At 33.6% G+C, this 54736-nt stretch overlaps 1 protein-coding gene across 1 annotated transcript; it reads right to left on the bottom strand.

Moving 5' to 3' along the window:
* Positions 1 to 11482: 11482 nt before the first annotated feature.
* Positions 11483 to 46786, bottom strand: LOC148607306 (uncharacterized). Its single transcript, XM_088545659.1, has 22 exons — positions 46647 to 46786; positions 43407 to 43721; positions 42191 to 42499; positions 40416 to 40724; positions 38498 to 38806; positions 37293 to 37601; positions 35806 to 36072; positions 33808 to 34113; positions 33175 to 33477; positions 31885 to 32151; positions 30961 to 31272; positions 30267 to 30551; positions 29511 to 29780; positions 26546 to 27106; positions 25376 to 25447; positions 22783 to 23007; positions 19785 to 19961; positions 19116 to 19289; positions 17697 to 18088; positions 15989 to 16088; positions 14385 to 14470; positions 11483 to 13673 (listed from the first exon to the last, which is right to left on the bottom strand). Exons 1-22 carry the CDS (start codon positions 46699 to 46701, stop codon positions 13617 to 13619), a joined length of 5460 nt encoding a protein of 1819 aa, XP_088401785.1. The 5' UTR covers positions 46702 to 46786; the 3' UTR covers positions 11483 to 13616.
* Between the last annotated feature and the right edge of the window lie 7950 nt (positions 46787 to 54736).

Genomic DNA, 54736 nt, shown 5'->3' with positions numbered 1-54736 from the left:
AATACCTGGCCTCATCTGTAACTCCAATCAGACTAATAAACTAAATATTTTTCCTCTAAACTCTAATTTCATTCGGTATGGAGTATTTTGAAATTTTAGTAGGAAAATCAGTTGCCTCGCCAAAACGGCTTTTGAATCTTACAAAAAAAAAAAAACAAATTTCGTCTAAATATAATTTTAATTTTTGGTCGGTCGCCATGGCAACGGATATCATATCGTTAGATACGTTTAGACACAACTTAAGGTGGTACCGCATATGTGTACAAAGTTTCTTTAAACTTCGCCTGACGGCCTGTGAGATCCAGGTTGCACAACATTTCTGAGCAGAAGACACATAGAAAATCAATAAAACCCATAAAACAATTTAATTACAAAAAATAAAAAGATGTAGCCTTTTTTGGAGTGTATCACATTTTTCAGATTTTGCATGATTCTTACAAAAACAGCTACTTAAATCGCGAAAATTGATACCCATGAATATGTTCACTTAAAAGAATCCGCGAAAAATTAGCTATACGTTTACAGTACATATATACCATTATTCTGTGGGACAACATTGGCCACCATTGTACCACAGTTACAGTTAGCGTTGTCATACAGTGTTCCCTTTGGGCAACTTAAGCTAATTTGTGACATTGTGCCATCCTGGTTGCTGATCTTCACGAAATATTTTGCTGGGTCGTTTGGATCTACCAGAAAGTTGCATGCAGGTTCTTGAAAATAAAGAAAAGTTCACAGTGTCCTTTTACATACCACAAACAAGTAATTTCGAAATGACCTTTTTTGTGAATTGTGCAAATTGCTTCAAACATTTTGAAGTAATACATTTTTTTCTCTTTAGTGACGGGGCGGAATGAAATGTTATGTAGGAAATAGACCTTGTAAAGAAATGACGGGTAATTGAATTAGAATTTGTTTTTCAGATCATGGCTCAGTAAAGAAAATGCTGAAACTGGAATTATTTGATTTTCCTTATAAATCCAAGAACCTCCCGCGAATAAAATGGTTGGTGCCTAAATAATCGTCCTCCCGCAATTTTGTATGAAAGAGAGTAAGGTATGATTGACCAAGTTGAACATTCAACAAACCCCAACAAAATTCAGTAGGACACAGAGAAAAAAGGGATAAAATAGAAAGTTTATTATGTAATGGGTATTACGCCAAATGTCTGCTCATTATTGATTTGGTCTTTTTTACGAAGACAAATGCCAACATTTTTTTCTAACAATACTTCCACCTTGAGTTTTTTCTATCGTCTGTTAAAACGATTGTATTATTAATTTGTTTTGAAAGTCCTTTGAATTTTGCAAATAAAAAGGTGAAAAGCTACCTATTCTATCAAATTGGGTTGGTCTTAATACAGTAACTGATTTGTCTTACGTGTATTTGGAGTTAAACAAACGTGTCCTGGTGATGAAACACACATTAGTGTGTTACTGTTAAATATATGATCTGTTTGACACTTTTTTGCCAAAGGTTTTCCTCCCATGCATTGCCAATAGGTGTTACAGCCAAGATATGCAAACTTGGTATTATCCGCCTGCTGATAACATATATCTGAAAGACATTTCCAGAATTAAAAAAAAATATGTTCAAAACGGAAAACTTTAAATACAATAACACGAAATGCAATAAATTGTAAACGTTGCAATTAGCTAGGCATCTTTACAAAGGTAATTACACATCTGTAGTAAAAAAAAAACAAAACAAAAAAAACATCGTAAGTGTATGACGTTATGACCTCAAAACTAATTTGTATCAATTAAGATCGAAGATCGCAGCTGCTCCGGGTGCTCCAGGGCCTTGAAAGTACAGGGCTTGTTTTTTGTCTGAACCACACATAATCGTTGAAATTGTAGTTTAGTAGTTTATATTAATGTACGTGCATATGGAACTGGATGCCCGAGAAACTAAGCACTTTATTTTACACATTTATGTCTACGCAAAAGCTTGTAGCACTTATCAACAGAGAATCGTAGCTAGTTGAGAGGAACACGTAACTAAGGACATGCTTTATTTCAATGATTGTGGTGGCTAAAGTTTGAATGAATTGACGAGAAGTTAATTTCAACATGGAAGTCCATAAATCAAATTTCTACTTTTTTGAAAATATGTATTAATTGGAAAAGACCAGCTAGTAGTTTGTAGTTCAATTACGCTGTATGTCGGAGAGGTGTGTGTTCATTCATCTAGGTGTTTCATGTAAACTGACACCGAACCTGAATATTACGCAAACTGTGCGTTTGTAATGTCCTTCGTAATCAGAATGGGGAATTTAAAAACTAAGCCAAAGAGTTCAACATAAACTATTTACAACAATAAGCTTATTTTTAGATGCGTTTGAATTCGATCCCCGTATTCTCCTTTTATCCCATTTGTTTGCAATTTGACGAAATTTGAGGCGCAAAAATTCAGACGTTCGATTTAAATTGATTCAGGACATGAGTACTTTGATTTACTTAAGATATGAAAAGGACTGTTGGCTTTACGTCATTATCGCATGTCTTTCACCAAACCAAAAGCATACTGTTACTCTAAATAATATACCCCGATCATAACATATAGGGATAACAATGGCTAAGTCGAACATGTAAAATGTAACACAGTAAAAATCGGTCAATTTTCTTTAAAAACTTGGAATTTGAACAATGTTAGAAGTATGAAAATTACAGGTTAAATATAGTTTGATTTACACATAAAACAAAGGCTGTGTTTCTAAACTTTAGAAACGATCGAATGCACAAGTTTTTGACTACTAGACCTGCAGTTACCATTGGTAACGCTAGTAGGGATAATTTTGTATTTTCTAATAACCAAGAAAATATCTAAACAATATACTTTAACCTGGGACTATTGCATCGTATAATATTTTGCATTTTGATATATCAGTTTGATAACATGAAATACAAAAGGAAAAGTAGATTTATTTTAGAAATATATGCAGCTTCAAGCGTTTCTGTTTCCGAACGGATACTGAAAGTAAAATTAAGAATTTTCTCATGCGAATCCAGGGTTTAGTTATGGCAAGTTTCACTGTATTTTTTTTTTTGTTTTTTTTGTGTGTGTGTGTGTGTGTTCTTGAGTATCTTCCTGATTTGCTTTGATTGCAAATCCTGAGACGAACATCAGCCGTCGATTCTGTATTTCTTTGTTTTCGATGCGTCGTAAACTATGAAACTATAAATAAAAACTGTAAAAAAGAGGAACACATACTTGCACCGTTTGGACAAGTCATGTCATCCCATTCTACACAAGTGGATATATCAGGAGACCAGAAAGTACCGAAGCTGCACTGTTGAATCGTAGACTTCATCATCATTAATAGACCTCCCGCCTGAACAGTCTTAAAACAACGGTAGTACTTCGAACAGTCAGTAACATGCTTGTTGAATCCATTCTCCTCATCAATCATACCAATACAATTGTCATTTGCTATTAGACGGAAATAATAATTTGATGTTAATCTTTAACGTCCTTGAAATGAAACAATAATTACTTTAAACTTTGTCATTTGTGTTCTTCTTATGTATTCTACTTTTTTTTCACGGTCTCATCAAAATCAAGAAATATAGTACCTTCAAAATGTATGTAAAATACAATGAAGCTACTTTTATACTTCCGAGGACAACAAAATGCAGTACTCTGAATGCGTTTTGTTATGCCCTTACTACTTTCTGCAAATTCTGTCAAATATTTTTGGGGGTATTAGCTTTCTTTGGTATCGAAAATTTGTTTGTTTACCATAATACAAATAATCCATTTTCGCGGATATTTATTAATCGCAAACATCGCAGAAAAATATTGTAAATTAGTTTTAACCTAATATATTTAGAAAGCCGGTGAATTGATGTTTATTTAATGAATCGCCGAAATTTAATTCTATTATGGGATATTATTCATCGTTAAATGTCTACTAGAGAAGCCTAACAATGGGCACCATTAAAACAAGATGATTGCAGTGTGTTTCTGAAGTCGATTTAAACATGCAAGAATGTCGACTTTCTGCTTAATAAGATTGCTGACCAAGAATAAATGTACACCGCTCTTGCCTTATTGTTTATCAGTAATGTATAAATAGTAAGATAAACTACTTTATTGGATTAATCACATTTAAATTGGAAGACATTCTTATTTATTTACTGATACTTTACTCACCTTGACAGAATGCTATGTTGATAAATGAGACAATAGTTACAAAAGAGGAAATTGAAAACCACAAATTGTTTGATGTATCTACAACCATTTTCTGAAGTGACAAAACAAAAAAGTTAATATCATTACAAACTCTAGCATCAAGGTCTGTTAATAAAAAATCAAAACATCGCGGTAAGATATAATGTTTTGGTAGAAGAAACAATTGATTTCCGTGACACATCAGAATTGTATTATTTAAATGAAACCGAAGCCTGTCTGAAATCAAAAATAAAAAATCGTCTTTCCATCTATAATGAAATATAATAATTTTAAAATGATAGCAATATAACTATAAACGAAAGAGAACGATCTTACCTCTGAAAGGCCTATTCCGTTTGTCACAGTAAGCTACAAACACCGGCAGCGTTAAGACAGGCATGAAATAAAAACTACTTGTGTCCTTTATTTAACTGCTAAAACATTAATATTTATACAGTAAAGTTCAAATAAAATTACATTTCGGAAAATCATAAATTGATAACTTCTAGATACAATCAATTTATTCGAAACATGGCATGTCTTGAAGCAATTATCGCGCTGATAAACTCAAAAATTATCATTTCTATAGCAAAATCGGAGTAAAAAATTATTCTTCGCTTTAGGTTTGAATTTAAAGATAAAAAAACGTACAATTTGAACGTTGGCTTTCCAGGATAATCCACTTTCAACCTTGACGTTTCTGTCAACAGAACACAACTCCCACAAACTATCTAAATGCCAATTTGCTAACAAATATATGCAAATATTAAATGCATAAAAATGCATACATACAAATTTCGACGAAGAGGGTTTATTTTATAAAACAAACGTTAAAACAAATTACAATGTAAATATTAAAAAAAATAATCGAATTAAGGAAATAATTGACACAAATGCTTGAATTTTTAGTAACTGTTGTTGGTTATTTATGAGTTTTCATATCATTGTCCAAATGTTTTTACTTATTAAATTTGTGAAGTTATTTCAAAATTCAAAACTGTCAATTTGGAATGCTAAAATACATATACTTGATGAATCAAAGTATTACTTTGTAGGTACTTGCATATCTTGTCTTTATTATGTTTTTTTGATATCATAGCAAGATGGCTGATAAAACAGAAAATATACTGTTTGCATATCTTACTACAACTTCTGACAAAGAAACAAAAAATCTACTCATTCAAATGAAATAATCGTGATCTTAATTTGAATACACAATGGAATTGAAATAATCAAAGAATATAGTAAGAAATACATGTAATTAGTTTCACCTATTCCAGTAGCCAACGATTGGCTATAGTCTATCAAATCGTTTGTTATCATAGTTGGGCGTTGCTGTCTGGATTAAAATTACACCCTTCTTGATGACGTTAAGTTATCTAACAATTCGAAATTCCTCCTCAAAAGACTATATTCTGATAAAGGTTAAAGCCTGTGTGTTCGAAGCTATACCATTTCAGTATGGATTGTCATAGTATTGGCAAAGTAGTGGATGGATTTAATGCTAAATTTAAATCAAGTTGTAAAGTAGCGTCAAGGTAAGGCATTGAATGTACGTATGTAGCTTTTTGGGAAATATAACTTTTTCAAATAAGCTTTAAAATAGATTCTATTGTCGTTCTAGTCTGCGAAAAAAAAAGTTTAGCTATTAAATTATAACAAATCTTAAAACTAAACTTGTCTTAGTGGTTTGCAATGCTTATATTTCTAGATACTTGATATTGACCAATAATATATGATGTCAGAATGAGAGGAAATGCAAAAAAAAAGAAGAAAGCAGGATTCAAACGGTTAGCAGAAGAGTATAAACCAAGGACGGCAACTAGATGGGGGAAGACACAAAAATAACACAGAACATAAAATAACCAAATAACTAAAAATGTACTTATAGAAACAACACGGTCTAGACTATAGACCGGGAGGGTAAGAGTCCTCTAGTTTTCTAGAAACTATTTCCGAGTTGCTTATATAATTATATTTATAAAAGCGACTATAGAACATTTTGATGATGAGTTTAATCTTATTTCACACAGACATATGCTTAAATGAACAATAATGTTTATCATGACAGCTCAAAAACTTGGTCGTTTCCACCGCGGGACTCGAACTCGTTCCGCTGTGACATCTATGGCAACACCGCCTGCACGAAGTTCAGCGCCCTAGACCACTCGACCAGCTAGGCTAAGGCTATCGTAAATTTGACAGTTCTAACATCGTTGGAAATTTTTCAGACCTTTATATAAATATCTGCTACCTCAAGTTGGAATCCAATGCTTCAATTTGAAGCCTTAAACAAAAAAGGTATACATGTATCATGATCGGAAAATTTGTTGCAGAAAAGGTCCATAATGACACAGAAGAATACAATTTGATCCAAAACGAGTATGTTCTGCATTTTGATTTAAAGCACAGAGTGCATTTAAGGTCGTTCATGCGCAAAGTTTTAAAGGTCACACCTCCTTGATTGCAGTTGGTATAGAATGTTTTAAATGATGGTAATTCACAACATCATCAATGATTTCATTAGACGTTTATTTGTTGTCAACAAATCTCTTTGCTTGCTCATTTAATAGTAATGTATAATTTCTGACTCGGATTGTTTTAAGAAGGTTTGACTTTTCAGGTTTTTTTTAATTTCGCGTTAGAACTAATTGCATATTCTGTCGGTAGAGTGTATTGTACTATTTACACGAAAGAGTAATGAAGGGAACCAATGTTATAGCGGTAATCAAAAGAATGTAATCCAGGGACAAAGACCAGACATGGAAAACAGACATACACAACAAAAGTAAAGTAACTAAAATCATACATACAAAGTAACAGAAGTAAATGAGCAACTCGGACTCCACTAAAAACTGGGAGCATGGACCAGGTGCACCGGTAGGGTAAGCGTCCTCTGCTTTTCTAGAAACACCCGCCGAGTTGCTCATAAAAAGTCAAGTCCGGGGTAGACAAACGAGGAAAGGTAAACTATGACCCGTTGAAAAAATCAGTTTCCATGGTGCTGATGGATACATCATAACGATCCACGAGTTCATGAGCCCCAGGTGGTGCAATAGGGTACCCCTGGCGTGTTACATGCTTGGGTTGTCAGGCTATAATACGGAAAACCTGACCGCAAACCATAGTGGTGCACCGTGTTGGGAAAGATGCCACGTTCCCCGCACGTTAAAGAACCCTACTTTGGTATTCTCCCGGAGTAGGAACCACAGGGCTTTACCACAGGAGGCTAAATTGCCCGACCATACCCACCTCTCCCTATTTCCAGTTGTAATCAAAATTTCTTGACCCCATTGTCCTTGTGTCCCAACCCTTTTTCATTTCATCATCATTTCATGTTCATTTTATCATCAATTTCATGTTCATCTTCTGAATATAGCTGAAATATTGCTGCTCGGACGTTAAACCCCAACAAACAAACAAACAAACGAGTTCACGATGACGACCATAAAACTTCTGTGGTGATGATTTCAATCTTGTAGCAACATAACCCTGTTTCAGAAGCCTATTTGTTAGAGTTCTAGCGCGATACAAAAAGTCTGTGTAGTTTCGGCACGCTCTGGCATAACGTTGTGATGTGAACACTCCATACGCAGGAGCCGAAGGAATGTTGCTACAGATGAAAAGAAAGTTGACAATTCTGAATGAAAAGTCATCATGTTTGTCGTAAAGTTTGCACAATACTTTTCCTTTACCATCGATTTATTAGTGTAGGTCAAGATATGAGGCTGACTTCACAGTGTCTGTAGTATCCTTTATCTCAAGTTCTTTCGGGTAGATGCGATGTATCAAATCTCTGAAATTAGGATTGTTTAAAGATAACACGTCATCTATATAGCGGAAACTGAGATTGAAGGATCTAGCCAAACGATATTTTTTCTTTCTGATCAAGTCAGCTATAATGTCAGCCTCATAAGAGTGAAGAAATAGGTCAGGAAGTAAATGACCACAATTTGTTCCCATTGGAATGCCGACCGTTTGTTGAAAAACACGTCCACCACACTGGACAAATATGTTGGCGATTAAAAATTCCAGCATTTTGTAAGTATCTTCCTCTGTATATTTGGAAGGTGATTTGGAATTATTCCTTACAAAGTATGAGGAATCTCTACCAAGAACTATATATTTGTATCTAGGTAAACCATCTTTTTGGAAAAACAACGATGTATAATGTTTTAAGTCGGGATTTTAACTGAGTATGGGGAATAGAAGTATACAGTGTTGAAAAATCATAGGTTTTAATGTTTTAATGATATTATATTCAGATAATATTCTTGAACTGATTGTCTCTAAAAGATCTTTCGATTTTTTTACGATCCACATTGAATTAATACCACTACGGGAGTAACAAGTGTTGTGGTAGAACTGCAGACCCTCTTTGACAGTTGTGATTATAGAAGTTAAAAGTTTTGAAAGAGGTTTGGTGGTACATTTTGCAGATCCAGCTATGAAACTTTGTTTGTATGGATTCTTATGAAGTTTAGGAATCCAGTACATAGACGGTAAATCACAATCATCGGCCTTGGTAGAGAGACCAAAAGAGGATAGCACAGATTTATGGTTTTTCCACAATCTCTTCTTTGGAGAGAGTGGTAGCAGTATAGGTCTTATCACTGCTATTATTTTCTACGTCTACCTCTGATAATAAACATTGGATATAAAACGTTTTGCACACAAAAACAATGTTGTTTTGTGCTTGTCTGCTGGTACGACAACATACTTGTCATGTATAGTAGACAATGTTTTTGCTACATCTTTGAAAACTGATGTAGCCTTGGCATTCATTGACCTACTTAAAACTAAAACTTTCATTCGTTTGAAAATTAAAGACCTTACGACATTTAACCACTCTGACAGAGAATCAATGTCTTCTTGTTCTCGTTTTATCCATTTTCTTGCATAGTCCTCGACGGCATCCATAAGAACTTTAAAGTTATAATTCCAATTTATGGAGCGTGGTTCACGGTACTTGGTACCTTTAGAAAGGATACGAAATGGTCTTACCGTTAGAAACCATTCAAAGTAAATAGTTGATATGCAATCACGTGCCTCATATTTAGCTAAAACTATGTGTATTATAGTCGAATTCACCTCAGCCTGTTTGCAGTTTTTAGATTAAATTTGTTATTACTCAAAAGTTCCCTTCACAAAATTGCCATTTTGTTTATGTCGTTCTGTACTACAACTCTCATACAATTATTTCTCGTTCTTACCTCCAAGATCGACAAAATTCTTAATTTATTTTTTCTATGAGAAGTTTGCACTGAACGTATTGTTTATCCGCCATCTTGTTTCTATGGATATTTTGAGATGTTCCAGATTACCTCACAATTGAAGAGCTGAAATACTATGATTTCCCGCATTATTTGAGTTCTTTACCTTTAGTGAAAGAAAACACCCGAAGTTCCGAATGAAAATATCACAACTGGTACCATATATGAAACTTACAGTATTAAATTGACAGGGAACCAGAAGCAATTCGATAAAATGAATCAAATCGTAATTAAAACATAATCAAACGATACAAATCGAAACAGAATGAAGCGAAACTAAATTAAATAAACCATAATGTTTACCAGTGCAGGACAATTTGACCAAAAGACATTTTAGACCATGACGACCAATGATTCCTTACGAATGCTGTTCATTTCGACCAATAGACCATGACAGTTTGTGTAATGCTTCAGGACATATATCATTACAAAATTTACTATATTTGAAGGTTATAAGTATAGTATATCAAATCATAGCTGTCAAAAAATATCAAAATGTATTCGACGCAGTCGGTTTAGTTTCACTTTTTACCCTTTGACTTTAAGGACGCTCTTCTATGGAAACGCAACCTGATCGCAGTTATGTTTCCCGATTGACCATGTACTGATAACTATGTGGCGTTAAAAAAAAACTGTATAGAAAACTGAAATTGCGTGCCATGTGTTATTTTCTTGAATGAAAATTATAAGTAGGAAGAACAAACTTTTACTGCGTCGGCGATTTGTTTTTTTAGCGATAGTATTTGGTTTTAATTTATGTTTCTTCGGAAGCGTTAAACGGTTTCACCGTCATCATATTATCATATGTCGAATATTAGTACATTGAATCAGCTTGCTGTAGTAGGTTCGTTGTACATATATTTAAGCAATAGTAGAATAGGAAAAAAATACATAAAAAGGAAGAGAGGTATATATGTAAAAAATAGAAGGAATATGACGAAATGTATTAGAAATAAACATGCAATACGGGGGTTAAGCATCTTCAAGTCCTTTCCTTTTCAAATATAAGATTAAACCTTTAAGAATAATTCAGTATTTTGTTCTGTTGTTAGAGCATCCTTTAATGGAGATATTGATATCAACCTGAAATCCGAAATTTGGATAGTATTAAGCCGGATTTCAAGTAAGAAATGGTTACTTGTTTACTAAGCCTAAGAAATAGTTCTGACTGGTTACCAAGTTCCGCCTAAACAGATGCTCGTTGAGAGAGCTGCTGCTGTGCGCCATCTGGATTGCAATATTTGACCATGTCTACTACCAATGTTTTAGTGCGATGGTTATCATTAGTTACATTAAATATGCTCAGTGATCTCGAATTACCAGTGGCTACGGGGAGTTTACTCACATCTTAATAGTAGACAGTAGAAAATAATTGGAGTAAAAAACTCCTTGTACATATCTGAGATATGTTGTGTGACTAACGTGTAAAATGGTTGTGAAAGTCTGAATGCGCATTTGGTACAAGGGTATTTTAATAATCGGGAGTAACACCGAAAACGCAGATGCTTTTGTATTTTTTCTAATATATCATAGAGCTCTGTCTGTTTGCATTATTGTAGCTAGACTCCGGATTATATTCATTCGCAAGTGACGGGTCCCGCTCCGCCATGCTTACCCTGTCAGACAAACTGATGTCGCTTCCGGTGCTTAATGTTGTAGTTTTTGTTCTGGTTTAGTTTTTGTGTGATGCTTTGATTACCTGATCTAAAGAGTTTTAAGTAATTATATTTTATTCTGTTTGAAACATTGTGTGTGTAGTTTATCTTTGATTGCTTTTTTACGTCAAGCCATATACTTGGATTCAGCAGCCCTTCTCACAAAAAAGTCGTACGAGTAAAATTAGTCGTAATGATGACGTCACAATACTTTTATTTACTCTTACGTCACAACTTACAACTAACTTTACACTTACGATTTTTTGTGAAAAGGACCACTGATCTGAATGGTCCATTCTACTTACGTTTGGGTATTTGTTTTCGATAGAAGTGCTTTATAGTCACTGCTAAAATCAGATTTTAAAAAGAAAACAAAACACATTTGTAAGAGTGCTATTGATTTATTTATCAAAAAATGTTCAGGCGTTTAGAATTTGAAGAGGGTGTCCATGTAAAAACCAGACAAAGGGTTGCACATTTTTTGGTTTTAAAAAATGTACACTCATTTCATATCACAAACGCATCCTTTCTCAAAGTTGCATGTTGTTTTTTGTTTCACTGCAACGGTTAAAGAGAAATGTTATATAGAGTTCACTGAATTTCATTGAAAAATAGTGATTTTTTTTGGCCCAAAATTTGCTGTGTTAGGTAATTTTAAACTCGTTTTCCAAGCTACACATTATCGGTTAAAAAAATGTTTTTACTACTTAACATACAAATTTATATGATTTAAACAATACATTGAAACAAAAAAAATCAGTGGAATAAAATTTGTCCTGTGCCAACCATATCATAAGATTATACTGATTTTTACATGGATAGCTTCTTTAAGTAATATATTGATCAGAACGGTAGACTTAAACATGTAACGTAGGTCAGAAAAAAAAAAGAACCCAAAACGTAAACTGGTAGATCATATTTCGATCACGAACATGATCAATCTAGAACAAGATCCATTATAGCCTAGATCATGAAGACCAGCATGTGTTACATGTACTTCGAATACAACGTTTATCGTCAAATCTAACAATTTTGAAGAGAAGTTTTAATTAATATCGTTTTAACTGTGAGTAGAAATTAGTCTGCATCATCGGCAAGCAATGAAACCCCATGCACAGAATGTTTTCTTTGACCAGAAAACCAGTCTGGTATTCCGAACTCTACATATCAAATAAAACTTAACCTGTAAATTATGGTCGTAAACAACTGTGCAAAAACATTATTGGCCCTCTCTTAAGTTATCACCTGGAAACTGTCGGGGGTAGGACAGACGCACAGGTCGAAACGCTACCTTCTGAAGGGAATCACATAATTATCGCCACTTTGTGTGGCGGGTATCAAAATGTTTCAGCATACTCTTTTATCCAGTAAACTTCCCACTATCCCCCATTCATTTTTAACATCGCTACATTCGTATAACCAGGATTTATGCAATAATACTCATTTGGTATAATATTTTACATTGAAACTAAAAACAAATTTCCCTATCATTAATGAGTGGCAATAAATACTGATTGCCTATTTCACTTTCCTCATACCAAAGATACTGTAATTAATCAGCTGTGGCCTGATAAACCTGAAGAGCTGAAATGTCTTCAGACCAATGTACTGACAGCTACAACGCCATTTCAGGTAAAATTTACAAGTTATACAGGTATCGTATTGTTTGAGACTTTTAATCAAGCAATCTGTCCTATAGAACATTTTCCGTTCAGATAAGGCCATAACAGAAACATTCCTACATTCTCATTTAGTTTTGTTCAAGTTTTGAGATGGACTGGCCAATTTTATTCTTTAAATTTCGTGAAAAATATTGTCATTTTGGAAGAAATTGACCTAAATTGGACAAAAATCAAAATAAAATGTTTTGGAGGGGTGAAAAAATCAACATGAGAATCATGAGAAATGTTTTTAATTATTTGCCCTAAATGAAGTCTTACTGTTCTCCGAAATCAACGTTCAAAAGCAACATTCTATGGAAAAAGAAAAGGTCAAAATTTTAGAAATAACTCGAAGGTTAAACAAAGCAGTATGACTATTATAAACATTTGATTTTTTTTGGAAAAGGAAAAACTGAGCAACAATCAAAATAATTTGTATTAATTAGGCTTTACTAACATTCTATTACTCTTTAAAGTTTGTTATTGAAAGATGATTGTGTGCAAACTACATGTATGGAAATAAAAAAAATCGTTATGCATCCGATTAAACAATAAAAACGCTTTAACAGTGAAGCAATCAGCCTCAACGTTCATGCTGTTATTCTATATAATACAACAGAAATATTTTTTTTAAAAAATACACAAAATTGGAATTCAAAATAAGATTTTACGATAAGCATGGATTTCTAAAAACAACATAAAACACTAATACAAAAACAAAATATGCACATGGATGAATAATAGTATAACAGAAACTGTAACGTAAATAAATACACCATATGTGCACGACGTTACATTTCATAACTCTTCATTGTCAACATCACAAAATATTACTTCTGGCTCTGATAAAGGTTTCATATGTTGGTGAGTTTACCGGCAACGTCAGTTGATATACAATCATAAATTTTTAGCTGAAATAAACAAAATATCAACCACGTGATAATTACCTTCGAGACACAAAGGCAAATAACAATTTTACATAAAATTCATTTGACTTTCACCTGGGTTGAACAACTCCGTGTAAAATTTATGAGCGAGTTTGTGTGAAGTTCATGTGAATCGAATTAATGTGAGCTTCCCACGCGACATTAACGTCAAAATCACACACATTCAATGTTACAGTCATTCGAATCTTGATCGAAGCATTCCATGTAAAGTTACATGCTCTTATAATTTAATCGAGCAAAATAACAGTTATGTACATTGTATTAGGTTCTTACACAGTGCATGTAAAATATAAAAAACAATGATTTTTTTCTCATTGACAAATGTTTATCGGGTACTGTAAACGGACTTTGTCATGTGAACATATTCGCGGGTATCATTTTTCGCGCTTCTAGTACATAATTAGCGTTTTATAGTTTAAAATTAATTTCGCAGATACAACTTTTCGCAATTTTCCGTCCACTTCGAAAAAAAAGCGGAAATTAGTATACTGCAAATATGAATGCGTTTGAAGTATTCCAATGCTTTCCTTTACTAATGTCCTGTTACTAATAAATATACATATGTAATATTGTCAATTACATTATTACGTCATATGAAATGTACGTCTTTTCTGGAACATCGTCATTATTTATATCTATACTTCATGTATATGGAAATGTTTTATATATACTGACCATAGCAATTTTAGCATCCAGAGCCATTTGGTCAGGTTCCATTCCACGACCCATTACAATACCTGACTGGGTAACCTTGATGTCACCTAAAATAAAAGTAAATATTAGTATAAAGACTGTGTTTATAATGTATCTTAGACACTAAAAGACGAAATAAGAGAGAACCTTTGAATTTCTTTTTTATTAAGTAGTGTTTAATTAAAATTTATTTCCACCAATTTTAAAGTAAATATTCTTAAGGCCACACACATCATCAATCGCTAACGTCCTGTAATGAATGCAAAAGTTTAATTACATCATGCCGGTAACCAACACCAATACTTTTAAACAGGTTAACATAAGAAACGTGGGGAAAAGCGATAAGTCCAGATCTTTAGTCGAGTTTTTTTTTAATTGCATGCATGAATACAGTTTGTCACAAGGTACCAGAGGAACTTTAGAGAATCAATAAACAGTGAAAGGGTGCTAGTGGAAGCAGAAAACAAAGACAGGTAAGATAATGTTACAGGGATTTCTTTCACTAGAATTCTTCAAAGGAAGTTGGCTGCACTGTTTAATCATTACAAGGAATTCTAAGGATTAACAAAAACTTATTAAAAAAAAATAAAAAGTATCTTTCATGCTAGAACAATAAAAGTAGAAAAAAATAATTGGTCAGTGTAGTGGTCTTTTTTTTAATTTGAAATTGTGGCTGCAAAAGGATTCCATTGACTCTTATAGGTTTTGTTTTAGTTTATTTTATTTGTTACAAAAGGAATAATCGGGATTTTATACAGTCTTATCGAACAATTTTTTAAGGTTTGTTAAATGAAATTATGAAGAGAAAAGTTGAATAACTGGGCAAAGTATAGTTGTTTGGATAAATGGATAATATTGGAGGTGTAGAAAAAACCTGAGAAGTACTAAAATGGTTGAAAATGAGGAGAAAACATCCTCAACTGTTTTGACTATTTATACCTGTATTTTTAACCTGACGTGCGATTTATACTGCTATTTTGTATTTTTAAAATACTTTTTGATCGTTTTCTTATTAAGTTTTTAAGGTTTTTCGACGTCTCACCTTCTTTTCATGATTAGTAGTTTATTGTAGTTAGTACTTAGAAAATCTGAAAATGTGAGACATCTCTCCAAAATTAAATCATAGGTCGAAGGTTAAAGAGTCAAGTGCATTGGTTTTAAATGGAGGACAGACATTTGCAATCACACTCCAAGTGCAAAAGGCAAAAGAAAGGAACACGTGATACCTCAAAAGTTGATGTCACAGACATAATATCATTACGTCATTAACAATGTAACACTCGTGATTTGTAACGACCACGTCTATCTAGAATTTATTATCGGTGTGTAAAAACAGAAAAAAAAACAAAATAAAAAAACAGATAATACATGAGAAAACATTTCTAGACATTACAATTTATGCAAATGTATTCGTGTCAGTGGTCAAATTATGCAAAATAATTTTTTTCATTATAATTGCAAAACAACATGGCAGTAGACAAGAAATCTTTATACAACAGAACTACATTTTTCACAAAAAGAATTTACCGAGAAAAAGGAAAATTATTTGAAAATATTTTTTTTTTCTGAAGAAATAAATATAGTACCTGTAAGAGGTTTGGAAACCTCATCACTTCCAACTTTTAATACAAGTTTGCTTCCATCATATGCAAATATGATATCTGTAGGTGCAGTCAGAGAAGTTGTCTGCAAAAAATAAATATAAGAATAATATTTCAGCAAACAACTACGTTCATTTACAGATTGGCCAACTGTAAAATAAATAAAGCGATTTAACTTTTGTCTGAAACATTCTACGCACATTGTCGATATCGTCAGTCTCAATACAAAATAACATTCTAATTTAATGCATCATTGTGCATTGAAAAAAGAAAATCATATTGGAAATAGTTAGGACCTTTAGTTGCAGTGATACATTATTGTTTTCTTTTTATTTCATGAGATATTTCAATGAAACTTTGAAAAAATACGATTACATGGATTTGATAAGATTTTAAATAGCAGATCTGGGACGATTAAAATATAAATGAAATATGATATATTTTCGGCATTTTTTTTACTATTTACGTAGTCAACAGTGTCATAGTCATGTGTCCAATAATCAATATCCGTCATTTTACAATAGTAACGATGACGGCCATAAACAACCTGAATTACAGTATGCTTCATTTTACATTAGTAACAATGACGCCAAGGTTACCTCAATAACAATATCTATCATTTTACATTAGTAACAATGATGGTTACAATATCCGTCATATCTCATTGTCAAGGAATGTTCATATTACTGAATTCCAATGTCTGTCATATTACATGAGTAATACTGACGGTCAGATCATCTAAATTACAATGCGGTCATATTACATAGATAATGATGACGGGTAGGTTATCTGAATTACGATGTCCGTCATACTCCCTGGTTGATTGCTACCGTTTAATAATTAATTAATTATGACATTTTCATTACACGCTTTTTTGTGACCGTCAAAATACAGAGTAACTTTCATCTTAACATTACTCAAGTCACTGTGACGATCAGAATTACACGAGATATTGTTACGGTCTTGAATACTTGAGTAACTGTAGCGGTCAAAATTTTACGAGATATTGTGACGGTCTTAAATACTTAAGTAACTGGTACGGTCAGAATTACGCGAGATATTGTGACGGTCAGAATTACGCGATATTGTAACGGTCTTGAATACTCGAGATACTGTGATGGTTAGAATTAAACGAGATATTGTAACGTTTACAACCGAGTTTCATGAACCAGTCAATTATCTTTGTACAATGACCTTTGAAATCAATGACTATCATTGAGTTAGTATAAGAAGGTTAGTTATAAGAACAGTTTGCTGTAAAAACACATACTTACAAAATGTATGTGTTACTGTGTCTTATTACTTAATGATTGTGTCAGTTGTATCAACCATGTAACAATAACTGTTGACTCAATAGTTCGGGTCATTATTTTATTGTGACTGTCACAGAGAACTTCATGTGACCTCAATACTGTTTATGTCGTATTCACTGTCCTTTAACCATGTTACATGTAACCATGATCGTTTTATCACCGGGTTATCATGACTTTTATATTAACTGATAAACAGAGTTTCCATGGTCCTCATTTTATCCGAAAAAATCTTTACACGTAACTGCAGTTATACATGAGTTACTGTGAGTTTTCATGGTCGTCATATTATCCGAAAAAAGACCTTTAACTATAGTATTATCTTAGTTACTGTGAGTTTTCATGGCTGTCACCTTATCCTAAAAAAAACCAAATAGTATTACCTGAGTTACTGTGACAATTTCAGCTCCAGTTTCGGTGACAATCTGGCCAATAAACGTATTACTGCCAGTCATTTGCATAACTTGAAGCTGTATAGAAGGAATCTCGGTCATAGCTCCAGTAGGGGATGTAGAATAGATACAGTTAAGAAGAATCTGTTCCACAACAGGTGTACCCCCGCTAAATGCAGACTTTTCAATGGTCATGGTTGCAGCAAAGGAATCCTTATACTCGTGATGAGCCGACTTCCACATGTTGATATGAGACTTTGGTGAAAATACAATCTTGCTTGGAGCCGATTCAAACGTTACTCCAGAATGGCCAACCATAAGATTTTCTGTTTGTTTCCATGTAAATTGGTTTCCAACTCCATGTTCAATCAAAGGTGTACAGTCTATTAGATAACAAACAAAAATAATGAGGTCATATAGATACTTTCCCGAATCTGTTTCCATGGTAGAGAAAGAAAATGTTTCAAATAAAATAAACTATGGGTATTAAGTGTAAGTGTTTGTCAGAATCAGGCAATAAGGGAAAAATCAGACACCTGCATTTCAAAACCCCACTGATCTGACAGTAAAATACTACTCAAGGATGCGTTCTCTTTTTGAAAAGACCATTATATGATCTCTGCATTACTGGCTTTGCTCTTATATTTGTAAATAGAATCTTAGAAAAATGATGTTTTTGATAGAATTATCTGCCCTTGAAATATTCATTTTCAGTGCATTTGAACGAAATTATAACTCAATTTGCCAAAATGATATCGCAAATATTGTCTTTGTTCTTTGATTCTGATGGTACAAAATAGTCAAATTACACAATCAAAATGATGGGTTTATTCATACCATATTTCACCGACTGCCTGATTCTTACAAAGACTGACACATTGTGTTTATACTATGAAGCAGCTATACTCGATTTATTATGACAAGTTGATTTATAAATCGCACAAATACTCTTATTTTATTAGCTAGGTCAGAATCGAGTTTCATAATTTAAAAGTTCTATGCAGCGGCACATTCGTTTCTCCTCTTACCCCTCGATACAGGCCTTTCAAATTGCTCCGACATAATTCCATTCAAACGTCGTTTGACAATCGGATAACGTTGCGGGAAATCATTTCCTTTTTCCCCAATTTGCAATATTCTTGCATTTTCTGAGAAGGCTGGCTGCAGCGTCTAAAGAGCACTTTCAATCGTCAGACATTGTTCTGATCTTCCAGAACTTAATGTACGTGGTACAGACAGGTCTCTCAGAAAAAAAGCAAGAATCTTGCAAAATTAAGAAAAAGGAAACGCTTTCACGAAACGCGATACGATTTTCAAACGAAGTTTGATAAGAATAATAATATCCAAGTCTGGTACGGTTATGATATAGAAAAGAACAGACAAATGTCTACTGCTGCACAGAGTACATACCGCTAGGGACAACAACAGCATTATTATTCAGGTTTGCACACAAACATCTGGTATTATCATATTCTGTGCCTGGTGGACACTGCATGTGTACGTTGACAACAGATCCATCTGGCTGGGTTACCTTCTCAAAATATTTTGCTGCATCGTTTGCATCCGGCAATGAATTACAGGGCTCTGAAATGTTTAACAGTGTAGATTCGTATTTAAGTACCCAGAAGGTCGAAAAAATGACAAAAGATTCATTAAAGTTTTTTTTTTTAATGAGAAAAACCGTAATGCTACCATGACAGTGTTGATCAAATATCCACATGATCATTAGAGAAAAAATAGCATTAAAAGAGAAAACCCGTCAATTTTAAACTAAAATATCTACTTTTACAATAAGTGATGGTAAGGGAAGTAAAATATCTCTCTTTTTTTAAATTCATTAAATATAATAACGTTTTTGAATGAATATATATTCCTTAAATGAACAATAAAAACCATCCTTACATTTTACATTAATGTAGAATTATAAACCTTATAAAAGTGGGATATTTTCGCTTAACACAATAACCATTTTTTTCAGGAAGTATATTAATTAGATTTGAACCACAATAGCTGTTAAAAACGTGTGAAACAGTCTACACCCCCAGAAAAACAAAGAAGAAAAACGGTAACTTTGCGTACGTGTTACTGTGTTGAAACAGGCATTTGTTGGATCAGAGACACACGTTAATGTAATCGCATTAAACACGTGTCCACTTTGACATCTTGACGCAACAGGTATGTTATTCATGCAATTCCAGTAGGTGTCGCATCCCAAATATGCAAACTTAGTCATATCAGGCTGACCATTGCAGATATCTAAAATAAAAAGAAAAAGTTACACACATTAATTAACATTTACAAAATACGCCTTTTTTGATGCCCTGTGTGTGTATTATCATAATTTATTGGTTTCATAATGAGTGAAAGTTGAAATTCGCAAAATATCAAATCGCTTTATCTAATTATTTCAACAACATAACCAACTCGCCGAGGCTCCTTCGTTATAATGTTGAAGTTAAATGAGGCTCGCCTATAGCATGATTGATGCTAAAATTAAATAAAGCGCGTTTTACGATATTAAACTTTGCATGAGTTATTAAACTTGTTTTCTCTGTGGTTCTTAAGGTCGTTTGACATTCGACATGACGGCACCAATGATGTCGGGGGAACAACGTCGCTTGCGACCAATCTGGTTTTATACGATACACAATAACACAACAATAAATCGGAAAGGGAATTTTTTCATATCAAATCATAGAGAAGTGTTGTTTATTTTCTATTGAAATTCAAGTGCAACATAATCACTGTTTATGCGAAAAATGTTTGGTCTCTTTACACGGTAAACAATTTTTACCAATGACGAGTTAATTGTACGGTTTTCATATTTCCTCCGATTCTCATTGGCCAATTAAAGCTAAGATAATTTTGGATTTCCCTCTTGTTCTTACACCTCCTGAAGCGTGTAACGTTCCCAATACCACGCACACGCAGTGCACGAAACACCCTCAAGATTCCCATGAAACACGCAAACGAATCACACGAAACAGACACACAGAGTACGCAATACAGGTTACAGACCACCAATTCAACCAATGAGCATTCGGAACGTACGCAAAAATAGTCGTACGCAGAAATTACCCCTGTTTCCATAGTGCTGTGAAAAAAGTTCTCATCTTATTTAAAAAATTAAAACAGTTTCTGAAAGGAAAAACATTTCTGTACATTTTATAGGTGCATTTTGCTTCTTTTGATGTGAAGGCTAATCTCCATAATGATTTCTAAATATACCCCTATCTTGTGAAAACACTGGAATTTCTCATGCTATTTAAAGACCCTTCACTTCCGGTGACCAGTACTGCACTGCAAGTCTGCTAACCCCACATTCCACTCTGAGGATTGTGAGCTGACATATGTAGAATCATGCTGATATATAGTCCTCTGCAGGTTAAAGTTAAGGTAAAGTCCAGAGAAGTCATTGAATATTGTGAAATTAGCATAGAAGCCTATGGGAAGTGGAATTAGTGGTTTCTAGCCTACACGAAAGCCACACCAAACAGTATTGTTCCGAACGATCGTGTTTGCCGGAACTATTATCTCTGTAATTGGTATATTTCGGAATTTAACTTGGGAAACGAAACTAGTATAAAAAATTGTGTATGTCTGTTCCGAATCGCCGTAATATAATTATTGCTAACATCGTACATGGAGTTTTACATCCCTTCAGCACCTGCGTATGGAGTGTTAATATTACAACTAATACGTTATGCCAGAGCTTGACAGAACTACGCAAAAGTTTTGTATCGCTAATTCTAACAAATAGGCTTCTAGAACAGGGCTATGTTGCTACAAGATTGAAGTCATCACTACAGAAGATTTATGCTCGTCATCATGAACTCGTGGATCGTTGTGGTGCATCCATCTGCGCCACTGATTTACTGAAAACTGATTTATTCAACGTGTCATAGCTTTCCTTTCCTCGTATGTCTACACCGAACTTGACTTTACATGAGCAACTCGGCGGGTGTTTCAAGAAAAGCAGAGGACGCTTACCCTACCGGTGCACCTGACATTAGTAACTTTATGTTCTTTGTTGTGTATGTCTGTTTTCCATGTCTGTTCTTTGTTCATGGATAACATTCTTTTGAATACAGCTATAACCTTGGTTCCCTTGATTATTCTTACACTACTGTATTTCATACTTGAATAAACGCATAGGAGATATTTAAATGTATATATTTATATATGTACGTTATATATAATGATGCTCATTTTTATCATACATATAAACGGTACATTGTGAAAACATTTTCATTGGTCTGAGTGAATAAAAATATTGAAATTTAAATTAATGTTGGGGTAATATGTATACTCAGTTTTAGGTAATAAAGTATTTTTGAACGATGCAATTCCATCTTATTCCTCTAAATATAAAGAAAAAGTAATTTTCTAAGAAAAAAATGTTCATATTTGATGTGTTTGGATCATGTGGAAAACATTTTCCATGTTCAAGGAGAATAAAAATATAAGAATTTCATAAAGCACTGGTAAAATAAGCTCTTTTTTTATTATTTAGCTATTTTAACTAATGTAATACCATCCAATTTGTCTTAAAAAAAAAATACTGATTTTTTTTTTATATGAAAAGTGTCCATTTGTATCATACATGGTATATTGCAAGAACATTTTCATTGGCTTGGGAGTATGAACATATTGAAATTTAATAAAGTTTGGGTAAAATATACTCAATTTTTAAGTAATAAAATGTTTTGACTAATGCGATACCATCTTATTCCTCTATTAATATCCATATTTACAAGTTTTCAAATTGTAATCTTCATCTTTTTTTAATCTTACAACATACGTGAATCTTTACTTACACTATGTATGTCATTCTCAAATTCATCAATTATTTCAGAGAGTGTCCATAAATACCCCCAGCAGATGGCGGCACATGATGCCAAATTTAGATTTAAAAATTTATTCATTCATTGGCCAGTGTCAGATCTTATAAACAGGCTTCAAATTTAAATTTGCATTTCATTCAGGACTCACAAAAGCAAAATATACACAGTGCGTAGCCATGCCAAACTTTAATGCAGTCAACTTAATTCAAAATTGAATTTTAATCAGTACTTACTTCCGGCTGTTGGACACGTCGTTAGAACCCAAGGTACACATGTCAGATCTTTTTGTGACCAGAAAGTTCCAAACGCACATTGTGTATCCTGAGCTTTCATTATTTGTGTGCCACCGCTGTTGGTAGTAAGATAACACTGATAAAACTTGGAACAATCACTTAGATTTGGATTGTAACCGTGGCCATCATCAATTGCGCAGCCCTCGCAAAGTGGATTTGATACGACTAAAAGAAACAATTAAAAATCTAAGAAGCCTTTTTATCGCTGTTTTTTTTTCGTTGGTCCAGAACATAAAAATACAAACACAGGAAAATTATTCATCTCGTGTCTCGTTCTATGGAAGCAACATGTATTAATGAGCTTATTTCATAAGCTACGCATAATTTGGACGTACAAATATACAAGGTAATAAAATCACACTCAGTTAAAGAACTTTCGTTATGATGATGTACATGTGCATGCAATGAATATGATTCCAATTCCAGGAAGGGATTGTACATTGTAATTAAACAGTGCCTTAAGTATCAGTCCCTGTATGATTCAGGCAATACGGTAAAACATGGTACGAGAAAACCCAATATTTTGATTGTGTAATTTGACTATTGGCACCCTCAGAATCAAAGAAAACAGATAAAATTTTCCATAACACACTGGATCATTCAGTTACAGTTTCATTGAAATGTACTGAAAATAAACATTTTAAGGGCAGAAAACTCTGTCAAAAACCTCATTTTTCTATGATTCTATCGAAAAATTTCTGTGCAAAGCAAGTGATGCAGAGATCAAATAATATTTTTTTGTCAAACAGAGAAAGTATCCTTGAGTGATAGTACATTGTCATATCGGTGGGGTTTTGACATGTATGTTTCTGATTTTTCCCATATTGCTTGATTCTTACAAATCCCTACATCTAATAATTATCGAAAACGTGTCGTGGAGATCGCCCACAAACAAATTACACCTGGCCCACGCTCCTAGTTTTTAATGGAGTCCGAGTTGCTCATTTACTTTTGTTACTTTGTATGTATGATTTTAGTTACTTTATGTTCTTTGTTGTGTGTGTCTGTTTTCCATGTCTGGTCTTTGTCCATGGATTATATTCTTTTGATTACCGCTATAACCTTGGTTCCCTTGATTACTCTTACACGAAGTCTGTGTAAGTGATATATGTCACGTTCCAGTTGTAAACGTCTTCTACACCGGGTATGGTCTTCAAGGAGAAACCTAGCGATGTTTAAATTTAAGGAAAATGTTACATGTATCTATTTATCTTTTATACCCCTCCAGAAAAGTTGGCACTAACAATCCAAGCCATATAACACGACATAACTTTCAAGGAGAAAGTTGGTGGGTATTTTGCAAGGTTCAAAAACAGCTCATCCCCTCGCACACATACTTCTCGTTTTCCTGTGCACTTTTCAGTTCACATGTAATATAGAGGTATGTGACCTGTTCTTTTGTAGTTATCTCATTTTGCAATTTTGTTTACTTTTGGTATTGTGTTGCCCAAAAAGACAGAGTCGTGAAGTTGCATAATTATACACTGTATGTATAAAGGAAATATGGTATGTAAGTCTCGTTCCAGTTTCATTTTCTAAACCGGAATTTCCGACGTAGAACGTATTGAAAACCGAAGACCGATCTGTATTTTATTGTTTACTTCCGGGTACTCGAAACGCTGTATAACAATGCAAAATCTTCTATTCTATGTTTTTTCTTAATACCTTTATCATGTAGAAATAGATATTTGTCATTTTTTATCGGTATTTATTACTAACAAATTTTTTTGTCCTTAACACTGAACTCAACGCTCTGTATATGACAAATCTCCATGCTTTTGAATGGTAGACAAGGACCCATTCTCGTGAAATCAAGGGGTCACATGACGAGACTTACATACCCTATTTCAACATATGTTTTCATATGTTATGAAACGAGTGGAAACATATGAAAACATATGTTTAGGGCAAATATGGAAATACGTATTTGAACATATGAAAAACATACATTTTACCATTTAAGTTACAATTATTTTAGAAATAACTGCGCAAGTCCTTCATGTAAATTTATGTTTTTTTTCATATTTTCATTGTTGTCCTAAATATATGCAAACGTGAGAGATATATGTATTTATGATTATAAAAAATATAATTTTTCTCGAGTTTCGTATATATTTAGGACCGTAAAAATTTAAAGTCATATGGTAAATATATGCCATTCATATGGGCATACGTATGAAAAAAGAAATGTTTTCATATACACTTGGACTGCATTAAATTTGTTCCAATGTCTTTTATACGTCCAAATACATTTTGTCATATTGGCCCTACACATATGTTTTCATACACTTCAAACATATGAAAAAGTATTTATATTGCAGTTTTCCGGCAAAAAATAAAAATACAAGTCTAAGTGTGTACGTATAAAGGTAGTATTTTCACACCCAAAAGATACAATGCATTTATTTAGTGTTATAACTGTACATGTAGTATCAGGTGCAAAGTGTATTATAACAAAACCTGAATAAAAAAGGCAAAAACACTTCACAAAAAAATTGATGAAAATGGTCAAAATAACATTAATTGCACTCACGTGGTTGTGTAACGAGATTTGGCGTTGTCGTCGTTTGCAATGGTGTCATTGTAGATGTTGTGGTAGTTATGACTGAAACAAAATAATGTAGAAATTTAAGTAGACAATCCATAGCATGAATTTACAAAACGAACAATCATTTACATTGAGGTCTCAGTGCCCTTGTGTGCGTTTCCTTTTTATTCAGGGATGATTACTTCTGAAATCCGAAAATGCCGGTACCTGGTCGAGACTATTGCGGTTAGTTTCCAATTTCCGGTCTTTGGGTCAATATTGCTATTTTTTGTTTTTGATGGACTTGCCATCTTTAAACTTTAGACTAGAGTTTGTTTTTCAGTTTGGTAATTTTGATATGACCCTTAATTTAGTGAAGGTGACTGTTTTGATAATGAATTTGACTGAATGTTAAGTATGTGTTTTTGTCATCTAAGCAATTTATCATCACATTATACACCTTACTGGTCTCACATTGAATATACATATAGAATAAGAAATTCTACATGTTAACTAACATAAAAAAAAAATAAAAAACATTCATATCAAATTTATGACTTTAAATATCGTTTAGTCAATGATTATTGTACGAACAGAAATAGAGAAACAATTATTAATTTAAAATATGTGATTTCACCAAACTTATACATGTCATTTTATGGCAAAATGTTTGTACACAGAATGTAAGAGTGAAAACAAGAAGCAATTGCTGTCCAAATCGCGAATTTATGCATCTCTTGAAACCTTCTGTCAGATTATATTTGACATGTTGTGCAGGGCTATAATTTTTACCGTCATGTTAAAATAATCAAATTCAGAGAGAAAGTAGGCGATACTCTATAATGTACGGTGTACAGTGTATTGTACAACTAAAATACGAAGGAGTTAAAAAATATACATGTAAGCATGTATGTATGTTCAATGGACACATGAATATTAAAGAAAAATCACTGTTAAAATAAATTAGAATTATTGTAAACAAAAGACTTATTTCATGGGGAATCGAATTTCGTAATTTTTCGTAGATCGAATTAACCTCTAGTTTACGTTCCAACAAATGAAAAATTGAAAGAAAAAAAAATCTTATAAAACCCACGAATTAAACAAAAATCAAAAGGGCTAATACAATTTTGACAAACAACGAATATTGATATCCACAAATTAAACAGTTCTAACCTTGACAGAGAATATCTCGAAGCTTGCTGATTTCTGTTATTTCCTTCAAGGAATTGAAATCAGTTATCATAAGATTTGCCTCCGGAAAGCTAGCTATCTGTGCAAGTTCAGTCTGACCTCCTGAACCTGGTTTCATGTCAATTCCAACAGTGACAAAAACAATCCCAGCAGTCTTTGCAAGAGCAACTTCCTGCTTTGTCTTGGTTTTGTCAAACGATTCTCCGTCGGTTATAATCACAGCAACTTTAGAGCGACTGCCGACTAAGATCGATTCTCGTAGCTCTTTAACCGCCAAGTCAGTTCTGGTGGCGCTACGTGGTTGTATAAAATTTGATATCTTGTTTCTAATTAGAAATTCTGAAGCACTAGGAAGAAACTGATCAGTTACATCATCACTGAAAACCAGTCCCCCGACCATGATTTTGTCGACACCTAACCCAAAAATTTCGATATTTTGCAGGGTAAAATTTTTCATAATCTGAAAGTTGTTTTTTGAAATACTGTCAGAACCATCCAAGGCGAATGCGATATCACCGGGTCCCTGGCAAGTTGTAGAGGAGGCTGAAAAAATGTAGTTTTAAAAATACATGTATAATGCAGACTAAAAATAAAGTGTCTTTCAATGTCTTGATTTCAAGATTTGTATTGTATGCACATGTACCAACTCATATAAAACCAGACATTGCCAATTGTACAGGTGATTCAGGCTACACCAAAAAATGTTCTATTCTCCTCACCCGACCCTAGCTCCGGGCGTTAGGTACAACTGTAGGTACATTTGTAGGTAGGAAAAAATATTTCCCCAAAAGTTCATATGATTCTGTAAAAACGATGACCAAAGAAATGAAAAAATGATACTTTGAAAATAAAATAAAAATCTTGTTAGAGAATGGCAATACAATAATTTGGGTAGGGCCAAAGAGTAATCATGGGAACCAAGGTTATAGCGATAATCAAAAGAATGTAATCCAGTTTAATGTAATTAAACTTTCACTTTAATTTTGGCCTTATGCCGAGTCATGAAGCAGAAAAAGTAATCTAGCAAACGTTGATTGTTTATTGTATCTACAAAGACCATAATTATTTTTATTCAACTGTACTCTTTTCTGTATAGACATGTAGATCTGATAGATATATTATCGTAGAAACCATACATGTATCTCCCAACTTAAACTAAACCAAATCAAGAACGATAACTCATTTAAAGTGACGATTCTGTATGCAATCGAAATGCATGTAAGTGCAAAAACCGGAAGACAAACTAAGACTGATTATGTGATCTGTAACTGTTTTTGAATTAGTAAAATTGAATTTATACATAAATCAATTTCCGTGTGAATATACATTTTGATGTTCAATTAATGAAGTACAATAATAATTGTTAGATGATTCAGAACATTTGACTCATACGTGAGATCACTTAAATGCTGCATCATGGCTTTGTCAATGAATAATTCACTTACCAAAATTGATGTCGGAACACTTATTTTTATACGATTTGTAACCGCTAGTAATGCTTATCCTTCAAATGCATTTATAAAAACAGGCTCAAATTTTAGATTTATATTCAGTTGTGCCTTTGGGTTGAGTTTGATCTCAGTTGATTTAAAAAAAAACCAGATACCCAAAACCAGTTACATTGTCTAGAGAGGAATAGAAATGTATTTGTACCTTGGCCTGTGTTTCGTTATAAATATTAAAAATGAGAATTTACCCTAATATATGAGTTTCCTCTCAAACTTCATGTGACCTGTTCGACAAAGTTAAATATGTAGTGTTTGAGAAAAATCTCGATGCGAGATTTACAGTTTGAGATATCTTAATGACAATCAGAACTATACGGCCATTCCCGCTACACTAAAAAATAACCTCGGACGCAAAAAGGAGAATTTCCTCTTTAAAAAATGCCGGAATTGTAGTAATACGCGACTTTAAGTAGTTTTATCCACAAGAAGGCACTAAAAGTTTGGTCAGATATCACAAGAAATAAATAACAACAACTTTGTCAAGAGTTATGGTGCAAAGCGAGGAGCTAGGAAAAAAGTAATAGTAAAAATTTCAACCTGTAAAACTATAATTATACAAACGGATCGGTCAAATTCCGGACAGATTGTTTCGCCTTGTGGCCCGAGGCCTTTCTTTTGTGTAACTAGAAAGACTGAAGATCTAGAGTTCCGATTGATCTTTATGACACCGTTTCCTGATACGATTAATAGTACATGTACATGCAGGTAACCTTCAATTAGTTCATACACAATCAATGTAGATTAATTCAAACAAGGTATTCACTTACATGTAAATAAACAGAATAATGGCATGCAGTTTTAAAGTCGAGAGAGAATATATCAACATGAGCCCGAGTGCAAGGTGTTTGTTCTTACGAAAGTAGCCTTTGCAAGTTGAGATGACCTTGTAAGACCATGGCACCCGCACTCGCCTTAAATCATTCTCTTAACTAATGAAACATCTTAAAGCTAGCAGCGTAAAAAAACATGTAAAAACGAAGGCAAAAGATAATTATACTATATCGCCAGAAATGGTGGCCATCACTTGGAGAAGCAAACAAAATATAAATGTTTTCACGGAAGAAACAGGTACTTAAACTCGTTGCAGATCAAAGATCGGGTTATCTATCACTCGTTAGATAAATACTTGATCTTTTTACTCGTGAAAAATTTATCTTACCTGTGAAATATTACCCGATCTTTAAACTTCACTCATGCAAGAACATATTCTGACACAACATTCAAAACTGACATGATTCTGTTTGTCGGCGTTAACAGTCTATATTACGTAACTTTGTCATTGGAAAATGCCGATATTTTTAGTATCACGGAAGAAGCCTGTGATACGAACCTTTTGGCATTACCAGCAATAGAAAAACAATGAAATTGACGATAAAAGATATTATGGGAGAGTAAGAACAACAGCAAACTGATTAAAGTGCCGATAAAATGAAATATACCTTGTATTTGCAATCGGAGGCATTGAGGAGGTGGGTTCGTCACACCGATAGCGGAACAGCAAAGGTACTGATTATTGTTGGTCAGAGTAGGTGCCCACTGTAATGACAATACTGTTTGGTCAAAACCAAGAGCTTTGTTCACAGAGCCATACACTGGATTGTTATTGATTGTCATCTGCAGAGTCGGGGTACCTCCTGTGTATGTACAGGTCCATGTGCCTTGGTGCCCGCTTGAAAGTTGTGTGGGACCAGTAAGAGTAATGCTGTCCACTGTAAATAGACCCAAGATATCAGGAATGCATATGGTAAAATGTGCCGCACATTTAAAAAATTGTTTGATTAGGATCATATATATATTGGATTGTTGATACAACTATTGAGTTATTATTTATGATAACATAAGTTAATTTGAGAAAAATACTGTAATCTGATTGGTTAGAATAATTTTGCTATATCTAATGGATAAACAAAATATTGACACCCCCTATTCAATTAAATTCAAAGCTACTTTTCTCGTGTTTAAAGATAAAAAATATGTTTTAAAATTAATTTATACGTGTAAGAATTTGCTATGATAAAAATTTTGTCATTTGAAAAATAACAAATGTTCTATGTGCATATATTGTTTATTGCAATTGGCGCAATAAACAATATGCACATGGAAAATTTATGTTATTTTTTTAAATAGACAAAATTGTTATTATTCCTTATTCTTAAATAAACAGGTCAAATGGTATCAACAATGACATTGTGTACCTTGTATTTGCTCAATTTGTAGTAGACTACACTGTTCAACTCCTTGGCTTGGGTAGAGAGGATGGTACACCACGCAACAAATTTGTTTTCCATTGTCAAAATTATCGAAAGTTCCGGTATATACTACACTAGTTGTGTCTTGTGAAGACATGACCTGGACTCCTCCAAGGGTAATTTTCATCAGAGTGGGTCGGGGGATGCCTCCAATAGAAGTACAAGTCCACGTGGCACTGTCACCATTTTGAATAGAAGGCGGGCCAACTAGATCAATAGTACTTGGAGGGACTACATAAAAACATAAAAAGCAAACAAATAAATATCCATGTACATTGCAAGAAAACTCTGACTAGGTCTAAAGACAAGTCCTCCTAAGACCACTTGAACTTAGGGTGACATCCATCTTCTAGTTAATATAATCATGATGCAATATAAACATAATCATGATGCAATATAAACATAAGCATGATGCAATATAAACATAATCGTGATGCAATATAAACATAAGCATGATGCAATATAACCATTTTTGGGAAGAAAAGTTGATTCTTGTTAGTTTTATTCCTTTTTTATATTCAAGATCATTATTATTTGCTTTGTTTTTGTCGAGTTGTCCACAGACTTTCGATATCTCCCTTATTGAAGGGTTTCCTTTAATGTGTATGTTGTACATGCATCTACCTACTTTTCCACTTACCCTGAACAACAATATCTTTGCATATTCTTTGGGGTGATGATACTGGTAGAGTTGGGTGAGTTGCCTCACAGCAAAGTTCATTCGATCCAGTGTTAAATTGGGTTGGGGTCCATACAAACATTCCTGTTGTCGTAAATGTGTTGCTTCCGGTAAGTTGGGAACTTTGGGTAAAACCATTGGTTTCATAATTCCCGTTTAACTTCACGGAAAGAGTTGCAGCTGGAAAACCTCCGATCGATTCACATGTCCAGGTATTCATAGTTCCAACAGCGATGGTACTAGGTCCGCTTAGTCCCGGTGATTGTGGTGTGACTGTAAAACAGTGGTACATTCAGATATGAGTACGAAACAAAATTTTTAAAAATGCAAACTTAAAAAAATAAAATTATAAAAACTGACATTGAATACCTGTTACTTAGACTGTTATTTGTGAGACAAATTCATGCAACTTAAATAAATATGCAATGTTTTGAATTCTATTTGCGAATGATGTTACTAATTAATATGACAGCACAGTGTAGTTTGAATGTCTGATTACATTCTCTTTATTTCCGCAAGAATCTTGGTTCCCTTGATTACTTTTTTTAAAAAATGTGGCTAAATAGATTCTTTGTTTTTATTTTCTTATTTTCAAATGAATATTTCAGTGTTCAGCTAGCGAAAAACAATCTTAAAAAAGACTGAATTGAAGTGAAATTTGGAGAAAATTTTGATAGAAAAATATTTTTTTCCCTGTGTAAATGAGAGAAGATTTTAAGTGTAAAGGAAACTTGTTACATCTAAAAAATTTATAACCAAAATTCTTATTTTATACATACTTTTTGCAATATTTTCGTGTTAAAAGTTGACTTAAACAGGACAAAAATATCAACCAACGGGCATGTCGTGATAAAAAATACACGTGTAATTTTTAAGCAAACATACCTCGAATATCCAATGTCTTACATCGGGAGAGTCCTTGTGGCATTGATTGATGAGAAGCTTTACAACAAAGCTGCTTCCCCATTTGGTTCACTCCAAAAGATCCGCTATACGTGATCTGATTAGAATTTTGGTTGAAGTTAAGACGTACTCCATTAAATGTAATCTCAAGAGTATCTGCAGCTGTGTCTGAAGTACACGTCCAAGTTTCAGTAACACCATTGGTGAGAACAGACGGACCATCGAAGAATAGAGTAGACGGTGCCGGGTCTCAAAATAGAAAAAAAATCATTGATACGATATTTAAAAGTCACATTAAATCAGACGCATCATACCACAGCATTATAACAACTAAAGAGAAGCTCTTATGAAAAACATATAGTTAAATGTTAGTCTTTGTAAGAATCAGGCAAAATGAAGAAAAAATCAGACAGTTAGAAACATACATGTCAAACCCCACCGATCTGACAACATAATTTCACTCAAAGATGCTTTCCGATTTGAAAAGACTATTATTTGATCTCTGCATAACTTGATTTACTCAGAAATTTTTCAATAGTATGTTAGAAAAATTAATTATTTAACAGAGTTACATGTAACCTCCCTTGAAATGTTCATTTTTAGTGCATTTCAATGAAATAATAACTCAATGCGCCAATTTGATATGTAAAAATCTTGTCTTTTCTCTTTAATGCTGATGGTGCAAATAGTCAAATTAAACTTTCAAAATGGTGGGCTTTTATATCATGTTTCACACATTCTTTATTCCTACAGAAACCCAAACATAAATAATTAAAAAAAACAACATAATACAGAAGTTTCATCATAATCATACATTAATATTCAGACAATATGTGGGCTGTAATTCACATATTCAATTGCTAGCTACATGAAACAACTCACAGCCTCATACGGGTAACTCAAAATATTTCTTGACTATAGACTTACAGTATTATACGACTTTGTCAAGGTTATCCTAGTTCATCTAACCGTTCCCAATATATGACGCATTGATTGAGCTTAAGTCCTGACAAGTACAAAATAGTCGCGTCTATATTGGTATAAAATGTTTAAATAAGATGTTATACCTATAGATCGTTTTGTCCTAACTGCAGAGTTGTCTTCTGCGTTTGCCCAACATTATAAATTCTTCCACGAGTTTGACTCTACCCACGCCCTACCCCACGGAAGTATATGTCACACATGCTCGTCGACTATCCCATAGTTAGGACAGAAGGGTGTGACAAATACACGAACCTCAGCCAATATACATTTGTACATGTATTTTCTCACCTTCTACCCGTACTTGTTTACAGATCTTCTGATACGGGTTCAATAGATCATGGTACGCCTCAACACAAAATTCTCTCAGCCCAACATCTGAATTTGTCGGTGTCCAGTTTAATGTCCCGGATGTAGAAAAGGTATTTCCAATTGGTGTTACTTGAGTACTGAACCCATTGGTAACATAGACCCCGTCTATTGTCATCTTAAGCGTCGATGCAGGGTTTCCCCCAGCAGAAACACTGGTCCAGGTTCCAGGTGTCCCAACAGTAATCGATAATGGGCCTGTCAGCGTAGGGGGTTGGGGAATCACTAAAAGAAGCATCATTATTGTAAAAGGTAATAATACGGTACATTTGATATATTGGAAGGAGTGAGTATTGAATGCCGAAGAATGCCTAGATTTCACGAGAGTTAAATCTTCAAGGGTTCTGGGCATGAGTGATTATAACTTGATTATTCTCAATAATCAATTGATTATCCTGTTATTATATAGATTTTCTAGTTGTTGCTTCTTTTAACATAAGATTTAAAATTTGTAAACGGCGGATTGATATTTGTGTTTGTGATATTTTGTGATGTGAATTTGAAGCTACATGTAACTCATGCAGTTAATAGTTAAATAATTGCGCCCTCACTTACCCTGAACTTCAACATCCATACACGCCAGTTGAGGAACTGACAACGCTTGGTGAGTCACTTTTCCACAAAGAGTTTGAGTTCCAACATCAGACATGATCGGTGTCCAATCAAGACTTCCTGTTGTCATAAAAACATTTCCAGGCATCTGTGAGCTAGAGCTAGTGAAACCATAGTTGATAGGTGTGCCATTTAAAGTCACTTGGAGTACAGACGCAGGGTTTCCTCCCGATGAAATAACGGTCCACCTTCCTTGTACACCAACGGCGATAATTGAGGGACCAGATATTGTAGGGGGGTTAGGGGCAGCTACAGAAAGGAAATTAAATGGCCATATGTGAAACTATGAATATTAAAGGTAATTATTGAACCTGTTAGTATTAAAATCGTGAAATGTCTATTACAAACATCGTATAGTGGCTAATTTACTGGTCAGTAAAGTTCGTTAAATCGTAAATGGATCCGAATAGCCAGAATGTCAACATTTGTTGCCAGTATGAGCATCCTAAAATTGTAATTTCATTAAACTTAATTAATTGACTAAATTTTGATTGATAATGAATACGCTAATTTATTTGATTCGTGGACGCGCACCATTCGACGTTAATGATTTCAGTTATATGGGGATAATAACCTGGTTTACTAAGTCAGAAACAACTATACACAAAAGGCATTTTACGTCTGCAGAATAATTATGTGCAGCCAATACAAATTTTCTTATTTCACACGGTAATGCTCCCCCTCAAATTCATCAATGCGATAAACACAGTCGTCATAATTATCAATATCATAATGCACCGGATATTATATGTATCATCTGGTAATGCGCTCAAGACGTTTCGATGCACATTAATGAAAACCACGTGTTCTTTCGAATAAGAATAACTTATTCTTATAATATGAAATACTAATTATTTCAAATGTTAGGTCTTTGCATTTATATTTAATGTAACAAAGACTCATATAAGACGTACATCAAATCGACATTCAGATATGGTTTAGTTGGTTTATTCTTTGAAATTAACTTTATTGATTTATCACCTACATGTACATGTATTCATTATTCTTGCTGTATAATCTTATTGTTAAATATTTTTTCACAAAAAAAAAAAAAAAAAAAAAAAATGTACGTGACAGCGCTAATTAACAGTTTTAAACGTCTGTACAAATTGCCACAGTGTGTGACTTCTCATCATATTGGATTCGATGTGATAATTTCAGTCTCGGCTCCAAAACTGCATTACATTGTAAACATAAATACAGTATATAAAATACCTAGTATTTCGGTTGAAGGAAGTTGGATGTAAATATATCGTGTTACTTTATGTAGCAGACGTTATAAAATGGGACTGGAGGTAAATCATGCATGTCAAAAACCCAACGAGTGCAATTTTATTTCTTTTTCAGAAAGTCACCGATGACATAACCAGTCTTAGATTTTCACTCGGTTGTTGCGCTTTGAGATAAAATTTATATAGATTGTACATGAAATTAGCACTTTGCAAGAGTTATCGTCCTTGATTTTGTTTTATTTGGTTGATTTCTTTGGGAGATAAATATATGATTTTCTCAAAAATGAATATTGTTATGTAAAAATATAGCATATGAAGACTGGAAAAGCATTGTTTGTTTGGTGGGATTTTCCACACCATACATGTACTTCACTTTACCATTTGCAGTGTCTGAATTTTATGTGGACCTGTAGTTAAGTATCAGTCCATATAGACACAGCCCATTCTAAAGTGATTCATGGTAAAAAAAAAACCCATCGAATAAACATTTTTTCCGGTCCACATATGCTATATATTTGCACAATGATAGTCCTTCCTGCATTAAAATCTGTGTTTTTCAGAAAATCATCTATTCATCTCCCCAAGCTCCGAACAGCGTCTGACATTCTTAAAAATAAGAGTGAATTTGGTGGGTTTTTGAAATCCGTGAATTACCTCCTGTCTGATTTTCACTAAGACTGCTTCTTAGAACTACAATGTTACTAAATACCTTGTATGTTCAGTGTCTTGCACTCAGAAAGGCCTTGTGGCATCAGATGGTGTGAAGCTTTACAGCACAGTTGACTCCCAGCATTAGTCACATCGAATGCTTTATTATAGATGATCTGATTAGAGTTCTGTTGGAATTGAACCCGAATTCCATCTAACGTCATCTCTAATGTAGGGGCCGGAATATCGGAGGTACATGTCCATGTGCTACTGTCTCCACTAGTGATCATAGACGGTCCGATGAAGTTTAGAGTGGTAGGTGCAGGTTCTTAAACAAGACAATGTTTAAAATTTTTATACAATGTACCTTACATAATAAGGGATTAATTCTATTGGATGAAATATAATCACGTGACATAGGTTAATTTGGATATTTTTTGTTTTAATAGCAAGAAAGGCTGAATAACCCTATTATTCACCGATGAATAACCAATCAAAAATACAAGGGTAGGTGAATAACCTATCTTTGCAAATTACGACTGGGCGCTGCCAGTTTTTGAAACCATTTTTGTCAGTCCTTTGTTTGTTCGGTATAAGAAAACAATTACGGCTCTCTAATTCGATGGACATCCAAAATTGTTAACCCGAACTAGGGTTATTTCCCTGGGACAATGTTTAAAATTATTTGCATTTAATGTAGGAGAAAATGTTGATTCTACAGTGCATGATCTAATTGGTTTTAGGGGAATGGCATTCCTTCTTTTGTTAGAAATATTTGTAATATATACACAAAAAAATGGACATAATAGTAAATAAAAGTCCCTTTCTATAAACTACCGAATCCGCCCCAGTAAGTTGTTACCCGTTAAATGTATCTATTTGTGATTTATTGCATTCAAATACATGTACCCAATTTTCCGGTAACACCGGTCCTTGAGGCGCAGGGCCGATCATTTTTTGGGAAATTTTGCCTTACTTCACATCACACATGTAATTGCCCCACTTTAATAATATTTTTCAGTGCTAAAGACATGACATATTTTTGTTTTGTTGTTTAATAAAATCCATGTGTTCTTTTTTTTATTAAAGAAATTTATTTATATTAATTAATTTTATTTATAGTGGGTCTTTTTTATATAATACCCTTTAGTCTCAGTTTGCATCTTTTTACGTACATTTTGTAGACATTGTTGTTTCTATAGGCATTTCATGGTAGTATTATTGTCAGATTCTGTTGGCAATCATCACGTGTTGAAAAGAACGTGGATTTGGACATTGACGTGCTAATTTGAGCATGCTCGGTTAGATATAATGCACTTCGCAAATTACCACGAAAGCGTCTATTTGCCCTTGAGGTCGGTTCACGCTGTTTTGTATGGTTTCACATGTATTAAAATTTCCAGGGTAATTGCGTAGCCTCGTACCTCAATTGTATGTTACATAGGTAACCAGTAAACAGTCATGATTTTTAATGATAATTAAAAAATATATATATTTATAAGCGTAGGTTTCACCTATACGTTTAAAAAAGCATCTATAGTTACCTACCGTGCACTACAACATTCAAACACGATATATGAGGCATTGTCAAACGAATGTGAGTCGCCTCAATACAAAGCCTCTGGGTTCCGACATCAGCCATGCTGGGAGTCCAATTTAGTTGTCCTTCCGTCTTAAAAGTATTCTTGCCGAATTCTGGAGACGTTTGTGATGTGAACCCATTTAGTATATAGTTGCCATTTAGTGTCATCCTTAAAGAAGCCGCTGGGTAACCACCAAGTGAGGCACCGCTCCAGCTCCCTTGTTTACCAGCTGTTATCGTTGTAGGTCCAACTAGTGTTGGGGGTTGAGGAGGCACTGATGTAAATAAACACTAATGTTAGAAAGCAAATATTCCATTTTGGGGTGGTTGGGGTGGAAAATATGGTCGGGACAGAATATTTATTTTGAAAAATTTGCGAATAAAAAATGTCGTTTCCAAATGTTGTTATTACTATTATTGTATAGAAGAATTTTGAAGTCAAGCAAATTTATCATTTTTACTCTCGAGGTAGTAGAGTATAAAATAGTTTTTTTCGAACTATTCATTTACAAAATCCGCCACCCCACCTCCCCCCACCCCAAATTGAAATAGTCGTTCCGTAATAACCAATTAATGTTGATGTTGGTTTGAATTAAATCTGTATCTTATTTTATGTATTTTTATTATTGACTTAATTATTATATTCTTATATGAAGTAGGCATTGCTTTAAGCGAACGCAGCCTTTACTTATCCAGTACGTGCGGGTGCTGTGAAAACAGATAACAGAAATTAATGGAACGGAAATAAAAACGTAAAAGTGCCAAACCAACCGGAAGTAAATGTACTCGGAGTTGGTTCGACGTCCGTTTATTGAAAAAAAGACAAGCCATTTTTGTTCTTTAAATTGCCATTAATCTTCTCTCTTTTTAAGGTAATACAAAATTAATGTTCATCCTAAAAATTAAATGGTTGAATGGTTTATTATGGGAGTTACAATTATATGTAAACTTAAGTAATTTAGTGAGCTATGATGCGTATCATACATTTACACTTCTATTCCGATTTTATTTTATTTTTCAGCCTTGGTGTAGAGTAAACTTTTTAAGGGATCAGTACTGGTCTTGTTTTGTTATAACTCAGATTTATGATTTATCATTACAATACTAAACACAACCTCAAATAGCAATCATTTATTGCTTCCTAACGATAATCTGTACTTCAGGTTCTTACCTTCGACGGATACATTTTTGCAGGATTTTTGAAACGAAGTCAAAAGAAGATGGTGTGCTTCGACACAAAGTTCTCTTAGTCCAATATGAAAATTTGTTGGTGTCCAGTTGAAAGTGCCGGATGTAGTATATGTTTCTCCACCCGGTAGAACAGAAACCTGAGTTGTAAAACCATTGGTGACGTAGGTGCCGTCTATTGTCATCTTTAGTATCGATGCTGGGTTTCCACCAACAGATACACTGGTCCAGGTGTCGGTAGTCCCAACAGCGATCGACGAAGGGCCCGACAACATCGGATGCTGGGGTGGTACTGGATAAGAACAGCGTTAGGAATTATCACCAAATTATCTTACATCTATATCAGCCAATTATATCACCGGTAAGGCACTTACTACTCACGTGAGGACATCACATAAGATATTCGAAATGATTATATGGAAAACAAATAGCCATGTTTGTAATGGAATGAATCAATGTCACGGTGAAAAGTTGATAATTACGTCCAACGGTATTGAAAATATATGAAAAAATAAGAGGTGAAAGCGGATGTTCCACAAAAAACCTAATACAATTTAAAAACATGCGATCAATTGTATTGAACTTGCAATAAATCAATTAGTCTAAGAGCAGATCCCGTTTTTTTTTTCGATAAAAATGAAAATTTACGTTTTGAAAAGTAGCTTTGCTCACGGCCATTATGGTCTCAGTATCGTATTAATTTTCCCATAGACTTCTATAGTGAAGTGCATATTTTTAGGATTTTTTAAAAAATATGTAAATTGATTCAATAAAACTTTCACTTATGTAGCATTTCTAAGGACATGTGAAAAAATAATTTCCCGCAAAGAAAATAGGGTGAGTCCACGAAGATCGGACAGAAAAGTAGTCTCGAACTATAAATAGCCATTTTCCCTACTTTCACTTTCGTTTTGCACTCACCAAACCAACCTTTTCAGTGGAACATTTTTATGATATTATGTTAGATTTTCTTTTCAAAAAGTTCTTCATCTTACAGTGTGATGTTTGCTCCATTTTATAAGTCATTGTTTATATCTTTTGACAAAATATTAGTTTGTAGAGAGGCAAAAAGAAAATGCACTATATTTTTATAGCATCCATGTTTTGACGTACACCTGCTCAGGGATATGCAATACGATACTGGTACCTTATGACCAGCCTAGTCTCACTGATGACTATATACATGTAGCCAATATGACAATCGCTAAGTAATAATACCATATTATAAAATAAGAGATGTGGTATGATTGCCAATGAGACAGTCATCCACCAAAAGCCAAGCAACGAACACTTTAACTTTGACAGGTTATCACACGGTCTTCAATGATGGACAAAACCCATACTATGAAGCAAGTTGTAAAAAAACCTCCAAATTAATGAAGTGAAACCATTCATTAAAGAAGAAAATCTACCTAATATACATGTATAGGGAACACGTTAATCAAATTACAATGAACATAAAACGACAACCACTGGACTACAGGTTCCTGGCTTGGGACCGGCGGATAAAATAGGTGGCGTGCTTAGTCATGTTTGTAAGGCTTAACCCTTACCTAACGTGGGACAGTGGAGGAAAAATATTAACAATAATACGAACTATATAAGTCCATTGAATTCGGACTTAATGCTTGAGATCGATGCAGAATACAAACACTTCAACGAATAGGACAAAAGACAATGTTTACCTACATGTACCTCGAAAGAGTACTCTACTTTTCTACAAGCTACATTGTAGTCAAGATATATAAGCAACAGTTACTGATAACAACAACTTGTTTAGCCAAACAATATCAGTTTGATTCACTGCCGTACATCACACCGAATGTGCTGTCCATTAATGACATAACAGAAAATGGGAGGTAGACCTTCCCAAAATACACGTAAGAGCCTGAATTACCTACCCTGAACATTAACATCCATACATGCTGTTTGAGGTGATGTTAAATCAGGATGAGTAGCCACTACACATAGAGTTTGTTTTCCAACATCAAACATGCTAGGTGTCCATTGTAGACTTCCGGTTGTCCTGTACTCAATTGATCCTGGAATCTGAGAGCTTGAGCTAGTAAACCCATTGTTTATCATATTTCCATTTAAGGTCATGTGAAGGCTTGAAGCGGGGTTTCCACCAGATGAAACAACGTACCATGTTTCCATTTTTCCGACGGCGATGGTCGACTTACCTGATATTGTCGGTGGATCAGGTAAAGCTTGTAAAAATATAACGATAACTATACATATCCGTAAATATTATTGTTACATATAATATTATACAATTTACAGCACGCACAATGATGATGTTCAGGGAAACAAATTGTTTTTCGATTAATCAAAATGACAATCACCTGAAAGTAAACGACAATTGTCGTAGAGAATCAAATTTTCAATTACTGTGAAAGTACTTTAATTTTCGTGGATTAGGGTAGAAACACAAGTTCGTGGATTCTTGAGTTGAGAACCAAATTTCGTGGTTTGGCCTACCCACGAAAAACCACGAAAATGTGTACCCCACTTATGATAGTACTTTCGCAGTAGTCCGTAGGAATTTAAATTTGTGTCTGATATAAAATTAAACTACTTGTCGGTTGTTCAGTTCAATACAAATAGTAATCAAGGGAACCAATGTTATAGCGGTAATCAAAAAGTATGTAATCCAGGGACAAAGACCCGACATGGAAAACAGACATACACAACCAAGAACATAAAGTAACTAAAATCATACATACTAAGTAACAAAAGTAAATGAGCAACTCGGACTCCACTAAAAACTGGGAGCATGGACCAGGTGCACCGGTAGGGTAAGCGTCCTCTGCTTTTCTAGAAACATCCGCCGAGTTGCTCATAAAAAGCCAAGTCCGGGGTATACAAACGAGGAAAGGAAAACTATGACCCGTTTAATAAATCAGTTTTCATGGTGCAGATGGATACACCATAACGATCCACGAGTTCATGATGACGACCATAACAAACTTCTGTAGTGATGACTTCAATCTTGTAGCAACATAACCCTGTTCCAGAAGCCTATTTGTTAGAGTTCTAGCACGATACAAAAAGTCTGCGTAGTTTCGGCAAGCTCTGGTATAACGTTTGAGTTGTGATATGAACACTCAATACGCAGGTGCCGAAGGGATGTTGCCACAGATGAAAGGAAAGTTGACAATTCTGAATGAAAAGTCATCACATTTGTCGTAAACTTTGGGCAATAGTTTTCCTTTACCATCGATTTCTAAGTGTAGCTCAAGATATGAGGCTGACTTCACAGTGTCAGTAGTATCTTTTATCTCAAGTTCTTTTGGGTAGATGCGATGTATCAAATCCCCGAAATTAGGATTATTTAAAGATAATACGTCATCTATATAGCGGAAATTGAGATTGAAGGATCTAACCAAACGATATTCTTTCTTTCTGATCAGATCAGCTATAAAGTCAGCCTCACAAGAGAGAAGGAATAGGTCAGCAAGTAAAGGAGCACAATTTCTTCCCACTGGAATGCCGACCGTTTTTAAAAACACGTACACCATACTGGACAAATATGTTGTCGGAAATTGGTTCAATTTTAATTCAATCATGGAAAGTCCAACTCTATTCCTTAAACCCTGTACTTGTTGAAATATAGAATTACATGGACAAATTCTTTTTTTTTTATCTTAATTCAAACCAAATTATATATTAATACCTCGGACTTTTAAGGTCTTGCATATTCTCTGGTCCCCAGTGTTTATAGCCTGGTGTTTCACATCACAACACAATTGTTGATTGTTGTCAGCCTGAGTCGGTGTATAAAAAAGCGTGCCAGTGACTATGAATGTTCCATCAGCTGGGCTCTTCTCCCACGTTTCACGAAAGTCTAGGATAGGGTTTTTCGAAGGGAAATATATTTCAACATCTTGCTTTGGAACTGCTCCGTTGGAACGGCAGGTCCAATTATACGCAGTACCGTCTATCACTTCTACAGGTCCATCGAACGTTGGATAGAATGGCGGAACTGTGGATATAAATTCAACAGCTTAACGGGAGTATTTATTTTTATTGAAAATAAAATAATTTATGTTGTCAGAGGGGAGGAACTTGTAATCAAGTCTGGCATTAATGAATTCAAGGGTAAGGTTGAAAAAGAAATGTAGGTCTGCGAGTATCAAAGTTTACACAAAAAATGAATTTATTATCAATATTTTTGTCAAATTTTAATTAACCATTCAGAACTCAGATGGCGCCATTTATTAACACAAATATGAGAAAAGGTCACGATACAGCTCAATGAATCAATTTTACCCACCTCGATCCACCTCTACATACTTGAATATCTGCCACGACATGTTAGTATTATAATTACATACATTTTTACATTACGCACAAGTGAAAATACAGCCTAGTGTGTGGTGGTTGTTTTCTAGGAGCCACACCTTTATCATTGTTAACAAGGAGCATAGTGTAGTAACTTTTACCCTCTCGGTTATTATACATTTATTTTTAATATGCTTTATTTTTTCGCCTTTCGTTATTTGATAAATGACATTTTTTGGAAACAGACTTTATTTTCTCAATTCTACAAAGCCCAGAAACGAGCAGACTGGTTGCTATGGTTACAATAAATAAGTTTTGGGGTTCAATAGCTTTGGCTACTAAAAAGCTTACCAGGAGTACAGCATGTAAATATGTTTATGGAATAATGTTGAAGTAAACAAAAAATAAAAACCCGTAAAATACTTTCAAATACTGTGCAGAAATTTTTTTACTGTGCCTACATGTAAATATACAATTTGTACTTTAAATCCATTTTTAAAAAAATGTTTACATATACCCATCTTTCAATACTAAGAATCGATTTTATATTCAAGCCCCTTGCCTTCCCTCGACATGAAAATGGACTCTGTCGAGTAAATCATGCTTACTTTCCATCATGATATAAACGGATCGTTTAAGTGGTCCCTGGAGTAGATTATAACCATTATAAACATTACAATCGAAAACTCTTTTGTTATCAGTCCTGTCTGCCACAAAAGTGTATGTTCGCTGGGTTTTTGTAGTTCCTTCTATAGCCCATGAGAAAGTTTGGCCAGTTCCCTTAATTGATGTAGCGTTCGTTCCGTCCACGGTAAACCATATATCTGGCGTGGGGTCGCCTCCAAAACTCCAACATTTTAGTACTACTTGATCCCCTACTCTAATGTAGGGTGCTGGTGCTGATGCATTCGGGTATCCTGGCACTAAAATAAGATTTGAAAGTCTGATTTGAAAAAGTGTCGGATACGTTTGCACGTTTTTAGACTGCTCTAACTAGTCTTTATAACATAGTACATTGTGTATGTATGTAAACTTAAGTGTCAGTCTGTAATAATCAGGCAACGGTATAACAAAAATTTAAAGTTTATTTTGACTATTTGCACCATCAGAGTCAAGGAAAATAAGACAAGATTTTCCATATTTTCTGGTAAACTGAGTAATTATTTCATTGAAGTGCCGAGAAAATGAACATAAAAAAAATAACTCATTTTTAAAAATTCTATTGAAAAAATTCTGAGAAAATTCAGTGATGTAGAGATCAAACAGTGGTCTTTCGAAATATACATAGAAATCATCACTGAGTGAAATTATATTGTCAGGTGGGCGGGTTTTTGACAAGCATACGGAGTTTCTCCACATGTGTACATTTGTATTTGGCCTAGAGTCATGTACCCTTAAAAATTTAGTCTAGCAACGTGCCTCCATGGTTTCATGATATTGGGTCCTCATCCACCATTCAAATGCATGGAGATTCGCCATTAACATACATGTAGCATTGAGTTCAATATTAAAAACAAAATATATTTTTGTGTCAAAACACTGATAAAAATGACATATATCTAGTTCTACATGATAAAAATGTAAAGAAAAGCATGAATAGAAGATTTTGCATTGTGATGCAGCATTTGGATTTCCCGGAAGTAAACATTAAAATGCAGATCGGTCTTTGAATTTCAATACGTTCTACATCGGAACTAGAACGATATTTACAAACTCTATACCGCACACACAGAAGTGTTCAATACACGTGGTTAACAATATCTTATATCAAAGCCTTGAAATATAAGAAAAGAGTGTGTTTTTTTTCTTTTCATCATATCGCAGATGCCATAACAGCTCTGGAATCGTATTAACCCTCGAGCTCTTGGTTGATTCGGGTTATCTAGGGCTGGTTATGGTACATATACATTTGTATGTGGTATGGGAAAGGCGAATGATATTCTAGATTTATCTTCGCTCATTTCATTTCACCTACTTAAACCTACCCCTGTAAGGGAAGAGGTAAAGAAACACCATTTACAATATTTAAATGAATTTATTACTATGACCCAGATAAATGTCAGAATACTTATATTATCCCCCTTTGTCGTTCTTCAAATAATATCGTAAATTGCCTGAAAGGTTTTATGCGTAAATCAGATGGTGGATCTTTAGTTCGTGATCTTTTGTTCGTCAATCTGATCACCTGTTATATATGAAACATGAGAGAAATAATATTTACATATATTGTACTTGCAAAGAAAAGCGTTACAAATGTAACATGACCCCTTTCAAAAAATTCAAAGTAAAACGACATTTTTTTGTCACACTGCTTTCACCAAAAGGCAAATTATTACTTACATGTATCTAAAATACCAACATGCTATTTAAATTGTCCACATTGTTTCTACTTCATTAAATAGTGATGTCACTATTTGTTGGCACGGTGTATCATACTACAACGAGGAAGATCTTGGCAGAACAAATAATTTTTCTCGCGGAAGAAAGATATTTTGTATGCAAAGTACAAACGCGTAGTTGAGACCAACGGCCATTAGACTTTTTCTTGCTAAGTCTATGAGCATGCTCAGTTTACACTTCTGCGATGAAGAGCTTGGGCAGAACAAAATAACTTTCCTCACGTGAGTGTATATTGATATTTTGAGCATGTTCGTCGACTATACAATATTTTTCACGAAAGGGTCAATAAGTCAATGATACATGTAGATTGGTCTTTGAAGATTTCATTGAATAAGGTAAAACAGTGAGATCGTCTTGTAGATGAATATCAATATACATTATAGAAATCAGTAATATCCGCACCCCTTTCGTTACAGTTTTTTCTGCAACTACTTATCACAGCATCTGTGAAATATTACAGAACATTTTAAATATGTAAACAATATAGTAGTTTCCCATTAAAGACCGACGCGATATCAACTTCCTGATTGACTACTACATGTACATGTAGTACCACAAAAGTCAAGAAATAAAGACAAGATTTTCACATCTTTTTTGTAAAATAAGTAGAAATTTTACTGCAAATGAATACAAATGTAGTTCATTATTTCATATTGCCTTGACATGCAACCTAGTATGTTCTGACCAGTGCATCGTTTCACAAAGCCTACGTAAGACTTACGTGTACGTAAGTCCCATTGGTTATTTAGGATTTACGTGTATGTAAGTCTAACGAGTGTTTTGTAAAACGATGCCCTGTGTTACAGATCCATGACTTTTGTATATAATTGTGTAATAATCGTAGTGTCTGTACAGAAGATTGCTGTTATCCACAAGATCATCTGGTGTTTATATAGAACGTTTGAGACTTCTAGTTCTTTTTGACTATATTACGGACCAAACTGAAAAATCCTACATGTATATTATACGGTCGGAAAAATTCAAATTTGTCTTAAAAAGCATACTTTAGAAGCAAGCTTTTATTTTTTTTTTCATGCGATGAAAGTGAACAAATTTGAAAATAAATATACAGTACATATACCAACATTTTTGTGTTAAATAAAAGGAAACGATTTACAACATACATTTTTTGTAAGTTAACACAACTTTGAAAGACATCCTGTAGCATTGGACGGCATATACAAAATGTACAAGTTGTATATATGTACATGTACAACCTTTTATATGCAATACGTGTATTTGGTTTTTTATTCGTGATTGAGAATTAAATTAAAAAAAAATACTTTATCATATACATATATTTATTTAGTTAATTTTGTTCATGTTCTACTGCTGTAGAAGATTTTGTAGATCGTAAAAGTTGTTGAACAACTGACTGAAAAAAGGGGGGTTGTAACGTCCTTGCTCAACTAACAATTAACAATTGTACACTGTATATATACACTTACCTTCCCATGCTATGGCATGCATACAAAAGCAGGAAACCAAAATTAGTATGTGCATTTTCCAGATTAATCTTCCTCTGAAAGTAAGCAGAAAAGTGCGTCACAAATTTGTAAACGATAAAAAAAAATACAAAATACGAGAGACCCACAACAGAGCTAGGAGTAAGAATATCTGAATAGTTTCGAAATTTGCAGCTAATGCATTTTTTTTCTTAAAAGTTTAGAAAAGAGCCTCCATGGATGTCATACTGTATTTGATCTAACAAATATCAATGCATGTACTCATAGTCGGCGTTACATTGTATAAGCAAATAAAAAAAAACCCTATAATTATGTAAAGTCTGATTCGGAACACTAATGCCAGTCCTACGAATGGACGTTTTCGTCAAACATGTAACTTAGCTAACGATCGGGTATTTTAGTTTTTTGGAATTAAATTGTTTTACATATTACATACATGCATAATTTAACTACTTGTACATGCAAACTGTGCCGTCTCTGACTCGCAAAAATATGTCACTTTGATTAGTTTGATTGGGAATTATTTTAAACTTTTAAGGAAAATGTATTACAAATAGCCTTGCTTAGTTTCCTAAACAAAATTACCAAAAACAAACAGATTTTTCTTTTCCGCTATTTTGACTCCAAACAAACACTATGTAAAAATGTATGCTGTTAATTTGAAGGGTAACAACAACATTACTGAACTGATAAAATCTATACAGTAGTCAAAAGGAATAGCACCATGAAAACTGATTTATTCAACGTGTCATAGTTTTCATTCCTCCTTTATCTACCCCGAATTTGACTGTTTATGAGCAACTCGGCGGGTGTTTCTAGAAAAGAAGAGGACGCTTACCCTACCGGTGTACCTGGTCCATGCTCCCACTTTTTAGTGGAGTCAGAGTTGCTCATTTGCTTTTGTTACTTTGAATGTATGATTTTGGTTACTTTATGTTCTTTGTTGTGTATGTCTGTTTTCCATGTCTGGTCTTTGTCCCTGGATCAAATTCATTGAATTACCGCTATAACCTTGGTTCCCTTGATTACTCTTTGTATTGAACTGAACAACGGACAAGTAGTTTAAAAAGGAAGTCCGTATACCAAATGGCAATATCATGCAGGACAATAAAAAAGTTGGATAACCACTGCAACGGTCCTGAATTGGTACAACAAAGGTTGGGATAAACCACTCAGCCTTCCGCTTCCATTATTGTTCATTATTTCCGGTATACTTTAACACAAATTGGCAGCACGAGATTGTCACCAGTCAAAATCAGTCAAATCAGCAGTCAAAACAGTACAGAAGATATGAGCAATTAATTAGTGAAGGCGACACCAAAGATATTTGTTTATATAAAGGCTTAATATGACCTGGACCAAGATTCTGACCACAAGTAGGACAAATACAAACAATTCTCAATTGTCCGAATCTGTAGAAGAAAAACCTTAAATATTAACCAAAAATGCAACTTTGTGGAAAAGTACAAAAAACTAGCAACAAATATCATCGAATATGGATTTTCAACAGTTTTGCTCTAAACTGTTTGGACACTTATAAAATTTGTTTCGCTTTCTGTGATTTAATAAAGCAAAACTTATATATCGAAACAAATGTCCTTTACTGCATTGTTGTATCATTTGACCTGAACGTGGAGGAATGGTTGTGTGATAGTAATAATAATAATAATAATAATATGAATAAAAATAATGATAATAATAAAAATAATAATAATAACGTTAATAACAAAAATGATCATAATAAAAGTAAAAAATAACAATAATAATAATAATAATAATAAAAGTTATATAATAATAATAATCATAAAAAGAAATGAATAATTAATACTACTACTGATAATAATAATAAAAATAAACATTTTTACCAAGAAGAGATGTTTCTAAGGTTACGTTTTTAAAGTCAAATGAAAGCATCTATATTATAAGGATAAATATTTTTTTTAAAAAGAAAGAGTAATAAAGGGAACCAATGTTATAGCGGTAATCAAGGGGTAATCAAGGGAACCAAGGTTATAGCGGTAATCAAGGAGTAATCAAGGGAACCAAGGTTATAGCGGTAATCAAGGAGTAATCAAGGGAACCAAGGTTATAGCGGTAATCAAAAGAATGTAATCCAGGGACAAAGACCAGACATGGAAAACAGACATACACAACAAAGAACATAAAGTAACTAAAATCATACGTACAAAGTAACAAAAGTAAATGAGCAACTCGGACTCCACTAAAAATAATTGAATCAGAATCAGAATAAGTTCTGCCTTAAAATTATTTATAATATAATTTGTTTCCGGTCAAGCAACGAAAGCCGAAGTAATAATTAGTTATACTTACAATTACGAACGGTATCTTCTGTTTTCTTTAACCAATAATAAAACTTTTAATCTCAAATCTGAATTTTATTCCTTAGTGCAACAAGTTACAAAAATGTGCACATTCTTCCTCTTTTAATAATCGTAGTGCAATATGGTTTGAAAATCTCGCTTTATAGATAATTTATTCGGTTCGCGGTGGCGACGATCCTTAACCTTATCAGGTAAAAAGGATGTCGGCTAGGGGTGTATCTGATAACCAATCGTATAAATGTATAATTTTTGTGGCTAGTGGGCAACATTATTATCCTGAATCATTGAGATAACCTTACAAAATACCGTTTATTGAAAATTTTATTGTATAAGTATACTTCTTAATGTCATTGTATTGTCGTTTCTAAAAATAGAAAATGCATGTCAAAAACTTAGAAGTGCATTATTAATAAATTAACTTCTCGGTTACACGCACATGTCTCAACAATCGACAATCAACTGTGATGAAAAGATAAGATATGTCGGTAAAAAATTCTCACTTGGTGAAATAAGTGGTGATTCTTATCTTTCTATCCCCTTGAACATAACCCATTTTGCAGAGGCACAAGTTGAACGGAATCGTTAGACTGTGCACTTTGTGAAAACTGATTTTTTCCCTCTCTCTCTCTCTCTCTCTCTCTCTGTTGAAGCACATCTTCAGGCATGGCGTTTTTTAAGTTTTGAAAATATGCCTGTTTTATATTTGGGTTCCCATAAATTACACCTTATATATTTCTGATTTTACTGTACATGTAAAAAAATCTTTATACATGTATGTTTTGGGGTGTGCAAGGGGTTGACACCCCTCCTTTTTTATTGGAAAATGTGTAATTTCATCCGTAAAATTAACAACAAAATTGCCTAGCAACTCCCTTTTGTGAAGAATCGTAGCTGGCATTCCTCCTTTTCAAAGTGTCTGATTCCGCCCCTGCGATCGTCTTTTTGTCTTTAAGAAACTATCGTAATCATAATTATATGTGTATTGTAAAGTTGCAGTATGAGTTTTGGCTGGTCTTCTCAATATTATTCTTGCATTCAATTTGGCTTAAATTTGATCTGTTTTCCAAATTAGTAAAAATCACATAAAATGCAGAAAATAAATAACTATGATAGGGAAAATACAAGAAAATAACATTTTAGTACTTAATCGCTGTTTGTTATGTATAGACGGAGTACATGTATGGTTACTCTTCAAAGTACATTCGTCTTCGCACAATGAGATGCGAAATAATTCAGTATTTTACCTAAATAGTATAGACATATATATTAATATCATATATAAAATCATTAAAAAGACACTGTATATGTAGTTAAAACGTTGAATACCACTTACATATAAAAAAATATATACATAATACATGGAGGCAAGTACATGTATAAAGAGGCGATTTGTGTCTACCATTCAGTGTCGTTTTCAGAATATTAAATATGCATATACATACATTTAAAAAGAAAATCCAAAAAGAAAATCATCATTTAAATATGTTTTTTTGCATGAAACTTAAAGGTTTATTTAGAATTGAAAAAAACAAAAAACAAAAACATTTGTTTATTCGTGCAAGCACAATAAAGTATGTAAGTAAAATTAATTTGTAATTAGTGTTATGATATAAGTTTTCTAAAATTCTGGACTATTTGTTACACAGTTCTTTTGGTTTTTTTTTCCGAACTTTCGAACTGCGCATTGGAAGTTATACAAATTATTAAAACAAAACAAGAATCGTGTTGTATGTAATCTTGTTCTTTTGTATAATCAAAACAAATCTTTCTTTTAATCAAAAGGCACTGGAAGCTTATAAGATTTCACTGGGTATTAGTATCAAATTGATATAATCACTCACAAATTGTACACTTGCAACGATAATCTAGTGATTTTGATAAATCACATCTTTTTCAGTCGATAATATTGAAAGCGATTTCTTGTCCTCGTAATTTCAGTACTTTACATTAGATTTGCATAATTATATATTACTATGCCACATTAAGCTGCTGATCAGTGTTTACCGCTATAGCTTCATAGTTCTAGCTCCATACGAGATCAAAATTTACCTCTTAAATATCATGCACGTGTTTTTTTTTTGCTTGTATGAGAATGGGAAGGTTACATTTAAAGATGAAATGATCGGTTAGCATTAGACATTACCCAGTTTCTGATTCAGACACAGGGGCTCATTACAACTGATTATATAGGTCATTTACATTATCAGGGCCCCGATATGTATGTTGCAATTGCCAGTTGTTTAATCTGGTTTCTGATCTGGTTCCCTGGTCAATTAATGAGCGACACAAAGATCGATAAAAATTTGAAACCTGTCGAACGAAAACACTCGCAATTCCAATTGTTTTAATTAAAAAAACATTGGGGTCATCTCGGCAACGTAAGAGTAAATAAATCGACGGAACCAAGATTCCAGCGGAAGCATATCGCATTCGTGCCATTTCGGATGTTTGAAAGCAAGCAAAAATCTGTGGCATAGATTATTTGACGATTATAGACTTTGAAGACTTAAGTCTTTCCTTTTTTATTGTTTTGTTGATGTTAGTTCCCTGATAAAATCCAACGGACCAATTGAAGAAAAGAAAAAAAAATCATCGATGCGGGGGATTAAATTGATCATATCAATAAACAAGACCTTTAGTAACTAAGTGTTGTTTTCTAAAATGTGTTTTTGCCAAATTTATTATCGTTATATCAAAAAAAAAAAAAAAAAAAAAAAAAGAATATAAGACAGATTTGTATCGAGATACCGTCAAATGTTACTTACTAATTGTTGATGTGCATGTCAATTTGAACTATTGAAGACCCAGTATTTATCGCAGTATTTTGGTTCAATGTACAGCAAATGTACATTGTGCATGTAAAATGTATCCACAGTACATCGAACTTGGACTTCCAGTATGGTAGAGGTACTCAAGTCGACGTTTATCTCCAACAAGACCTGCATTTTACACTTACTTAAATATTCCAAGAGATACACAGAGCATTCAAGAATCCATAAGTGATTTTTTTGGTTATATTTGATTCATAATGAATCTAATTTTAATTATCTATTTTCATACATTGATTAAGACTGCACACATGCATTACAATGTAACTTTGACAACTTATGTTGTTACATGAGCATTTGCATACTTTAAGTTTGGATACATATCAAAAGGACAAAAAGTTTGTTGGTGAAATCCAATTTCGTCATCGTTTCATTTAATATTAAATTCAAGCTATAAAAAGAAAAAAAATAATTTGAGGACAGGCTAATATAATACAAAATTTGATAAAAAGAACAAAAATTAAAAGTTCGTTCATGTCGTTATCAAAAAAATAAAAATAAATCGTATTCAATTGATTAATTGATATGCGTATGCGAGCAGCATTCGCTGGAATACAATTTGTATGCTGTAATTTAGAACATATTCTTGACAAAACGAAAATAGTCAAAAGTAGATCAATACGTGCAAACTGACGCAAGTCCTTGAAAATAAACAATGCACATTGTACATGTACTTGCAATACGGATTGTCCTAAATGACTTGTATTCTTTGAATTTATCCATTGTTTTATCGAAATCACGAACACAGCCGTGTCATAAATTAAAACGACAAAGCGGTCAATGTAGTAACATGTACAAATGTACATGTAACGGATCTTGGTCAATTACTGAAAAGGTGAATTCCTAAAAAAAAATGACGTAACAAAATGAATAGAAACCTCGTTGCACCCATTACAATGACAATGTAGAAATCCGTCACGCTCTATTGGTAAATTGTCGTTATCAATTCATCCAGTTATTTCCTCTGACTGACACATTTTGCTATTGGCTAAGGCTTGACGTTTTTATCAATTTAGACACTATCGATTGACAAAAAATACAAAAAAAAAAAAAAAAAATAAATAAATAAAATAAAATGAAATACTTTGCAATGCGTTGTATTACATTAATGCATCCGATTTATAATGGCTAATAAAGTTATGGGATGTCTGAGGCCGCTGGGTAGACCCACGATAAAGTAAGTATCAACAATAATTTGATGATCCAATTTGTAGTTCCTTTGGGGTTTTGATAAGATATTAAAGGTCAATGACATCATCGATCACAAATTTTAATATAGATTCTAATTAAGTGCACTAACAGTTAATTTTAAATGTAAAAGTGTCCTTTAGTTAGTAGATTATCTGATTATTTAATTTGTTTAGAATTCATCCAACCATGACAATTACACGCGCCTTACAAGTATAATTAGTTATATTCAAGTATTTTCCTCAGATTATATCAGTTTTATGACATATTTTATCATAAAAGAAGTACATGGTTAAAAAATCTAGTTTGTACCAAGTATAATTCTAGAATTTTGGGAATGTATTTATAAATGTTTTATATTGAAAAAAAGTTTGTAGTATGATGTGTATTTCTATTTTTGATTTTTTAAGGAGAAATCAAGAAACTCGAACCAGGATTTGAACGGTTATCAAACTTAAGAGAAAAATCCAGGGATAAAGACGCACACTGCAAAGAACATTACATAACACGCACATAGAAAAAAGTGGGAACCCAAACTCAACCAGGTTTATCTTCATAACAAGCGTCCTCTGTTTTTCTAGAAATTCCCGACAAGTTGAGCACAAAATGTGACGTCCTTGGTAGACGAGAGAAGAAAACTACCACATAATGAACACATCTGTTGAATTTAAGGGTACAAAAGTTCATGATCACGAACATGTACACTTTTGTAGTGACAACTTTAATTTTGCAGGAATATTGTACCTCTGCTAAAGGAGCCTAATTGTAAAAAGTCTAGCACGGTACAAAAATGGCGTAGTTCTGCTTAGGTCTGGTATAACGTACATGACGTATTCATGAGTTGTGATATGAAAGGAAGTCAAGGGAACAATTATTTAAACAACATAATCCGAGGACAACAGCAAGACAGGGGAAATAGACATACACAACAAAGAACTTGAAATAACCTAAATAACACGTACAAAGAAAAAAAAATAAATTAGCTTCCCGGACTCCACTAAAACAGAGAGCATGGTTCAAGTGGATCACGGTAAGCGCCTTTGGGTTTCTAGAAACACCCACCGAATTGCTCATAAAATATCACCTCCGGAGTAGACGCATGAGGAAAATTGACATGGTTCTCATGGTGCTAGTAAACAATAATCCACGTGTTTTTGTTCATGATGATGACAATAAACTTTTGTTTTGGATGACTTCAATCTTATAGCAACATATATTTGCAACCTTGTTCCGAACGCCTAACGGTAGTTTAAACATATTTCATCTGTAATAAACAAAATGGATCAGACACAAGTAAAATACTATACTTATGAATTCTTCTGAAATAATAATAGTTACAATAAAGTATAAGCATAAAAATAGTCACTAGTGTTATTTATGTTTTACAAAGTTAAGACGAGACAGTAAAAATATAACATTAGGTGATGTGGTAAGATGTGATGTGATGTGATGTGTACTAATTCAGCTCAAGCAATAAGGAATATTTTCGTGCATTTAACGAAGGAATATACACGGCCCAACACAACCTGATATTGTTTTTCTGATAGATTTTCTGCAAGACCAACAAGTAAATGTAGGTCTATACTGTAAGTCCGTCATTAGTTTGGTTCTTGCATTGCTATAAAGAGGGCATACAAAACAGTAATAGTGAGTAGTCTCATACGTATGACCACAATGAAACGATGGACTTTGTATGATATTGATTCTACACAAA

Source organism: Perna viridis, chromosome 9, assembly GCF_037379345.1.
Source record: "Perna viridis isolate PV_CMFRI_1.1 ecotype Kerala chromosome 9, ASM3737934v1, whole genome shotgun sequence".
NCBI classification, from domain to species: Eukaryota; Metazoa; Mollusca; class Bivalvia; order Mytilida; family Mytilidae; genus Perna; species Perna viridis.
The sequence above is the reverse complement of the archived record's forward strand: the minus strand, read 5'-3'. Positions and strand labels throughout refer to the sequence as shown.

Excerpts from the sequence above, each read along its gene's own strand:
- LOC148607306 (XM_088545659.1), bottom strand. The coding sequence starts at position 46,701 with ATGCACATACTAATTTTGGTTTCCTGCTTTTGTATGCATGCCATAGCA. Across the intron at positions 30,552-30,960 it reads CAAAGATATTGTTGTTCAGG|TCCCTCCAAGTACTATTGAT; the intron begins GTAAGTGGAAAA and ends GTTTTTATGTAG. Across the intron at positions 13,674-14,384 it reads TGGATGCTAAAATTGCTATG|CTAAAAATTTATGATTGTAT; the intron begins GTCAGTATATAT and ends TGTTTATTTCAG.